Here is a 72,089-nt window from a genome sequence, read left to right on the forward strand (position 1 = left end):
CACCGCGCCGCCACGTGGTGTGCGCGCCTCGTGGCCCCCCTCCGTCTCGTCTTCTGGCTCCGCGGGTCTTCTGTAAAAATAGGCCCATTGCAATTATTTCCGGGGATTTTCCTGAAAGTTGATTTTCTGCACAAAAATAAGACACCAGGGCAATTCTGCAGAAAACAACGTTAGTCCATGTTAGTTGTATCCAATATACACAAATTAGAGGCAAATTAAACAATAGCAAAAGTGTTCGGGAAAGTAGATACGTTTTGGACGTATCAACTCCCCCCAAGCTTAGCTTATTGCTTGTCCTCAAGCAATTCAGTTAACAACTGAGTGCGATAAAAGAACTTTCACGAACACATTTGCTCATATGATGTAAATATTCTCATTATATGGACGAGTACTTAGGCAATTCATAATAAGATAAATGCAAATAAAGTCATCTAATAGTTATGTCAATCATGAAAAAGATACCAACAAACTAATAATAAGCATCATGAAACATATCTATCAGCAGGATTGCAATGCTCATAAAAATATATGATAAAGTGGTATCTCGCTTGCCCGTATTTGTACAGCAAAACATAAATGCCCAGGCACCTCTGAAGTTCATGGGAAGACTAGAAGTAAAGATTATCAAAGATAAAAGCATCAAAATTATACCACAGTTAACCATATTCTGGGACAAACATATTACACTAAGAATGACAATTATGCTCTCAAGAAGGTGCTCAAAGAAAGGATGGTGACTCAACATAAAAGTAAAAGATTGACCCTTCGCAGAGGGAAGCAGAGATTAACATGTGCTAGAGCTTTTCATTTTTTTAAACAGAAGTAAAATTGTTTTGAGAGGTGTTTGTTGTTGTCAACGAATGGTAGTGGGCACTCTAAATACCTTGTCAACCAGACTTTCAAGAGCGGCTCCCATGAAGGACGTTATCTCTACCAGCAAGGTAGATCATCCTTCTTCTCTTTTGTTTACACGTGTATTTTAGTTTCATTATGGATGACACTCCTCCCAACCTTTGCTTACACAAGCCATGGCTAACCGAATCCTCGGGTGCCTTCCAACATTCACATACCATGGAGGAGTGTCTATTTGCAAATTAAGTTGCTTACTGATAAATCAGGGCAAAACATGTGAAGAGAATTATTTATGAAAGTTGTAATTAATTGGGGCTGGGCACCCCGTTGCTAGCACTTTCTGCAAAATTATTGGATAAGTAGATGTATATGCCACTAGTCCATTGGTGAAAGTCTGACTAACAAGATTGAAAGATAAAACACCACATACTTCCTCATGAGCTATAAAACATTGACACAAATTGAGAAGTACTTTGAAGGTTTTAAAGGTAGCACATGAAAAATTACTTGGAATGGTTTGAAATGCCATGCATAGGTATTTATGGTGGACACTTTGGAATAACTTGGTTTTTAGGGATTTGGAAGCACGAGCAGCATTCCCGCTCAATACAAGTGAAGGCTAGCAATAGACTAAGAAGCGACAATCAAGAGAGTAATAACCGTCATAATCATGCTTGCGACAAAATAAAATTAACGGAGGCATAAAAGTGATACAAGAACTCTGAAGCAAAGTAAATCGTCGAGGCTTAATTGACTTTTTGTTTTTCAGTCATATGCATGTGTGAGCATGTGCCAAGTCAATTCAAATGAAATCTTCAGAGGAGGATACCACAATGTCATACCTATCTATGAATAAAACAATGCAAGCAAATATTTATGACATGCTACTCATTATTAATAAATTGGAGCTAAACATGAGAGATCATGAACTACTAGACTTTCATTAAATGACATATACCTCACATGAACCAACTAAGCATGCTCACATGGATGAGTATATGTAAAAAAATGAAAACAAATAGAGTTCATACCAGCCTATCACCACAGTCGAGTTGTCGTAGATCGTCATTATTGTCTTTCACTTGTGTGGCTTGAATAATATGAAATGAAAACCAAGCTCCAACCACCGGAGACCGCTCCCCCCAAGCTTAGGCTTTTGGCCTAAGTGGAGATCAACCCCACGGTGCCCATGAGGTGGCGCCTCCGTAATATGATGAAGGAGGATCCTGTCCTTGGTACAAGCTGGAGGACTGATGTCTACGGGTGCTTCTATTCTTGTAGACAGTGTTGGGCCTCCAAGAGCAGAGGTTTGTAGAACAGCAGCAAGTTTCCCTTAAGTGGATCACCCAAGGTTTATCGAACTCAGGGAGGAAGAGGTCAAAGATATCCCTCTCAAGCAACCCTGCAATCACGATACAAGAAGTCTCTTGTGTCCCCAACACACCTAATACACTTGTCAGATGTATAGGTGCACTAGTTCGGCGAAGAGATAGTGAAATACAAGTGGTATGAATGAATATGAGCAGTAGTAACGGCGCCAGAAAAGTGCTTGCTAGCGTGCAGTTGATGGTAGTAATATTGCAGGAAGTAAAGATGCAGTAAAACAGTAAACAAGCGATGATTGCAGTATTTGGAAACAAGGCCTAGGGATCATACTTTCACTAGTGGACACTCTCAACATTGATCACATAAATAAATAAGTTCTCTTCCTTTGTGCTACATATACTCTTGTTTGATAATGAACACCATTCGTTGCGTAGGGCTACTAGAGCACCTCAATGCCGGAGTTAACAAGCTCCACAACATTCGATATTCATGTTTAAGTAACCTTTGAGCATAATAGATCTTTGCAATCTAAACCGAGTACTAACATAGCATACACACTGTCACCTTTACACTATGAAGGGGGAATAAATCACATCAATACTATCATAGTAATAATTAACTCCATAACCTACAAGAGATTATGATCATAACCTACGCCAAGTACTACACGATGCACACACTGCCACCATTACACCGTGAAGGAGGAATAGACTACTTTAATAACATCACAAGAGTAGCACATAGACTATTAGTGATACAAAGCTCATCATATGGATCTCAATCATGCAAAGCAATTCATGAGATCATTGTATTGGGGTACAGAGAGAGATTAACCACATAGCTACCGGTACAGCCCTTAGCCTCGATGGAGAACTACTCCCTCCTCATGGGAGACAGCAGCGTTGATGAAGATGGCGGTGGTGTCGATGGAGAAGCCTTCCGGGGGCACTTCCCCGTCCCAGCGGCATGCCGGAACAGAGACTCCTATCCCCCAGATCTTGGCTTCACGATGGCGGCGGCTCTGGAAGGTTTCTCATACCGTGGCTTTTCCGTATCGAGGTTTTAGGTCAGGGACCTTTATATAGGCGAAGAGGCGGAGTCGGAGGGCTGACGAGGCGACGACACAGTAGGGGGGCGCGGCCCACCCCCTGGCCGCGCCAGCCTATCATCTGGGGCCCACAGGGCCCTCCTCTGGCGGCTCTCGGGTGTTCTGGAAGCTTCGTGTGATTCTAAGATGCTGGGCGCTGATCTCGTCCAATTCCGAGAATATTTCCTTACTAGGATTTCTGAAACCAAAAACAGCAGAAAACAGGAACTGGCACTTCGGCATCTCGTCAATAGGTTAGTTCCAGAAAACGCATAAATATGACATAAAGTGTGAACAAAACATGTAGGTATTGTCATAAAACTATCATGGAACATAAGAAATTATAGATACGTTTGAGACGTATCAAGCATCCCCAAGCTTAGTTCCTACTCGCCCTCGAGTAGGTAAACGATAACAATGATAATTTCTTAAGTGACATGCTACCAACATAATCTTGATCAACATTATTGTAAAGCATATGAGATGAATGCAGCGATTCAAAGCAATGATGAAGACAATGAGTAAACAACTGAATCATATAGCAAAGACTTTTCATGAATAGTACTTTCAAGACAAGCATCAATAAGTCTTGCATAAGAGTTAACTCATAAAGCAATAAATTCTTAGTAGAAAGCTTTGAAACAACACAAAGGAAGATATAAGTTTCAGCGGTTGCTTTCAACTTCAACATGTATATCTCATGGATAATTGTCAACACAAAGTAATATAACAAGTGCAATAGGTAAACATGTAAGAATCAATGCACACAGTTGACACAAGTGTTTGCTTCTAAGATAGAAAGAAGTAGGTAAACTGACTCAACATAAAGTAAAAGAAAGGCCCTTCGCAGAGGGAAGCATGGATTACTATTTTTGTGCTAGAGCTTTTATTTTGAAAACATAGAAGCAATTTTGTCAACGGTAGTAGTAAAGCATATGCGTTATGTATAAGATATCCTATAAGTTGCAAGCCTCATGCATAGATTACCAATAGTGCTCGCACCTTGTCCTAATTATCTTGGATTAACATGGATTATCATTGCATGACATATGTTTCAACCAAGTGTCACAAAGGGGTACCTCTATGCCGCCTGTACAGAGGTCTAAGGAGAAAGTTCGCATTGGATTTCTCGCTTTTGATTATTCTCAACTTAGACATCCATACCGGGACAACATAGACAACAGATAATGGACTCCTCTTTAATGCATAAGCATTTCAACAACAGATAATATTCTCATAAGAGACTGAGGATTAGTGTCCAAACTGAAACTTCCACCATGATTCATGGTTTTAGTTAGCGGCCCAATGTTCTTCTCTAACAATATGCATACTCAAACCATTTGATCATGAAAATCGCCCTTACTCCAGACAAGACGAACATGCATAGCAACTCACATGATATTCAACAAAGGTGTAAAAGTTGATGGCGTCCCCAGAAACATGGTTATCGCTCAACAAGCAACTTATAAGAAATAAGATACATAGCAACATATTCAATACCACAATAGTTTTTAAGCTATTTACCCATAAGCTATGTATTGCAAAGACAAAGAATAGAATTTTAAAGGTAGCACTCAAGTAATTTACTTTGGAATGGCAGAAAAATACCATGTAGTAGGTAGGTATGGTGGACACAAATGGCATAGTTTTTGGCTCAAGTATTTGGATGCACGAGAAGAATCCCTCTCAATACAAGGCTAGGCTAGCAAGGTTGTTTGAAGCAAACTCAAGTATAAAACGGTGCAGCAAGACTCACATATGAACATATTGTAAGCATTATAAGACTTTACATCGTCTTCCTTGTTGTTCAAACACCTTTACCAGAAAATATCTAGACTCTAGAGACCAATCATGCAAACCAAATTTTTACAAGCTCTATGTAGTTCTTCATTAATGGGTACAAAGTACATGATGCAAGAGCTTAAACATGATATATATGAGCACAACAATTGCCAAGTATCAAATTATTCAAGACATTATACCAATTACCACATGCAGCATTTTCTGTTTCCAACCAAATAACAATGAACGAAGCAGTTTCAACCTTCGCCATGAACATTAAAAGCTAAGAACACATGTGTTCATATGAACCAGCGGAGCGTGTCTCTCTCCCACACAAGGATGAACTTATTCAAACAAAACAAAAACAAACAGACGCTCCAAGTAAAGTGCATAAGATGTGACCGAATAAAAATATAGTTTCAAGAGAAGGAACCTGATAAATTGTTGATGAAGAAGGGGATGCCTTGGGCATCCCCAAGATTAGACGCTTGAGTCTTCTTGAAATATGCAGGGATGAACCACGGGGGCATCCCCAAGCTTAGACTCTTCACTCTTCTTGATCATAGTATATCATCCTCATCTCTTGACCCTTGAAAACTTCCTCCACACCAAACTCGAAACAACTCATTAGAGGGTTAGTGCATAATCAAAAACTCACATGTTCAGAGGTGACACAATCATTATTAACACTTCTGGACATTACCCAAAGCTACTGTAAGTCAATAGAACAAAGAAATCCATCCAACACAGCAAAAGAGGCAATGCAAAATAAAAGGCAGAATCTGTCAAAACAGAACAGTCCGTAAAGACGAATTTTACAGAGGCAGTTAACTTGCTCAGATGAAAATGCGCAAATTGAATGAAAGTTGCGTACATATCTGAGGATCACGCACGTAAATTTTCAGATTTTTCTGAGTTACCTACAGAGAACCCTGCCCAAATTCGTTACAGACAGAAATCTGTTTCTGCGCAGTAATCCAAATCTAGTATCAACCTTGCTATCAAAGACTTTACTTGGCACAACAATGCAATAAAATAAAGATAAGGAGAGGTTGCTACAGTAGTAAACAACTTCCAAGACTCAAATATAAAACAAAAGTACTGTAGTAAAATAAAACATGGGTTATCTCGCAAGAAGTTCTTTCTTTATAGCCATTAAGATGGGCTCAGTAATTTCAATGATGCACTCCCAAGAAATAAGGGTTGAAGCAAAAGAGAGCATCAAAGAGCGAATTCAAAACACATTTAAGTCTAACATGCTTCCTATGCATAGGAATCTTGTAAATAAGCAAGTTCATGAAGAGCAAAGTAACAAGCATAGGAAGATAAAACCAGTGTAACTTCAAAAATTTCAGCATATAGAGAGGTGTTTTAGTAACATGAAAATTTCTACAACCATATTTTCCTCTCTCATAATAACTTTCAGTAGCATCATGAACAAACTCAACAATATAAGTATCACATAAAGCATTCTTATTCACATGCATAAAAGTATCATTACTCTCCACATAAGCATAATCAATTTTATTAGTTGTAGTGGGAGCAAAGTCAACAAAGTAGCTATCATTATTATTCTCATCATCAAATATAGGAGGCATATTGTAATCATAATTAAACTTATCCTCCATAGTAGGCGGCACCAAAAGACCACTATCATTATAATCATCATATATGGGAGGCATATCATAATCAACATAAACTTTCTCCTCAATACCCGGAGGACTAAAGAGATCATTTTCATCAAAACCGACCTCCCCAAGCTTAAATTCTTCCATAGCATTAGCAACAATGGTGTTCAAAGCATTCATACTAATAACATTCCCATTAGCATGCATAAGTTCCATGGGTTTTTTAATTTTCTCTTCAAACACATCATGTCCTAATTCAAGATAAAGTTCATAAAGATCTCTCATTTTGTTGTTGTCTTCCATTAAGCCTTACTAGTGTAAAACAAGAGACAAAAAGATGCAATTGCAGGATCTAAAGGAAATAGCTTCGAGCACACACACAACGGCAACTGAAAAGTACTTAGTTACCTGGGACCGAAGTATGAGTGCCTTTTACCTTTCCTCCCCGGCAACGGCGCCAGAAAAGTGCTTGATGTCTACAGGTGCTTCTATTCTTGTAGACAGTGTTGGGCCTCCAAGAGCAGAGGTTTGTAGAACAGCAGCAAGTTTCCCTTAAGTGGATCACCCAAGGTTTATCGAACTCAGGGAGGAAGAGGTCAAAGATATCCCTCTCAAGCAACCCTGCAATCACGATACAAGAAGTCTCTTGTGTCCCCAACACACCTAATACACTTGTCAGATGTATAGGTGCACTAGTTCGGCGAAGAGATAGTGAAATACAAGTGGTATGAATGAATATGAGCAGTAGTAACGGCGCCAGAAAAGTGCTTGCTGGCATGCAGTTGATGGTAGTAATATTGCAGGAAGTAAAGATGCAGTAAAACAGTAAACAAGCGATGATTGCAGTATTTGGAAACAAGGCCTAGGGATCATACTTTCACTAGTGGACACTCTCAACATTGATCACATAAATAAATAAGTTCTCTTCCTTTGTGCTACATATACTCTTGTTTGATAATGAACACCATTCATTGCGTAGGGCTACTAGAGCACCTCAATGCCGGAGTTAACAAGCTCCACAACATTCGATATTCATGTTTAAGTAACCTTTGAGCATAATAGATCTTTGCAATCTAAACCGAGTACTAACATAGCATACACACTGTTACCTTTACACTATGAAGGGGGAATAAATCACATCAATACTATCATAGTAATAATTAACTCCATAACCTACAAGAGATTATGATCATAACCTACGCCAAGTACTACACGATGCACACACTGTCACCATTACACCGTGAAGGAGGAATAGACTACTTTAATAACATCACAAGAGTAGCACATAGACTAATAGTGATACAAAGCTCATCATATGGATCTCAATCATGCAAAGCAATTCATGAGATCATTGTATTGGGGTACAGAGAGAGATTAACCACATAGCTACCGGTACTGCCCTTAGCCTCGATGGAGAACTACTCCCTCCTCATGGGAGACAGCAACGTTGATGAAGATGGCGGTGGTGTCGATGGAGAAGCCTTCCGGGGGCACTTCCCCGTCCCGGCGGCGTGCCGGAACAGAGACTCCTGTCCCCCAGATCTTGGCTTCGCGATGGCGGCGGCTCTGGAAGGTTTCTCGTACCGTGGCTTTTCCGTATCGAGGTTTTAGGTCAGGGACCTTTATATAGGCGAAGAGGCGGAGTCGGAGGGCTGACGAGGCGACGACACAGTAGGGGGGCGCGGCCCACCCCCTGGCCGCGCCAGCCTATCATCTGGGGCCCACAGGGCCCTCCTCTGGCGGCTCTCGGGTGTTCTAGAAGCTTCGTGTGATTCTAAGATGCTGGGCGTTGATTTTCGTCCAATTCCGAGAATATTTCCTTACTAGGATTTCTGAAACCAAAAACAGCAGAAAACAAGAACTGGCACTTCGGCATCTCGTCAATAGGTTAGTTCCGGAAAACGCATAAATATGACATAAAGTGTGAACAAAACATGTAGGTATTGTCATAAAACTAGCATGGAACATAAGAAATTATAGATACGTTTGAGACGTATCAAGGACGCACCAGGATACGTGACGGTGTACCCGGCAGAGGGCTCGGTGTCCTCGGAGTCGTGCTGCTGGTGAAAGCCAAGTATCCTCAGCTGCTCATCCACCTCCTCCTTGGAGCGCGACCACGGCCTCCTGCGAACACTGAACAAATCGGCATGCGGCAAAGGGATTTCCCTCTCATCCCCGTCAATAAACAACATTCTATAGACAATATTTTCTAAATTAGAGTTAGTTTTGACAAATTGGTGACCCTTCATAGCAGCAATATCAAGCTTAATAGGAATTAATTTCTCATCACTAGGATCAACAGAAAGACCTAGATATGCAACAATACGTGAAGCAACAATTCCTCCATAAATAAGTCCCTTATTAGATAAGCGACGAGCAATGAGAGCACCAAGATGATAAGGTGTACTTCCAGTAAGTGCAGCAACCAGAAAAGCAAGATGATAACTAGAAATGTTGCTAGTGTTCTTCCTACCAAGAATGCTAGTAGCAAGATAGTAAGTGAAATATCTAATGGCAGGGAGCTGAATGTTCCTTATCTTGCCGCGCTGAATGGTACGGTCATCATCGTTGGTAACTTCTCGATAGAGTTCCATCAAAGCTTTGGGGCGGTTCTCGATCTTCTTCGATGTACCTCTAGGAGTAATGTCCAGTGCAGCACAAAAATCACCCAATTTCATAGTAATAGGCATATTATAAATCTTAAATTTAACTGATGGTGTGAAAGGTGTGTTGCTGAATTTAAAGCTTTCAACAAAGATTTTAGTTAGCATATAAAATTTATCACTCTCATCTTCCATATAGGTAGACACGCCCACCCTATTAATGAGAAACAAGAAGTCATCAAGTAGCCCTGCATTACGCAAAAAGTCAGTGCACGGAAAGGATGAAGCATTAGGAATCCCATTGTCCTCTTCATCTTCAAAGCTAGGTGCAATGACATCCTCATCATAGGATCGCCTAACTCGAGTTGCTGCCCTTGAAGGCCTTGCCACTCTTGGCGTATCCCTCTCAGACACTTCTCCAAAGGTGTGGTTATGCATTTTCCTTTTCTGAAATTTTTCAACAAACATTATAAAAGTTGATTTTGAGACATATAAATGAGGGAGACTACTATAGGAACTTGATAGAGTACTAAACATGCATCAAAACTAATTTTTACAACTTAGAACAAGCATGCAAACTCACTTAACATGTCACCTACAGCAGCAAAATACTCAAGATATACTCAACTAAACAAAATTATATTTGGATAATCGGAGGAGTCACATACCGGAGAACAAATGCTCCAAATCTCAGCAGCGAAGATGGGCTGAGCAAGGAGATCGAAAATCTCGAGCAAGAACAGCAAGAAACTTGGGTTTGAACAATGGTGTTGTGTTTTCCCGTGGAAGAGAGTGGAGTGGTAGGTGGATGAGTGAGTGGGGGGCCAGGTGGGGTCCACACCACAGGGCGGCGCGCCCCCCATGCTGGCCGCGCCAGCACATGGGGTGCAGCCCTGGGTGCCCCACTGGTCAGCCCCAGACACTCCCAGGTTGCAATTTAAAAAATAGGACCAGTGGTATAATTTTTGTAAATTTTTGAAAACTTCGAAAAATGCACATTTCTTGGTGTTAAAATAACTGTTTCAGGGCAGAAAAAGATTTTCAAAATTTTAAACAACTAAAGTATCTTGCAAAATAAGTAGTACTGCAGAAAGTAAAACAAGTGTGGAGAAAGAAAGAAATGTTGTTTAGCTCTTCCATGCATTTAAAATGTACTTGTTAACAAGGTTGATCAAGTCTTGCCACCAAATAAATTTTACATGACATAAGAAGAAATAAACCCCAAATCAATCATGCTACCTTATATTGTATTGATATGGATCCAATCATAATATTTTGATATCCTTCTTTAGGCTCATATATAGGACAATCAATAGCTCCCACTTTGATAGATCTCAAATTAGAAATTGTATTAACTCCATATACTTTATCAATCTTCTTGGGAAAATAAACAGTATGCTCCTTGTCATCAATATTGAAAGTAACTTTTCCTTTATTGCAATCAATAACAGCCCCTGCAGTGTTAAGAAAAGGTCTTCCAAGAATAATAGATATATTATCATCTTCAGGCATTTCCAACACAACAAAATCAGTTAATATTAAGCAATTATTAGCAACTTGAATAGGAACATCCTCACATATACCAACAGGAACAGCAGTAGATTTATCAGCCATTTGCAAAGATATATCAGTTGGTATCAACTTATCTAAATAAAGTCTCTTGTAAATAGAAAAAGGCATAAAACTAACTCTTGCTCCCAAATCACATAGATCAGTTCTAACATAATTATTCTTGATGGAACAAGGGATAGTCGGTATACCTGGGTCTTACAGCTTCTTTGGAACCTTGCCATTGAAAGAGTAATTAGCAAGCATAGTGGAAATCTCCTCATTAGGAATCTTCCTTTTGTTAGAGACAATATCTTTCATATACTTTGAATAAGGAGGCAATTTAATAGCACCAGTCAAAGGGATTTGCAAGAACAAAGGTTTCATCCAATCACAAAATTTATTATAGTGTTCTTCCTCCTTTGATTTTAGTTTCTTAACAGGAAAAGGCACTTGCTTTTGAACCCAAGGTTCTCTTTCATTACCATGTTTCTTAGCAATGAAATCTTCTTTAGTGTAATTTTTATTTTTAGCATGCTTTTCAGGTTCATCTTCAACCTCTTCTTTATCAGAAATATCATTCTTATCATTATCTTTATCATGTTCATTACCACTTTCAGTTTCAGCATCACAAATAGAAATACTATTAGGATCATTAACAGGTTCAGAAGATTCTACAACAGTTTTATGTTTCTTCTTCTTTTTCTTAGAACGAGCACTAGTTTCTTTAGTTCGTTGAGAATCTTGTTCAACTCTTTTGGGATGCCCCTCAGGATATAGAGGATCCTGAGTAGAAACACCACCTCTAGTTGTTACTTCATAAGCATGTTTTTCTTTAGAAGTATTTTTTAACAAGTCATTTTGCACTTTAGTGAGTTGATCAATTTGAGTTTGAACCATATGAAAATGTTTAACAAGCATCTTAACATCATTGGAGGTTCTCTCCACAATATCATGCAATTTACTAATAGCTTGAGAATTTTCCATTAAATGATTCTCTACTCTCATATTAAAGTTATCTTGCTTAACAACATAATTATCAAATTCATCTAAACTTTGATTAGGAGGTTTTGAGTAAGGAATGTCTCCTTTATCAAAGCGTTGAAGAGAATGTACCTCAATTGTGGATGAAGGGGGAGTTATCTTACATAAATCTTCTATGGGAGGTCAATTCTTCACATCTTCAGATTTAATACCTTTCTCTTTAAGAGATTTCTTGGCTTCCCTCATATCTTCATCATTTAACAATCATACCCCTCTTCTTCAATATTGGTGTTGGGGTTGGTTCAGGTGTAGTCCAATCATCATGATTTTGGCTTATTCTAGCCATTAATTCTTCAGCTTCGTCTGGAGCTCTTTTCCTGAAAACACAACCAGCACAACTATCTAGGTATGTGATGCGTGTGGTTGACACGTCCGTTGGGAACCCCAAGAGGAAGGTGTGATGCGCACAGCGGCAAGTTTCCCTCAGTAAGAAACCAAGGTTTAATCGAACCAGTAGGAGTCAAGAAGCACGTTGAAGGTTGATGGCGGCAGGATGTAGTGCGGCGCAACACCAGAGATTCCGGCGCCAACGTGGAACCTGCACAACACAACCAAAGTACTTTGCCCCAACAAAACAGTGAGGTTGTCAATCTCACCGGCTTGCTGTAACAAAGGATTAACCGTATTGTGTGGAAGATGATTGTTTGCAGAAAACAGTAGAACAAGTATTGCAGTAGATTGTATTTCAGTAAAGAGAATTGGACCGGGGTCCACAGTTCACTAGAGGTGTCTCTCCCATAAGACAAACAGCATGTTGGGTGAACAAATTACAGTTGGGCAATTGACAAATAAAGAGAGCATGACCATGCACATACATATCATGATGAGTATAGTGAGATTTAATTGGGCATTACGACAAAGTACATAGACCGCCATCCAACTGCATCTATGCCTAAAAAGTCCACCTTCAGGTTATCATCCGAACCCCCTCCAGTATTAAGTTGCAAAGCAACAGACAATTGCATTAAGTATGGTGCGTAATGTAATCAACAACTACATCCTTAGACATAGCATCAATGTTTTATCCCTAGTGGCAACAGCACAACACAACCTTAGAACTTTCTCACATCGTCCCGGTGTCAATGCAGGCATGAACCCACTATCGAGCATAAATACTCCCTCTTGGAGTTACAATCATCTACTTGGCCAGAGCATCTACTAGTAACGGAGAGCATGCAAGATCATAAACAACACATAGATATAACTTTGATAATCAACATAACAAGTATTCTCTATTCATCAGATCCCAACAAACGCAACATATAGAATTACAGATAGATGATCTTGATCATGTTAGGCAGCTCACAAGATCCGACAATGATAGCACAATGGGGAGAAGACAACCATCTAGCTACTGCTATGGACCCATAGTCCAGGGGTAGACTACTCACACATCACACCGGAGGCGACCATGGCGGCGTAGAGTCCTCCGGGAGATGATTCCCCTCTCCGGCAGGGTGCCGGAGGCGATCTCCTGGATCCCCCGAGATGGGATCGGCGTTGGCAGCGTCTCTGGAAGGTTTTCCGTATCGTGGCTCTCGGTGCGGGGGTTTCGTCACGGAGGCTTTAAGTAGGCGGAAGGGCAAGTCAGAGGGGGCACGGGGCCCAGGACCACGGGCCGGCGCGGCCGGGGGGTGGGCCGCGCCGCCCTAGGGTTTGGGCACCCTGTGGCCCCACTTCGTTTCGTCTTCGGACTTCTGGAAGCTTCGTGGAAAAATAGGCCCCTGGGCGTTGATTTCGTCCAATTCCGAGAATATTTCATTACTAGGATTTCTGAAACCAAAAACAGCAGAAAACAGCAACTGGCACTTCGGCATCTTGTTAATAGGTTAGTTCCAGAAAATGCACGAATATGACATAAAGTGTGCATAAAACATGTAGATAACATCAATAATGTGGCATGGAACATAAGAAATTATCGATACGTCGGAGACGTATCAACATCCCCAAGCTTAGTTCTGCTCGTCCCGAGCAGGTAAAACGATAACACAGATAATTTCTGGAGTGACATGCCATCATAATCTTGATCATACTATTTGTAAAGCATATGTAGTGAATGCAGCGATCATAACAATGTATATGACATGAGTAAACAAGTGAATCATATAGCAAAGACTTTTCATGAATAGCACTTCAAGACAAGCATCAATTAAGTCTTGCATAAGAGTTAACTCATAAAGCAATAATTCAAAGTAAAAGCATTGAAGCAACACAAAAGAAGATTAAGTTTCAGCGGTTGCTTTCAACTTGTAACATGTATATCTCATGGATATTGTCAACATAGAGTAATATAATAAGTGCAATAAGCAAATATGTAGGAATCAATGCACAGTTCACACAAGTGTTTGCTTCTTGAGGTGGAGAGAAATAGGTGAACTGACTCAACATTGAAAGTAGAAGAATGGTCCTCCATAGAGGAAAAGCATCGATTGCTATATTTGTGCTAGAGCTTTGATTTTGAAAACATGAAACAATTTTGTCAACGGTAGTAATAAAGCATATGTATCATGTAAATTATGTCTTACAAGTTGCAAGCCTCATGCATAGTGTACTAATAGTGCCCGCACCTTGTCCTAATTAGCTTGGACTACCGGATCATCACAATGCACTGTTTTAACCAAGTGTCACAAAGGGGTACCTCTATGCCGCCTGTACAAAGGTCTAAGGAGAAAGCTCGCATTGGATTTCTCGCTATTGATTATTCTTCAACTTAGACATCCATACCGGGACAACATAGACAACAGATAATGGACTCCTCTTTTATGCATAAGCATGTAACAACAATTAATAATTTTCTCATTTGAGATTGAGGATATATGTCCAAAACTGAAACTTCCACCATGGATCATGGCTTTAGTTAGCGGCCCAATGTTCTTCTCTAACAATATGCATGCTTAACCATAAGGTGGTAGATCTCTCTTACTTCAGACAAGACGGACATGCATAGCAACTCACATGAAATTCAACAATGAATAGTTGATGGCGTCCCCAGTGAACATGGTTATCGCACAACAAGCAACTTAATAAGAGATAAAGTGCATAATTACATATTCAATACCACAATAGTTTTTAAGCTATTTGTCCCATGAGCTATATATTGCAAAGATGAATGATGGAATTTTAAAGGTAGGACTCAAGCAATTTACTTTGGAATGGCGGAAAATACCATGTAGTAGGTAGGTATGGTGGACACAAATGGCATAGTGGTTGGCTCAAGTATTTTAGATGCATGAGAAGTATTCCCTCTCGATACAAGGTTTAGGCTAGCAAGGCTTATTTGAAACAAACACAAGGATGAACCGGTGCAGCAAAACTCACATAAAAGACATATTGAAAACATTATAAGACTCTACACCGTCTTCCTTGTTGTTCAAACTCAATACTAGAAATTATCTAGACCTTAGAGAAACCAAATATGCAAACCAAATTTTAGCATGCTCTATGTATTTCTTCATTAATGGGTGCAAAGCATATGATGCAAGAGCTTAATCATGAGCACAACAATTGCCAAGTATCACATTACCCAAGACATTAATAGCAATTACTACATGTATCATTTTCCAATTCCAACCATATAACAATTTAACGAAGGAGAAACTTCGCCATGAATACTATGAGTAGAAACCAAGGACATACTTGTCCATATGCTACAGCGGAGCGTGTCTCTCTCCCATAAAGTGAATGCTAGGATCCATTTTATTCAAACAAAACAAAAAAACAAAAACTAACCGACGCTCCAAGCAAAGCACATAAGATGTGATGGAATAAAAATATAGTTTCAGGGGAGGAACCTGATAATGTTGTCGATGAAGAAGGGGATGCCTTGGGCATCCCCAAGCTTAGACGCTTGAGTCTTCTTAATATATGCAGGGGTGAACCACCGGGGCATCCCCAAGCTTAGAGCTTTCACTCTCCTTGATCATGTTGCATCATACTCCTCTCTTGATCCTTGAAAACTTCCTCCACACCAAACTCGAAACAACTCATTAGAGGGTTAGTGCACAATAAAAATTAACATATTCAGAGGTGACACAATCATTCTTAACACTTCTGGACATTGCATAATGCTACTGGACATTAGTGGATCAAAGAAATTCATCCAACATAGCAAAAGAGGCAATGCGAAATAAAAGGCAGAATCTGTCAAAACAGAACAGTTCGTATTGACGAATTTTAAAATGGCACCAGACTTGCTCAAATGAAAATGCTCAAATTGAATGAAAGTTGCGTACATATCTGAGGATCATGCACGTAAATTGGCTTAATTTTCTGAGCTACCTATAGGGAGGTGGACCCAGATTCGTGACAGCAAAGAAATCTGGAACTGCGCAGTAATCCAAATCTAGTACTTACTTTTCTATCAGGCTCTGTTTGGATGTTTGTATTGGAAGGCTTGGCATTGCATTCACTGCAATATCAATATGCTGGGATATTTGCATTGACATCAATACCAATATTTCTGTTTGGATGTATAGATATTTTGTATCTAGAATTGATACCCTACTTGAATGCCAAATCATGTTTGGATGGTCATAGTGATGTATTGCATTGCATTTGTATGAGATTATAATCCCCATACATGTTTGTAAACAATTTCTTGTGTAAGTTTCGATTATGTTTGATTACATGACATAATAGTTAATAAAAGGAAAATAAAATATCATATAAAATTGTCACATTATCTTATAACTTGAAACAAATCGTGCTGCAGTCCAATTCTTCAAAATATGAGAGTAAAAACATAGTAATTAGTGTCTTGCATAATCCATCAAGTCTCATGGAGAGAGGGAGGGCGGACGTTCACAGGATCATCGTGCTGCCGAGGAGCAGAAGCCGCCTGGCCTCGTATTCGTCAAACTCCGCTATGCCGAGGCCCTGTTCCACCGCCCCGAGCACCGTGCTCCGGCCGTGCAGCCGCCACACCCAGTCCGACAGCAGAGGGCAGGCCGGATCGTCGAGCAGCGCGTGGCGGCCGGTGACGACCTCGAGCACCAGGGTGCCGAAGGCGAAGACGTCCGTCCGGCGCGTGGCCTCGCGGCCAGCGGAGTACTCGGGCGCGATGTACCCGCGCGTACCGGCTACGGCGCCGTCGGCGAGTTGGAGTGTACAACCGCCGGCGAACAGCGGCGGATCGGGAGGAGAGGCAAAGAATCGCCCCTTGATTTGGTTGGGTCGGCGTCTGGGGCTAGGTCAACGGTCGCGTGGGGGAAGAACCGCTCGCCTTGTCAATACCAAGCAGATGTCGAGGCCTGGGGGTGGAGATTCGGGAGGGGGTCTCGGTAGGCCAAAGAGCCCATGCCAATATTCAGCCCGAATACCTTGGGTCAATGCGTAGCACATCCAAACGGCCTGATTTGAGGTATTCGGGGCCCGAATGTCCCAATACCCAATACCAAGCCCCAATACAAACATCCAAACGGTGCCTCAAAGACTTTACTTGGCACAACAAAACACAAAACTAAGATAAGGAGAGGTTGCTACAGTAGTAAAAAACTTCCAAGACACAAAATAAAAACAAAGTACTGTAGGTAAAAACATGGGTTGTCTCCCATAAGCGCTTTTCTTTAACGCCTTTCAGCTAGGCGCAGAAAGTGTGTATCAAGTATTATCAAGAGATGGTGCATTGTCAGTGGGGTGTGGAGTTTTCTCAACCAGGCATAGTATATTAGATACATAAGTTTTAGCATCTCCCTTTTCATTAGTCTTAGGTGTGCTACTCTCATCAAACAAATTTTCAGGAACAAGCCAAGCATAGTTATTTTCTAGTGCATCATTCATAGCTAAGAGTTTACATGGTATTGGTGCTTTGATCTCCCCACCATCATCAATATTATTAGTGTATCTTATTCTATCCATGTCCATCTTTTCAAGGAGACTAACAAAATTAGTATGAGAACCAAGCATATTAAATTTAGCAAACACCTTTCTAGCTTCTCTTGCTAGACCGCCAAATTCTCTAAGAAGGGTTTCTAAAACAAAATCTTTCTTTTCCCCTTCTTCCATATCGCCAAGTGTGAGAAACATGTGTTGGATTATAGGATTGAGATTAACAAATTTGTTTCCAACAGGCGAACTAAATGCGCAGCAGCAATTTCATAAGTAGGCGCAAGGTCTACCAAATGTCTATCTTCAAAATTTTCAATGGTACTAACATGATTGAAAAATTCTTCTATATTATTTCTCCCAACTATAGACCCATGTCCTACCGGTATGTCTTTTGTGGTAAAATTAAAAGGAAACATAATGAAATAAATAAAGTAAATGCAAGTAACTAATTTTTTTGTGTTTTTGATTTAGCAAACAAGATAGCAAGTAAAGTAAAACTAGCAACTAATTTTTTTGTATTTTTGATATAGCAAACAAGATAGCAAGTAAAGTAAAACTAGCAACTAATTTTTTTTTTGTATTTTGATTTAGTGCAGCAAACAAAGTAGTAAATAAAACTAAGCAAGACAAAAACAAAGTAAAGAGATTGAGAAGTGGAGACTCCCCTTGCAGCGTGTCTTGATCTCCCCGGCAACGGCGCCAGAAATTTGCTTGATGCGTGTGGTTGACACGTCCGTTGGGAACCCCAAGAGGAAGGTGTGATGCGCACAGCGGCAAGTTTCCTCAAGAAGAAACCAAGGTTTAATCGAACCAGTAGGAGTCAAGAAGCACGTTGAAGGTTGATGGCGGCAGGATGTAGTGCGGCGCAACACCAGAGATTCCGGCGCCAACGTGGAACCTGCACAACACAACCAAAGTACTTTGCCCCAACAAAACAGTGAGGTTGTCAATCTCACCGGCTTGCTGTAACAAAGGATTAACCGTATTGTGTGGAAGATGATTGTTTGCAGAAAACAGTAGAACAAGTATTGCAGTAGATTGTATTTCAGTAAAGAGAATTGGACCGGGGTCCACAGTTCACTAGAGGTGTCTCTCCCATAAGACAAACAGCATGTTGGGTGAACAAATTACAGTTGGGCAATTGACAAATAAAGAGAGCATGACCATGCACATACATATCATGATGAGTATAGTGAGATTTAATTGGGCATTACGACAAAGTACATAGACCGCCATCCAACTGCATCTATGCCTAAAAAGTCCACCTTCAGGTTATCATCCGAACCCCCTCCAGTATTAAGTTGCAAAGCAACAGACAATTGCATTAAGTATGGTGCGTAATGTAATCAACAACTATATCCTTAGACATAGCATCAATGTTTTATCCCTAGTGGCAACAGCACAACACAACCTTAGAACTTTCTGTCACTGTCCCAGGTGTCAATGCAGGCATGAACCCACTATCGAGCATAAATACTCCCTCTTGGAGTTACAAGCATCTACTTGGCCAGAGCATCTACTAGTAACGGAGAGCATGCAAGATCATAAACAACACATAGATATAACTTTGATAATCAACATAACAAGTATTCTCTATTCATCGGATCCCAACAAACGCAACATATAGAATTACAGATAGATGATCTTGATCATGTTAGGCAGCTCACAAGATCCGACAATGATAGCACAATGGGGAGAAGACAACCATCTAGCTACTGCTATGGACCCATAGTCCAGGGGTAGACTACTCACACATCACACCGGAGGCGACCATGGCGGCGTAGAGTCCTCCGGGAGATGATTCCCCTCTCCGGCAGGGTGCCGGAGGTGATCTCCTGGATCCCCCGAGATGGGATCGGCGTTGGCGGCGTCTCTGGAAGGTTTTCCGTATCGTGGCTCTCGGTACTGGGGGTTTCGTCACGGAGGCTTTAAGTAGGCGGAAGGGCAAGTCAGGAGGGGGCACAGGGGCCCCAGACCACAGGCCGGCGCGGCCAGGGGGTGGGCCGCGCCGCCCTAGGGTTTGGGCACCCTGTGGCCCCACTTCGTTTCGTCTTCGGACTTCTGGAAGCTTCGTGGAAAAATAGGCCCCTGGGCGTTGATTTCGTCCAATTCCGAGAATATTTCCTTACTAGGATTTCTGAAACCAAAAACAGCAGAAAACAGCAACTGGCACTTCGGCATCTTGTTAATAGGTTAGTTCCAGAAAATGCACGAATTTCTTCTATAAATGTCCCTAGACTACCCGGCCATCCAAGGCACCTGAGAGGGGCAAACGCTTGTTAGCCGTCCGATCCGTGCGCACAGTAAATTGCTCCTCCCGTTTTTCACTACAGTCGTTCGATCGGTAATACTTTTCCTCACTCGGTCAGCTTCCCGTGGAGTCCATGACGCATGGGGCCAGCTACTTGCGAGGCCCGACGGTCAGAGACAGCCACAGGTGCTCGTTGGCGTCGCCTTCCATCTGGAGCCGCATGGAATGGTGAAAACCTAGATCGCGAGTCCCCGATTCACTCCCCAATCCCCGTCCGTCCTCTCCTCCCCAACCGTGGCGGCGCGCGTGGAGGAGCGGAAAGGGACGGCGGTGACCCGTGCGGCGCCAGCGGTGGCGGACTCGCCCTTCCCCGCGCGCGAGGAGAAGAGATCGGGGGGCCCTCGTCCTGCGCGAGTGACGGCATGCGGCGTGGCGGCGGCTCCTGTCCTCTCGGCTGCGGGACTCGAGGGTCTCTCACGCCTAGCGACGGCGCGGTGGAAGGCGGCGGCTGCACGGGGCAGTGGAAGGCGGGGCGCGCCAGCCCCGCCGGTGGTTTCCTTCATCTGCACGCGGTGGTTGGCAGCGCAGAGATGGGCGACGAGCCGCGGGAGCTTGCCGCGAGCGTGCAGCTCGTCCATCAGCTGTGGCGACGCTCACGTCGCGCATGCCCCTCCTCCTTGGCATGTTCTCATCTCCCTCCTCTTTCTGTCTCTTCCTCTCTATCTTCCTCTTTGTGCTCTCGCTCATTTTTCTCCTGGCTGCAGCAGGGAGTCGGCCGGTGGTGGCATGGATCAGGATCCCCTCCGTGTTTGGCGGCGCAGAGCAGCGTGGTGAGCCACAGCAGTTCGCTGCGCGTGCGCAGCTCGTTCTCCTGCGGGGGGCTACGCCTGTCCCCCACGCCCAAGCTGCTGCTCTCCAGCGTGAAGGATAGGTGAGCTGGTTATGCTGTTAAATCCCCTCCTCTTTATAGATCCCCATGATTTGTACTCCGCTATTTCGATTTGAGATTAAGATTTTTATCTGTGCTGCTGCTTCCGGGGTTGTGCGGGATTGGATACAACATGGTCGTTTTTGTGGTGGAGAGGGAGTCCTGGAGGTCATCGTCAACCAGAGATTGCTAATGGTATTGCTGTAATTTTTGCCTCTCCGTCCAGATCTTGTCCACTATATACCATCTTGATTGGATCCACTTTTTAAGAAACAATGGTGGAAATTCTTATGGCTATGGTAATGGAAACGATGTTGTGGAGATGTTGTGGCAAACAGATGCAGTCAGCGATGAAGCGTAGCGTTAGTCGACGACTGAACCGGATAGGTGGATCCCCTCCCCTGTCTCGGTATCTCTCTCGGAGACATTCACTGCAATGAGCTTTGGGATATTAATTGTGCCATTGCAATGCATATATAGTTTACCCTCTAGCCTTTTCCCCATGATATACACTTGCATTGATAAATTGCTTTTAGGTGAAAATAAATTGTTGCTTTGTTTTGGATGTAGCTGTTGTTGTAGTGGTCAATGAATATTTATGTTATCCATGATACTCCAAGCCATTTGCAAATGTTTACCCAAATTGTTCTTCTATAGGGTTCATGCTTCTAAATTATTCTCTTTATTGGTTCTAAATTATGCTGCACGATTTCGTATACCCAGGTTCAGGTGTCTGAGGCTATTTTGAGGGTCAGCCAGAAATAAAATGGCATATGTAAATGCATATTTTCTGGTTCTTTTTTGATACTTTTGGTAAAAAGAACCTTTGGTTTTGAAGAGAAAATCTTTTATTAAGATTGGGCAGGAAGACAAGGAGGATGTTGCACTCACATTTAAACTTCTTGCTATACTATAATGTGTACTAACACTAATATGTATCCTCTCTCTTTTGCGCCATCTCTTTTTCCGAGGCCAGTTTGGAGGCTAAATTGATTTTCCGCTCAAGCAGCTAGAGGTCTTCCTAGGAAACTGCATTGGCAGATGCAGAAGACTCCTGCAGGATGAAAAAATGGATTTACTAGAAGGCAAACACGTGAGTATTCTCTTTGAAATGTCCTTTCAGTCCTTTTAGTTAACACTATCTAAACACAAGCTTTGTTTGTTTTCTGAATATAAATGAACACCTGAAGGTGTATTGGTGTACAATTTTTTAAATTTGCAAGTCTGCTCCTTTTTATCATTTCTATAGTAGTTTTGTACTTACCTATTTGAAAAGCATAAGGGGTTTGCTTCAGTACTTTGAAAGGAAAGGTTGAATCTTTAGAACTGAAGTGAACCTAACCAAACATACCTTGTTACTGTTGGTGGTCGTAACTTCAGGGTTTCATGGATGAGGTGAGCACCTCACCTTGACGGCATCATAAGCAGATCACGAGTATGGTTTATACTTTGAAGAGAGTTAAAACCTTAAATCATTTGCCTTCTCTTTAGATTTGGACAATTTGTTTCTTCAGAAATACATTTGGTTCTTTGGATCGTGAATAGTGGATTTTAAACCATTTCTCCCAGATTTGTACAACTTGGAAAGTAATACATATTATGTAAGATCGGCGAGTGTCTGCGTGAATCATTATAGATTTCAGGTTAGCTTAGTCAATCTTTTCCGCTGTTCAGTGTTAAAAGAAAGCAAGGGGTTTGCTTGGTGGCAAGTATCGATTGCAGTTGTGTGAGCACAGTGCCCATGTAGGCTTGTTTGCTTCACGAGTACTACTTCATCAGAGCTAGCTAACAGAGAGATCCCTTAGTGCTAGCTTAATTATGTGCATGATTTATGTGTAAGGAATATAACCAATTTTCGTGCATAAACTCCCAAGCTTAACCAGAATATGTGTGCTATTTGTTGGTAGCTCAATATGTACAGTGCATAGCAGTGCCTCATTGTGTGGTTCTTCAGTTAACATCGATGCAGTGTGTGGTTTCTAACCCCGCTAAATTTGCATTGATAGCTACCTCTATGTAATCTTGGTAGCAGAAAATAATTCAAACTTGACTTAGCTTGTTTTAAATTGGCAATCTATGTATTTACATAATGAATCATATGCTGACTGCCGAGTATTATAAAGTTGACCAAAGGGGGACGGAACACTCCCTTGGCTGTCTGTTGTTACTTTCCAGCCGCGGATTCATACGAGTTGGATATCACCCTGTTTTAATTCGGTTGCCCTTGGGATTCGAACCCATGTGTGGCTGGCTGCCGCACATGTACCAGCAGTATGTCTACAAATTCGCCACATATAGAAGTAATTAAATGTCCAGTGCCATTGTCCTTGCTTGAAGCTGCTATCATGGATTGCCCATTATATTGTTCTTTTTTAAATGTGTTGCCTATATTATTTAGAATTAATCATTTTTGTTTTCCTAAGCTATTGGTACTAAAACAAGTACTGGATCCTATCCTAGAGATAGGCCACATAAGAATATTGATTTCTCTGATTTCTATCTTTGCGTCCGTGCTTTGCAATTATACACTTTGTAGTTCTCTTCCTTTCAAAAAATATTCTGTTTCTTCAAGACCTTAGAAAATAAGGTGTTGCTTATGCTACTAAATTCTACCGGATGGCCAATTATCTAAAACATTTTTTATTACCCAAGCATGGCATCGGTCAACCTATCAAAAAGAGCAAAAATATGAATACATTTAAGCTTTGTATGAGTACTCAATTGAGGATAAAACTTATATGGTTGAAACTCCAACCTGATTTTGCCACATGCTTCCTGAGACCGTTTGATAGTAATTTGTGATGTAAATAAGAGTTCTCATACAAATTTCACCACTTAGATTTGTATGAACATTTTGCAGATTTTAGCTAAGGTCCAATCTGTTTAAAAATTCTACAAGTTTGGTGATGAATTTTATCTCACTTGATAGTATTGGGTGCATCAATCACTGGCCTCTTCATTCCTCCTGTTTCCTTTGGATTATAATCGTCTTGTCCATGTAGGATTCTTGAGGGGAACAGTTCATCACGGGGAGCTATTTCCAGGGTTAAATTGCGGTGCTGGTGTTGCTTCACAGGTTTGGTGAGAAACTTCATGTCTTACTGTTATCATTGTTGTGCATTGCCCATGTTAAACTTTTGCTCGTTTACGCTGAGGGGTTGCTGTTGGAACCGCATCGGCTCTGTTTTCTGCTTATTGTGTGTGCTCTGTTGACCACATAGTGGCTGCTTCATTTCTTCTTCTGTTCCTTGACATGTGCGGTGATCGGGTTGCGTTGTGTGTTGTCCAATCTGTTCTACCTATCAAGTTTGATTACTGGTGATATGTAATACCCAATTGGTCTATAGCCAAATCACTTGGGTGGGCACATGATATGTGTGCCACCTAGCAACAAAATAGCCTGCATTGACACATCTTCACTGCTATTTTGGAATGTAATTTTTTTTTGCTTTGCCGGATTGATCTGTACCTCTTATTTCTCTGGACTTATATTATTTGAGATTTTTGGGATGCTAAATATTTCTTTTTTGCATTTCAAGATTGATTTATACCTCTTATGTTCCGAATCTATATTATTTAGGACTTACGATGTGGGTTTCTTATATTTGTTGTCTGTATTTTGGCACTTTCCTTAATCTGAAAGTGTATTCTGATATGTTGTGCATTTGTGCATAAAAGAGCCGACTTACAACAACATTTGGGGGACAACATGCCACTGTGGAACCGAAATCATGGTTAAATAGATGTATTGTGCAATTCTACAAGCCCGAAAAAAAGCTTCAAGCTTCGTTCAATATGATATTCTACTTTAAGTTTCTGTTCAGTAGTACACAAAGACCATTCATTCTTGCCCATTCCAGAGTGTATATACTATCTGCTCTACAGAAAATTTGTTTGTTATCATCTCCTATATCTTTGACAGTGACCCTGCATATACTTCTTTTGCGAATATGCAAAATCCTTGTGTATCATTGCATTAATAGAGAGAAACAGTTATAGAGTACATATAATATCTGAAGTATTGTAGTTTTTTTTGGCTGTATCAGCTTTATTATTAAAGCTGTTATGTCTGTCTATGGAGCCATTTGCAATTGATGCCAGTGATAATAAAAAATTAAAGAGTCTACCACTGTTTTCATGGTCACAGGATATACTACCTCTTTGTGTAAGCTCTATGCAGAATACATTTTGGAAGTTTAAACATGCATGGTTGGCTAATAACGTCTTTGGAAGCTTGATATACTTATTTGGACCTGTAGCTCTATGCAGAATACATTAGCATTGTGTAAAATTCTTTCTAAGCTCTCATTTCTTACATTAGAAAATATCGGGTGCCACTCCTGGGCCATGTTCGTGCACTGGACGCGCGCCCACGGTCCATCTGGCCGCAGCTCCTGCCCAGCTAACCTACAGGACGGCGATCAACCACCTCTTGCTCATTAACTTATGCGGTACTGGCAGCTCCATACAATAGCAAAGATAATGACTACAAAAAGGGTCACTGCTACTTGATTTAACACTGTAATTTAGCAAGAAACAGAGATAAGCAATAAAAAAACTTCTTAAGTTAGTAGCATCTCTAAACTAAATACAAACAGTACCATCCATCAAGAGCATATATGCTCATCAGTATCAAATAAGAAACTATCGTGCACTGACACTCTTGTTAGCATAACCTTTGCTATTATATGGAACTGCAATGCAGGTTTGCTACCAAATTCGAGAAAAAAATAACCCATGCATGTTTACACTTCCAAGATTCCAATCATGTTAGCGAGCCGGGTCAGTTTCCCTCCATCTTTCTTCCTCTTTGCACCCGGTCTCTCTCAAACAAATTTCTTGAAGCATATATTTGTGAGGTGGTGAGGTGTGAATAGGCAGTGAGGTGTAAATACGTTTTCTTTAGAAAATATCTATATTCTAAAACACAGCTCTATATTTTTTCCGGCTAGGAAGGTCATTCTAGGTCATAAGCCCTTAATTACTACCAGACATATTGAAACTTGTCTATTGACTACCACAAACCTCTTTCTTTTCTCTGTGTGTTGCCCATTTCAGTGCAGTTGTTTGATTGCTGCCACTGGCTTTTCCCGTTCTTCTTTCTTCCTATTTAATTATGGCATTTAGCGTCACTGGACAGAGAAACGAGTATATATGCTTTCATTCTGGAGGAGGTTCTCTTCGGATGACCAACAATTAGAGTTGATGATGATGTTGGAGCCTAAGGTGATCATGTTTGATAGTGACCACGATGATGTTAGGTCCTACATTGATATTCTTTTAGTGCTGCATTTATAATTAAGCCATTCGGTAGCAGCAATTGTTAATTCGAAATAGCGCGAGATATATTTTTCACAGAAGTTCATATGTCGAGCCAACATTCGTGCAATCTACATGTTAATATAGGTGCAGCTCCTAACGTAAGGCTTATAATTTTGATGTGTTTACCTTCATTCTTTGCGCCGGTGGTGGCGTGGGCACTCTGCAGCAATGCCCACGGAGGATGGCAGCATTGAGGGCCGCCCGTGGGGAGAAGACGAGGAAGAGGATAAGGCAGTGGAGCAGACGGAAGTGAGTTCGCTCGATGGATTTGATCCGATGGTCGCGCGCCCGGAGGACGCAATGCATGCGATCCCCCGGAGGATTAGCAGTGTTTTCCATATATTTATTGGCTATCTTGACAGGGTAGCTTTTGCTCATATGGTGACAACATAGCACTGCCTTGAATTGGATTTCTTTCATAGTCCCTGTCTGGTGCATTGTACATGTATTTTTTCTTCATTTTCGCACTAATTGAGTTGTTGCTTTGAAATTTCTTGAGATTCTTTGTTCCAAAAGAGGGCCCTTATGTTAAGGCCAGTTTGCAGATCGCCTTTTCTTTGCTCACATTGTGCCATGATTTGTCTCCTTACTCCTCTTGCTTGTTCCATTTTTTGCATTCTGCATTGCTCCAGCTTCCCTGATGATTCGGAGTCTCACACATGATTCGGGAGATGGAAGCAGCAACAATGCTCTAGCATGTCATTTACTGGTATGTTATGATATTTACTTACTTTTTTTATTTATATGGGCCACTATTGGTAATCGAAATTTAGTTATCATCGGTGAATATGGGCTAGGAAACATGTTAGCTCTACCTTTTTCGTTGAGCTGGGCATGTCTTTTGAAGTGCTCAAATATCAGATATGTTTTCAAAGGAACTGTATAGAAGTGTATATTGTCATGGTGTAGTGAAGGGATATTGCATTTTACTTTTTTTGTTTCATTAAGTTATGGGTTCATGGAATTAAAAACTGTAGAAGTTTCGTACATAATGGATTTTATTTTTCATTTAGTTATGATCTCATGTTAATTCATTTTGTTCAAACTACTGATAACAATTAGATTCAGCTTGATCTCTTGAATCCTGCCAGTACGCCATATAAAGGGTCATGCCATGGACAACAATTTCATTAGAGCACTTGCATTTATACATATGGCTTTATGCATCAACCTTTGTTTGACATATAGTTCTGATATTTCTCAATATGACGCCAATTTGTAACGAAACTCCAGAACTGATGATGTATCAACGACATCAAGATTCAGAGACTTTAATATTGACAGTTCAGAAAGCATATCCCTGAGTGAACTAAAGAGAAAAGAGCCTGAACTTGAGAGGGAAACACCACCATCTTGAAAGCTGCCGAAGACCAAGGTTTTGAAAACCACAAGTCAAACAAGCGGGGGAAGCTCCACTATAACCTTCTCAGACAAGGGAAATCGAAATGAGCTACAAGTTAGGCTAGACCTAGCTCCTATACTTCATATATTCTATGTATCTGATCCGATCTGTTTGTTGTTTCCTAGATTCTTTTTGTAGTAGCATGTATCCAGGTCAACTTAGTGAGAGGCCTATTTCTGTATTTCATATCTTGCTCAGGGAGTTTTTTCTTTTTGCACTTTTTTTGCCGTTGTCGTCACCATAGCTCTGAGCCTTCGATATTAAAATAAGTCAAAACTTATGGTTCAAATTTTGATTGAATTCTGCTATTTGCGCGATAGCGCAACGGGTCATCTAGTATGACATAAAGTGTGCATAAAACATGTAGATAACATCAATAATGTGGCATGGAACATAAGAAATTATCGATACGTCGGAGACGTATCAGTATGCCCTAGACTCAATGGTTAGTCCACTATAAAATATATCAAGTAAGTCATGCTTTTCCAGATCATGTCCAGGCCGAGCTCTAAGAAGAGAGCAAAACCTTGCCCAAGCTTCAGGCAATTTCTCTCCATCTTCCTGGTCAAAACTATAAATTTTCTGCAAAGCAATATGTTGAGCACTAGCAGGAAAATATTTTCGAAAGAAAACATCAAGCAAACCACTTGGACTATCAATAAAATCAGGAGGAAAACTATTATACCAAGTTTTAGCATCATCCTTTAATGAGAAAGGAAAAAAATTTAGCAACAAAATAAGTACGCTTCTTGATATCATCAGAAAACAAGCTACTCAAAGTAGAAAGCTCATTCATGTGCTCTACAACACTTTATTTTTCAGTACCACAAAAAGGTGTTTTCTCAACAATAGATATATGAGATTGATGACCCACAAGTATAGGGGATCGCAACAGTCTTCGAGGGAAGTAAAACACAAATTTATTGATTCGACACAAGGGGAGGTAAAGAATACTTATAAGCCTTAACAACTGAGTTGTCAATTCAGCTGCACCTGGAAAAGCACTAGTAACAGGGGTGATGTGAAAGCAGCAGTAATATGAGAGCAGTAGTAACAGTAACACAGCAGCAGTAGCAGTAATATGAGAGCAATGGCACTAGAAAATAGTTGATACTACTTCCAATGTCATGTAGAACGAGTATATGATGATGAAAGATGGGCCGGGGTTCCCAGCTATCTACACTAGTGGTAACTCTCCAATAACAAGTGTTGGGTGAACAAATTACAGTTGGGCAATTGATAGGATTGAAATAGCATTAAGACAGAACATCAAGATTATTAATCATGTAGGCATGTTTCCCATATATAGTCATACGTGCTCGCAATGAGAAACTTGTACAACATCTTTTGTCCTACCAGCCGGTGGCAGCCGGGCCTCTAGGGAATCTACTGGAAATTAAGGTACTCCTTTTAATAAAGCACTAGAGCAAAGCATTAACACTCAGTGAAAACATGTGATCCTCATATCTAAGCCTTCCCCTCCAGTTGTCCCAATTTCTGTCACTTTGGGGCCTTTGGTTCCGGACATAGACATGTGCAAACAACTTGTAGATACAATCTAAGCAATAAGTATAGAGCTTAAATCTAAGATCATGCCACTCGGGCCCTAGTGACAAGCATTAAACACAACAAGATTGCAGCAACAATAACTTCACAAACTTTATAGATAGACTAATCATAATGTAACAATCCATCGGATCCCAACAAACACAACACCGATTACATCAGATGAATCTCAATCATGTAAGGCAGCTCATGAGATCATTGTATTGAAGTACATGGGGGAGAGAATACCAACTAGCTACAGCTAGAACCCGTAGTCCATGGGGGAACTACTCACGGAGCATGATGGAGGCGGTGGCGTCGATGGAGATGGCTTCCGGGGGCACTTCCCCGTCCCGGCAGGGTGCCGAAACAGAGACTTCTGTCCCCCGAATTGGAGTTTCGCGATGGTGGCGGCGCCCCTGGAGTCTTTCTGGAGTTTCGTTAATTGGTATCGCATTTTTAGGTCGAAAGGGGTCTTATAGGCGAAGAGGCGGCGCAGGAGGGTGCCTGGGGGTCCCACACAGTAGGCCGGCGCGGCCAGGCCTGGGGCCGCGCCGCCTTATTGTGTGGTGGCCCTCTGGCCCGCCTCCGACTCTCCTTCGGTGTTCTGGGGTCTTCCGGGAAAAATAAGATACTGGGTCTTCGTTTCGTCGAATTCCGAGAATATTGCCCGAACAGCCTTTCTGGAACCAAAAACAACAGAAAACAGGAACTGGCACTGTGGCATCTTGTTAATAGGTTAGTTCCGGAAAATGCATAAAAACATTATAAAGTGTGAGCAAAACATGTATGTATTGTCATAAAACAAGCATGGAACATCAGAAATTATAGGTACGTTGGAGACGTATCAGCATCCCCAAGCTTAGTTCCTGCTCGCCCTCGAGTAGGTAAACGATAAAAAGAGTAATTTCTGTAGTGACATGCTACTTACATAATCTTGATCATCCTATTATAAAGCATATGAGATGAATGCAGTGACTCAAGGCAATGATCTATAGTTGCTAACAAATAGATAACATATAGCAAAACTTTTCATGAATAGTACTTTCAAGACAAGCGTCAAAAGTCTTGCATAAGAGTTAACTCATAAAGCAATAAATTCAAATAAAGGCATTGAAGCAACACAGAGGAAGATTTAAGTTTCAGCAGTTGCTTTCAACTTTCAACATGCATATCTCATGGATAATTGTCAACACAAAGTAATATGATGAATGCAAATATGCAAGTATGTAAGAATCAATGCACAGTTGACACAAGTGTTTGCTTCTAAGATGGAAGGAAGTAGGTAAACTGACTCAACATAAAAGTAAAAGAATGGCCCTTCGCAGAGGGAAGCAGGGATTAAATCATGTGCTAGAGCTTTTTAAGTTTTGAAATCATATAGAGAGCATAAAAGTAAAGTTTTGAGAGGTGTTTGTTGTTGTCAACGAATGGTAATGGGCACTCTAACTACCTCGTCAACCAGACTTTCAAGAGCGGCTCTCATGAAGGACGTTATCTCTACCAGCAAGGTAGATCATCCCTCTTCTCTTTTGTTTACACATGTACTTTAGTTTAGTTTTTATTTTATTTATGGATGACACTCCTCCCAACCTTTAGCTTTCACAAGCCATGGCTAACCGAATCCTCGGGTGCCTTCCAACATTCACATACCATGAAGGAGTGTCTATTTGCAAAATTAATTTGCTTACTGATGAATCAGAGCAAAACATGTGAAGAGAATTATTAATGAAAGTTGATTAATTGGGGGCTGGGAACCCCGCGCCAGCTCTTTTTGCAAAATTATTGGATAAGCGGATGTGCCACTAGTCCATTATGAAAGTCTGTCAGGAGTAAATGACAAGATTGAAAGATAAACACCACATACTTCCTCATGAGCTATAAAACATCAACACAAATTGAGAGATAATAACTTTTGAATTGTTTAAAGGTAGCACATGAAGTATTTGCTTGGAATGGCAGGAAATACCACATAGTAGGTAGATATGGTGGACACACATGGCATAGGTTTTGGCTCAAGGTTTTGGATGCACGAGAAGCATTCCCTCTCAGTACAATGCTTTGGCTAGCAAGGTTGTTTGAAGCAAACACAAGTATGAACCGGTACAACAAAACTTACATAAGAACATATTGCAAGCATTATAAAACTCTACACTGTCTTCCTTGTTGCTCAAACACTTTTACCAGAAAATATCTAGACCTTAGAGAGACCAATCACGCAAACCAATTTCAGCAAGCTCTACGGTAGTTCTCCACTAATAGGTTTAAACTACATGATGCAAGAGCTTAAACATGATTTATGAGAGCTCAAAACAATTGCCAAGTATCAAATTATTCAAGACATTATGAAGCACTTTCTGTTTCCAACCAAATATCGATGAGTGCAATAGCTTCCAACTTTTATCATTGAACATTAAAAGTAAGAGCGAAGAACACGAGTGTTCATATGAAAAAGCGGAGCGTGTCTCTCTCCCAAACAAGGATTGCTAGGATCCGAATTTATTCAAACATAAACAAAAATAAAAACACACAGACGCTCCAAGTAAAGAACATAAGATGTGACCGAATAAAAATATAGTTTCAATAGAAGAACCTGATAAGTTGATGAAGAAGGGGATGCCTTGGGCATCCCCAAGCTTAGACGCTTGAGTCTTCTTGAAATATGCAGGGATGAACCACGGGGGCATCCCCAAGCTTAGACTTTTCACTCTTCTTGATCATATATCATCCTCCTCTCTTGACCCTTGAAAACTTCCTTCACACCAAACTTCTCATAAACTTCATTAGAGGGGTTAGTACTCAAAAAAAAAAAACTTTAATCCACTTTGGTCCTGTAGTGACACATTGCAAGAACTCAATAAAACATTAGCTACAGCTCTCCACATCTAGAAAGCCTCACTTAAAGTCCACAAGAGACAATGCAAAAAAACAGAGACAGAATCTGTCAAAACAGAACAGCCAGTAAACACGAATTTTTAAGAGGTACTTCCGTTGCTCAAATCAGAAAACTCAAAACTAATGAAAGTTGCGTACATATCTGAGGATCACTCACGTAAATTGGCAGATTTTTCTGAGTTACCTACAGAGAATCATACCCCGATTTGTGACAGCAAGAAATCTGTTTCTGCGCAAAAGAGACTTCACTTGGCACAACATTGCAATAAAATAAAGATAAGGAGAGGTTGCTACAGTAGTAACAACTTCCAAGTCACAACAAAACAGTAGCGAAATAAAGACATGGGTTATCTCCCAAGAAGTTCTTTCTTTATAGCCATTAAGATGGGCTCAGTAGTTTCAATGATGCACTCGCAAGAAATAAGAGTTGAAGCAAAAGAGAGCATCAAGAAGCAAATTCAAAACACATTTAAGTCTAACCCACTTCCTATGCATAGGAATCTTGTACACAAATAAATTCATGAAGAACAAAGTGACAAGCATAGCAAGATAAAACAAGAGCAACTTCAAAATTTTCAGCATATAGAGAGGTGTTTTAGTACCATGCAAATTTCTACAACCATATTTTCCTCTCTCATAATAATTTTCAGTAGCTTCATGGATAAACTCAACAATATAACTATCACATGCAGCATACTTTTCATGATCCATAAACACATAATTTTTATCAAGCTCAAAAATAGTGGGATTAAAACTTTCGAATCCACTTTTATCAATAATATAACAAGGTGATTGATCATTCTCAAGAGATATGGGACTCCTAAATAAAGTCAAGACCTTTCCAATCCCATTTTCATTAGTGGTATAATTAATATTATCAAGTAACATAGGACCATCATCTAGAGATTTATCATAAACATTTGCTAAGCAAAACTCTTTTGTACCATGCATTTCGACATCAGGCACAAACAAAGCATTATCATAAGATTTATCAAAATAGCATGGATTATCATAGATAACAATAGCATAATTATTCTCACAAGTTTTACTCATAGGGAATATTTCAAGAGAATCCACAGGAACATAACATTCATCCTCCTTTGGTAAGCATGGAGGACAATCAAATAGTGTACGAGATAAAGAGTTACTCTCATTAGAAGGTCGGCATGGGTAGCTAATCCATTCTTCCTCCTTTTGTTCATCACTCTCCTCTTCTTTTTCATCCAATGAGCTTTCAGGTTCATCAATTTCCTCCTCTTCCACAGGTTCCTGCAAATTGTGAGTGCATTCTTGTGCATTAATGAGTCTCTCGTTATAATCAATGATATAAGGATTATCACTGTAGCTTTCTATGCAAAAATTAAGGATAGAAGAGACATAATCTTTAAGGTCCTTACAAACAACACAAGTTTCATAATTTTTAGATATGAAGGATTCGATCTCAGAAGATCCCATAAATATGACAAATTGTTCTACCTCTTCGAACCCAAGATGAATATAGCTATTCCAATTATAGTTCTTAATTAAAACTTCCTCACTAAAGCCACATTGAAATTTAAGATGTTTAGTATCCTGTTTAGAGCAACAGTTTATATCATGGCGTTTAAGCAAGATTTTAGCAATTGTATTCAGTTTTTCTATCACAGCACTCATAACTTTTCCTGTTCTTGATTCTCTATAACTGTTATATAATTCTATAAGCTCCAGATAGGTTGTAGGTTCTCCCATAATAGCAGTTTTTAATTTTTCGATTTTTCAAATTTTTATGGATTTCCGGGTATATAGGGAAAATAAAACAAAACAAAAACAAACTAGGCAAAAGTAAACTAAGCAAAATAATACTAGACAGAAATAAACTAAGCACAAATAAACTAGACAAAAGTAAACTAAGCAAAACAAAATAAAGTAAAACAGAGAGAGAGGTAGTGTGTACTCCCCAGGTGAACTTATGAGTAGAGCTATGCCTCCCCGGCAACGGCGCCAGAAAATAGTCTTGATAACCCACAAGTATAGGGGATCGCAACAGTCTTCGAGGGAAGTAAAACCCAAATTTATTGATTCGACACAAGGGGGGTAAAGAATACTTATAAGCCTTAACAACTGAGTTGTCAATTCAGCTGCACCTGGAAAAGCACTAGTAACAGGGGTGATGTGAAAGTAGTAGTGATATGAGAGCAATAGTAATAGTAACACAGCAGCAGTAATAGTAACACAGAGGCAATGGTACCAGAAAATAGTTGATACTACTTCCAATGTCATGTAGAACGAGTATATGATGATGAAAGATGGACCGGGGTTCCCAGCTATCTACACTAGTGGTAACTCTCCAATAACAAGTGTTGGGTGAACAAATTACAGTTGGGCAATTGATAGGACTGAAATAGCATTAAGACAGAACATCAAGATTATTAATCATGTAGGCATGTTTCCCATATATAGTCATACGTGCTCGCAATGAGAAACTTGTACAACATCTTTTGTCCTACCAGCCGGTGGCAGCCGGGCCTCTAGGGAATCTACTGGAAATTAAGGTACTCCTTTTAATAGAGCACCGGAGCAAAGCATTAACACTCAGTGAAAACATGTGATCCTCATATCTAAGCCTTCCCCTCCCGTTGTCCCAATTTCTGTCACTTTGGGCCTTTGGTTCCGGACATAGACATGTGCAAACAACTTGTAGATACAATCTAAGCAATAAGTATAGAGCTTAAATCTAAGATCATGCCACTCGGGCCCTAGTGACAAGCATTAAACACAACAAGATTGCAGCAACAATAACTTCACAAACTTTATAGATAGACTAATCATAATGTAACAATCCATCGGATCCCAACAAACACAACACCGATTACATCAGATGAATCTCAATCATGTAAGGCAGCTCATGAGATCATTGTATTGAAGTACATGGGGGAGAGAATACCAACTAGCTACAGCTAGAACCCGTAGTCCATGGGGGAACTACTCACGGAGCATGATGGAGGCGGTGGCGTCGATGGAGATGGCTTCCGGGGGCACTTCCCCGTCCCGGCAGGGTGCCGGAACAGAGACTTCTGTCCCCCGAATTGGAGTTTCGCGATGGTGGCGGCGCCCCTGGAGTCTTTCTGGAGTTTCGTTAATTGGTATCGCGTTTTTAGGTCGAAAGGGGTCTTATAGGCGAAGAGGCGGCGCAGGAGGGTGCCTGGGGGTCCCACACAGTAGGCCGGCGCGGCCAGGCCTGGGGCCGTGCCGCCTTATTGTGTGGTGGCCCTCTGGCCCGCCTTCGACTCTCCTTCGGTGTTCTGGGGTCTTCCGGGAAAAATAAGATACTGGGTCTTCGTTTCGTCGAATTCCGAGAATATTGCCCGAACTGCCTTTCTGGAACCAAAAACAACAGAAAACAGGAACTGGCACTGTGGCATCTTGTTAATAGGTTAGTTCCGGAAAATGCATAAAAACATTATAAAGTGTGAGCAAAACATGTAGGTATTGTCATAAAACAAGCATGGAACATCAGAAATTATAGGTACGTTGGAGACGTATCAGAGATAAATCAAGAGAAAAATCATAATCATTATCCTTAATGTTTATAGGAGATGTGGCAAATTTAGGATCAGGAGACAGTTTATATCTAACAGCATGTTGTGCAAGAAGCTTTTTAATGTTACTTGCACCAGTAGTAGCATTACATTTATCAATAAAATCATCATCAAGTTCCACATAATCTTCATCAGGATCATCACTAGAGTGTTCAACAGACTCAGGTGAATTAACAGGTGTAACAGTATTTTCATTAGGAATTTCAGTATTTTCAATTTGTCTAGACCTAGCAATTGTAGCATCTAGAAAAGGACCTAATGAACCATTATCATCAAGCATAGTAGAAGCATCATCAAAATTATCAGAGGAATTTTCAGATTCAGCGAAAGTACCAACACGTGAAGCTTGTGGTGGTGAAACAAGTTGACTTATCACAGATGGTGAATCAAGAGCATCAGAGGTACTCAGAGTTTTACCTTTTCTTGTAGTGGATGGTAATATGGCGACTTTAGCATCGCGAGGTTTACCCATGATGGAGGATTTGCAACGAACAATATCAATTCAGGTGAACTTGCAAATAAAGGTATGCTCCCCGGCAACGGCGCCAGAAAATAGTCTTGATGACCCACAAGTATAGGGGATCGCAATAGTCTTCGAGGGAAGTAAAACCCAATTTATTGATTCGACACAAGGGGAGCCAAAGAATATTTGTAAGCGTTAACAGCGGAGTTGTCAATTCAGCTGCACCTGGAAACAGACTTGCTTGCAATAGTTTATCAGTAGCAACAGTTTTATAGCAGTAGCAGTAGTGAAATATAAGCAGCAGTGTAATAAAGATAGCAGTAGTGATTACAGTAAACAACAGGATTAAAATACTGTAGGCATAGGGATGGATGAACGGGCGCTGCATGGATAAGATAACTCATGTAATAATCAAGATTAGGCATTTGTAGATAATAATAAAACAATATCCAAGTACTAAATAACCATAGGCATGTATTCCGTATATAGTCGTACGTGCTCGCAATGAGAAACTTGCACAACATCTTTTGTCCTACCAGCCGGTGGCAGCCGGGCCTCTAGGGAAACTACTGGTAATTAAGGTACTCCTTTTAATAGAGTACCGGAGCAAAGCATTAACACTCCATGAACACATGTGATCCTCATATCACATCCTTCCCCTCCGGTTGTCCCAATTTCTGTCACTTTGGGGCCTCGGGTTCCGGATAGCAATATGTGTATACAACTTGCAGGTAAGATCATAAAACAATGAATATCATCATGAATCAATAACATGTTCAGATCTGAAATCATGGCACTCGGGCCCTAAGTGACAAGCATTAAGCATAACAAGTCGCAACAATATCATAAAAGTACCAACAACGGATACTAGGCACCATGCCCTAACAATCTTATGGCTATTACATGAACAATCTCATCCAATCCCTACCATCCCCTTCAGCCTACAGCGGGGATTTACTCACACATGGATGGGGGAATCATGGATGGTCGATGGAGAGGCGTTGGTGGCGATGATGGCGATGATCTCCTCCAATTCCCGTCCCGGCAGGGTGTGAGAACGGAGTTTCTGGTCCCGAAATAGGGTTTTCGATGGCGGCGGAGTTCTGGATGTCTTCTGGAAAATTGGTCGACCCCCCCGTGCGTTTTTAGGTCAAGGTCTTTAAGTAGTCCAGAGGGGAGCGCCGGGGGCTGGCCGAGGCGGCGTCCCCATGTGGCGGCGCGGCCATGGGCCCACCGCGCCGCCACGTGGTGTGCGCGCCTCGTGGCCCCCCTCCGTCTCGTCTTCTGGCTCCGCGGGTCTTCTGTAAAAATAGGCCCATTGCAATTATTTCCGGGGATTTTCCTGAAAGTTGATTTTCTGCACAAAAATAAGACACCAGGGCAATTCTGCTGAAAAAAGCGTTAGTCAGTGTTAGTTGTATCCAATATACACAAATTAGAGGCAAAACAATAGCAAAAGTGTTCGGGAAAGTAGATACGTTTTGGACGTATCACTGACATCGACACACAAGTACCCTTTGATAACTGAAAACATCTCATGCACTTAGAGCGGCATCCTCCTGATGAAAGCTATTGATCAACCTGAACTTTCACTTCCCGAAGCACCCAATCAATGTCCTTGCTTTTGTTTCTACTTTCCAAAACAAAAAAGACCAAAAAATATTTCTATTGTTTCTCTTCATTTGCTTCTTAGTTTGTTTTCTTATTATGGTTTGCTATTTGAAAATCCAAAAAGATTTTGCTTTGTGTGTTGATTAAAAATCGAAAACCCAAAAATATTTTGTTCTTCTTCTTTGGTTTTGTAAAGTTGCTGCAGGGTTCAACGGTCTTTCGTGACTTCATTGAACATTGGTTATCATTTCATATTATTCAAGCCACACAAGTAAAGAGCAATTATGACGATCACGACAATTCGAGATGTGGTGAGAGGCTGGTATGAACTCTATTTGTTTTCATTTTTGTACATATACTCATTTATGTGGACATACTTAGTTTATTTATGTAAGGTGTATGCTACTTAATGATGCTCAATAGTTTATGCTCTCTCATGATTAGTTCCAATTTACTAATAGTAGGTAACATGTCATATAGATGTTTGCTTGCATTTCTCTATTCCTATAACGGTATGACATTGTGGTATCCTCCTCTGAATGCTTCATTTGAATCGATTTGGCACATGCTCACGCATGCATAACACTAAATAAAATTCATTTAAGCTTTGATGATTTATCTTGCCTCGGAATTCTTGTATTACTTTTATTCTTCCGTTAATTTCTTTTGTCGCAAGCATGATTATGACAGTTACTGCTTTCTTGATTGTCGCTTCCCAGTCTATTGCTAGCCTTCACTTGTACCGAGTATGAGCTCTACTCGTGCATCCAACCACCAAAATCCAAAGTACCAATTCTGTCCACCATACATATCTATATATATGTGGTATTTCACCGCCACTTCAAAGTGAATTGCTTGTGTGGCACCATTAAACCTTCAAAATTACCACATGTTTTGTGTTTTGTTTTAGCTCATGAAGAAGTATTGAGTGCCTTATTGTTCTTTCACGACTTCATACCGTGACTAGCATGCATAATGTGCTGGTCCATAATATTGCAAAAAGAGCAAGGCAACCGGGTGCCCATCCCAAATAAAATATAAAATGAACAAATAAACAAACACTGTTTCACACATTATATACTGGAGAGATCCTAAATAATGGCGTGCATTGGAGAACTACATGGGAGCCGCTCTTGAGGTCACTATATGAAAGGATGATAAATCACTTAATGGTAGTCGTCGACATAGACATGCATACCTCTCAAAATATATATTTTCAATACTCGTATTGCATTTGAAATAAAAAGCTCTAGCACATGAGTAATCTTGCTTCCCTCTACGCAGGGCTAATCTTTTATTTTTATGTTGAGTCACCATCCTTTCTTCGAGCACCTTCTCGAAAGCATAGCTGTCATTCTTAGTGTAATATGCTTGTCCCGGAATAATATTAATTATGGTATAACTGTGATGCTTAAATCTTTCGATATTTTTACTTCTAGTCTTCTCTTGAACTTCAGAGGTGCCCTGACATTTATGTTTTGCTCCACAAATAAGGGCAAGCAAGATACCACTTTATCATATCATGTTATGAACATTGCAATCCTGCAGATACTTATGTTTCATGTTGCTTATTATTGTGTTGGTATCTTTTCATAGCTTGCATAACTATTGAGTAGCCTTTGTTGCATGCTTATTATTATGAATTGCCTAAGTATTTGATCATGTGATGAGAATATATACATCATATGAAGCAAATAGGTTCGTGAAAGTTTCTTTTATCGCACTCAGTTGTCACTGAATTGCTTGAGGACAAGCAATAAGCTAATCTTGGGGGGAGTTGATACGTCCAAAACGTATCTACTTTCCCGAACACTTTTGCTGTTGTTTGCCCTCTATCTTGTGTTTTTTGAATGCAACTAACACAGACTGACGCTGTTTTCAGTAGAATTCCTTTGGTGTCTCATTTTTGTGCAGAAATTCAACTTTTCAGAAAAATTCCCGAGAAATATCGCAAAACCTATATTTCACCCGAAGATCTTGGAGCCAGAAGACGAGACGGAGGGGGGCCATGAGGGGCCCACACCTTGGCAGCGCCTAGAGGTGGTCTGGCCGCCTCGGTCACCCCCTCGACCTCTCCTTCGCACTATATAAAGCCCCTGACCTGAAAATACCGGTGGGTCGACGTTTTTCCAAAAAGAGTTTCGCTGCTCCGCTGCCACCAGAAACTTCAATCCGGAACCAGAAACTCTGTTCTGGTACCCTGCCGGGACGGGGAATTGGAGGAGATCATCGCCATTGCCATCACCGACGCCTCTCCATCAACCATCCATGATTCCCCCATTCATGTGTGAGTAATTCCCCGTTGTAGGCTGTTGGGGATGGTAGGGATTAGATGAGCTTGGTCATGTAATAGCTAAAATATTGTTATGGGCATAGTGTCTAGTATCCGTTGTTAGTATTTTTGACATTATTGCAACTTGCTATGCTTAATGCTTGTCACTTTGGTTCCGAGTGCCATGATCTCACATCTGAACATGTTATTGATTCATGATGATAATTATTGTTTTTGATCATATCTGCAAGTTGTATACACATATTGTTGTCCGGAACCCGAGGCTTTAGAGTGACAGAAATTGGGATAAACGGAGGGGATGGCTATGATGTGAGGATCACGTGTGTTCACTGAGTGTTAATTCTTTGCTCCGGTACTATATTAAAAGGAGTACCTTAATTATCAGTAGTTTACCTTGAGGCCCCGCTGCAACGGGCTGGTAGGACAAAAGATATCGTGCAAGTTTCTCATTGCGAGCACGCACGACTAAATAGAAACACACGCCTATGGTTATATTATACTAGGATGCTTATATCATTATTACTTGCAATGCCTACGTCCTGCTATTATACGAACTATCTCATTCATGTAGCACCCATTCATCAATTCCTGTGCCTACAGTAATTTAATCCTGCTGTCTACTGCAATCATCGCTACTGCTGTTACTTCACTACCTGTTACTACCGATAAACTGTTGCGAGCAAGTCTATTTTCAGGTGTTGGTAAATTGACAACTCATCTGTTAAAGCTTATAAATATTCTTTGACTTTTTCTTGTGTCGAATCAATAAATTTGGGTTTTACTTTCCTCGAAGACTGTTGCGATCCACTATACTTGTGGGTCATCAGCGTGTTCACCTCGGTTACTTCTATCCTTTACCGCAGTTTACTTCTTGTATCTTGCTCCGTGTATTGTTTGTTTGCATCTTGTCATATAGGTAAATTCACATAGTTGCATATCTAGAGAATTTACCTTTGTATCAAGCCTAAATTGAAAAAGAATTTAAAATTTGATTAGCATATATTTACCCTCCCTCTAGGTGTCCATACGATCCTTTCAAGCGGCTCTTCGAGGACCAGCTGAACTCCGAGCTCTTTTCGCGGGGCTCCAGAGGATGCGACGTCTCCGAGAGCGGAAGAGAGAGGGAGGTGACGACGAGATGAGACCGTTGAGCGCCCCGTAGTACGGCGAGTAGGATAGGGTAGATGAACCGGTAGTTAAAATGTAATTAAATTTGAATCAAATTGTTATTTTTGTCCTACTTAATTATTTTGGGCATCGTTTGGTGGCCGCGGCTGAAAACGGATATCCCAGAAAGGACACCACGCAACGGAGTCTTCCAAACGGTTGATCCGGTGTATTTGACGAACGCGCTTTGAGGGAGGCAAGTAGAGATGCTCTAAGACTATCAAGTAATTCGATAAAAAATAACACTAAAAAGTTTGGCTTGAATTAGATGATTGAAGCTTTGATTGGAACAAATCAAGGAGGCAAACAAACACCACGATATTTTCGTCCGCCAGCGAACAAACAACGGAAAAGCCTTCCGCATCGGTCGTGCCGCCGTCACATATTCCACCAATTCACTCTCTCTTCCACCATTTTCCCTCCCTTTGCTCACCTCTCCCACCTCGCCGTCCCACTCCCACCCCATCCGCACGCGAACCCTAGGGCTAGGGCGAGGTGATGAGATGGGACGCGGCCGACGCGGAGGCGGTTCTGGAGCGGATCTGGGACCTCCACGACCGCCTCAGCGACGCCATCCTCGCCGTCTCCACCACCCACTTCCTCACCGCGCCGCCCCAGCGACCCTCCGCCTCTTCCCGTCGGAAGAACGGGTACGTCTTCTTCAAGGACCGCCCGGAGGGAGGAGGAGCCGAGGACGGCGGCGGTTCGGCCCTTGCCGCGGCGGCGGAGGCCATGGCCGAGGCCAGGAGCCTGCACGCCATCCGGTCGGCGCTCGAGGACCTCGAGGACCACCTCGAGTTCGTGCATGTGAGACCGCCCCCTTCCCCTACCCTCGTTCCCCTCGTGTGCTCTAGGGTTTCTCTCTGTTGATTAGTACTACTTCGTAGTCCACGCTCGCCCGAGTTGCTGCAATGAATACATAGATAGCGGATCCGTGAGGGGTGAGGGTGCGCTGTTCGCGTGATTGGGGAATCCCGATTCCCGGTGCCTCTTTTGTATCCTCTACTACGATTGGCCTCTTTGTGATCCACGCAGCGTTTCGGGTGATTGGCTAATTAATGCATCATGTTGTTCACATGGTAGGCTGCGGTGCTGCTCAATGTTCATATGTTACACAATATTAGTAGCAGGGTTATAGATTTCTGTGATGGATTCTGGGTTATTTTTTCCTCTGATTGCTGTTTTCTGTCTAGATGATCTTGACTTGGATTGGTTTGGCCGTCTTCAAATTGGCTACAAGCCGCTGTTCTAGATTGGGAGTGAAACATAGGCTGTGTGGATCTGAAAATTTCGCAATCCACATGGATTTCGTTGCCCTGTTTGCTGTCCTGTCCTCAATGCTCGTCTCATGTCAACAAGGCGGGATGGAAACCGTGCCTGTTCAATAGTTGGTTCTCATTTCTAGAAGGGCGATTGAATTAAGCAGTGATTCATTTCGTTAGACAGAGCTTGTCTTCTTCGGGCTTAATTTTATTGTTAACCCCTTCTGCCTTTTCCAATTGATAGAGAAATTTGAAAATCTGCACTGGCATAGTTGACAATGTGCTCAGTTAGTTCAGCTGTTTCTCCAGTACAGTAATTATGAGATCTGTTATTTACTTGCATCAATATTTTCTCCACAGACTGTTCAATCGCAGCAGCAGGCTGAGCGGGATGCTGCCATTGCAAGACTGGAGCAAAGCCGCATAGTCCTTGCTACGCGGCTAGCTGAACATCAGGGGAAGAAGTATAGAGTCATTGATGAAACCTTAGCATTTGTAGGCGAGGTTAGCGACAAGAGTCGATTTATCTCGCCAGAAGATCTCCGTGCAACGGGCCAGTCAGGGGAGGAGGCAGTAGAAAATGGGGGCAATGGTTCCAGTATCATGGCAAACTTGTTATCCGGTAGTCTATCTTTAGCCAAGAATTCGTTTCGAGTGGACAAGATTGGTGGTGCTCTGGGTAATGCGGCAGTGTTTGCAGTAAGTATGCTCGCTTTCTTGCAGTTGCATCAAGTCACATTCAGAAGTAGAACTCAACCAATGGAATATAGGAAGAGGATTGATTACAGTTACCAATCTGGGAGCTCACAACAGGGTGGCAAAGGAAAGCATCTTGAGGTGTACCTAGCCAGAGGCTGAGAAATAATCAGATCACATGCAGTTTGCCTGTACAGAAAAGTTTTGACCCAGTGATAGGTTTTGTCGGTTTTGTTAGGCCACTAACCATTCTTTACAATGGACTGGACAGTGTTCCATACTACTAAGGTACTAGACGTGACATTCTTTCGGATGGATTTGTCTACCTTCCTCGATACTTCAGTTGTACCCCCCAACTTGTAAATGGATTTGTCCTTACTGATGGATTGTTTTGCTGAAAGCATGTTTGAAAGCGGCCGTCTTGAGTCACATTCTGCTCCTAGTTTCTGCTTGAGTTGAAGACTACCCGGTTCTTGTTAGTTGTTACATCCTCATGAGGACTTTTCAAGGTTCTCTGTTTTACTGACTCTGTCATGGCTGTTGTAAAAGCACATGTGACACTTGTATTTCTTTTTTCCTCTTTAATGGAGATGGAGTACACTTGAGGGCATGTGCTTTGCTCTTTCTTGTGCTTGATGATGCTCTCAGACTTTTCTTTGTTGTGGTCATATTTGGTGCTGAAGCTTCTTCGCCTATCCGCCTGGCCACTGTTTTACAGATGCTGCTGGTTGGTTGCGATGTGTTCTCTTTTCTTTTCTTTTTTGTGCTGCAATCTGTCAAAAGGTGAAACTAAACAAGTATCCTATGCATGATGCTATTGGTTGCACCATATGCATAACAGGGAGGTTGAGAGTGTAAATACTGTTAGGAGTACTGGTTGATTCTCTTGTTACGTATTGAGAAATGTAAGCTCCATTTTCTGTGTCATTGCTATCTTCTTTCTGGTGGTCACTTTGTACTAATCATAATCATAGTGTCAATCATGTCTTTTTTCATGATATTTGATTGTCATGTTAAAAAAGTGCTGAGGTTTACTTGATTGTACTTACTTCATAAGCAGACAGGGCCTCTTTACTCGAAATCTGGAACCGGTAAAGTAAAGGAGATCTTGTTAAGCGGATGAAGATTTGTCTCTCGCTAAATGATTTCTTTTGGGCAGAAAGATAGTCTGTTGGTATAAGAAGCGATCTGATTTGTCAAAGGCCATCCTCATTTTGGCAAGCTCGATTTCAGCTAAACAAACTGGCAGAGTATAAACACTCACAGTTGTGTTCTTTGCTGAAAAACCTTGACAAAATTGGAATTGCCATCAAGGAAAATAGTGGACAGATCGATCACCTCCCTTTGAGGGAAAAGAGAGAGTTGGCTTACTTGGAATTGGAAATCAAATTTTGGTTTGGTGGAAATAAAGATATAGGTCACCTCTATCTTTTCCCTCAAGAAATGCAAGATTGACTGTGGAGGTTTTGAGATAATTGAATATTTTCAAAGGCCAACAATGGTGGACAAGTTGGATCTGAAAATTTAGATTTTATTGTGGATGAAGAACCCTTTAAGGCCCTGTTCGGTTTGAGTGGGTTTGACATGGATTGGGAGGTATTAGCCAGGAATTAAACGTGGTTCCCTGCCATTCCAACTTCCAAGCCAATCCCTCCGCGGTAGGGTGTAACCGAACGAGGCCTAAGTAGGCAGTGGATGCATCCAACTGGAGCGTCCCCCTTTACATTCCACAAGTCATACTGCTACTATTATTGGTATATATGTATATCGACATATCGTGTGTAGCTTTCGAATTGCTTGCTTATTATTGTATGCGCAAATCTTGCTTATTCATAGTTGTTGGTGTACATCATTGAGCCTAGCATATTTTAGATTTGTGCTTGAAAAGTATCTGCATAGTTTAATTCTCCATTAGAATAAAGCTAATTTTGTCGGAGCCCTTACCTTGCCAATTGACCCGACAATTTCCTTTCAGCAATTTCTGAGCTAACTTTTAGATAATCTCAGAGTCTCGAGTTGATGGGCAATTATGTCCCATAAGCTCGTGGCAGTGAAGGCAAATTTTCGGGGCAACTATTAGGCAACAACTTTTTAAGTCCCGCCTCGGAGGTTCCGGGTTAACTTTACTCGATAATGTTAACTACTTGCAGGAAACATAAACAATGTAAACTTTTATTTTGCTTCTAGTCTCTCATTCTCATTAGGTTGGAGGCACCATGACAAATTTATCCGGTAGTGTTGGGAGCGTACGAGGAGATAAATATTTCAGATTTTGCAATGGTTCATTTTCCTCAAGAAATGGCACACCTCTTCTAAATTTCTGGCTCCTCTAATTGAACTATCATTGAGGATTTGTGTGAGTCTCAAGTGAGTCATGCATATACCATGCATGCAGTTCGTATCGATAAGGCCTTAATCCCCTCCTAGTCAGGTTCGGTTAGATCGAGGCATCAATCCTCTGGGGAGGGGTGTTGTTGCCTGGCGGCAAGTCAGAACCACGCAGAAGGTCAATCATGAAGTCATATGATTAGGTCGGCAGCGCTGGCGTGCGGATGGTGGCCAGTCCGTCAAGAAGCCACTCGAGTGGAGGGACGCTGAAGGAGGCTAGAGTGGCTTAAAATATCCCATTACTTCCTCTAGCTCTTTCAAAAGGGATTAGAACGTAGACCGACTTAATCGGTCTAACATGTGCACCAACGTCCTGCTGAGTGATGGTTGAGCGTGTATCATGACGTCGATGGCCACCACAACGACGGTGCTCCAAGAGAAAGAAACACCGACTACCAATGTATGAATCAAAACAGCAACCAAGGTCCATGGTCGCGCGACGGTTGTCCTCTATCGATGATTCTTACCTTTACTCTTCTTGCTATTTTTCTTAAATTGTTGCTCTTGGGAGAGTCGCATGTGTGATAACATGTGAGATATTAAAATGGAATGATCCAGAGTATATATACAACAAAGGGCATGAAGGAAGCGGGTGATATTACATCAAAGGGTATATTTAAAAACGACAAAAGAGACACAACCACTGACGTAGCTACATGCAAGTCGGGGGATGGGGCGCCCCCTCCCCCTAGGTTTGGACCAAACTTTAAAATAATTTTTTTGGGGATGGGCTTAGATCAGTTTGTTTTAGTCTTTTGCCCCCAAAACGTCATAATTTCTCCTTTTGCCCCCACTGATTTGTTTCAAGCTCCACCACTGGACACAGCGATAACAGGTGGCGCTTGCTAACTAAACACTACAGTTCTTCAATTCTCTGGCCTACATTTACACGAACGATAGAGCAAATGTTGTTGCATGCAAGCTGCAACACATAAGGTGAACCATGCTGTTCTTGCCCGATAGTTTAACTATCTATGTTATGATAAGTCTAAACTTCTCAGGACAGAAGCAAGATTAAAAATTCCTACTCTACGACAAGCTCACAGTTATCAAACATCTCCAAACCGAAACTTCCATACTTAAGTTCAGATCCAGATCAAACATCACGCGATCGGTACTTCACCCATGCCCCCAGGCCCCAGGGCTGTCTTCTCATCCTTCTTATTGTGCAATTGGGGAAGGTGTAGGAGCACATATGAGTATACGATGAAGCCTGCGAACTTCAGGAACTTGGTTCTTATCCTACTGGTTTGCATCTGAGTCCTACCCCAATTATGTCAAGAGTAAGATATAGAATGTTCTAAAAGAGGATAGAAAAATCACGCATGTGTGGTCATGTTTGAGAATTACCAGACGGGGTCTTCAGGCTTTGGATCAACAAGCGATGACAGCTCTGAGACAACTTTCCGATTAAAACGGACATATGGTCCTCTACCGATAAGGTGGCGCTCGATCGATGAACTAATGCCATAAAGCTCCTCAACTTTACCCTTCACTAAAATAATACGCTCAGCAATTGCCTCCTTATCGTTAGGGTCAGTTAAATCCTGCAGAAGATTTTGCACGCACAAAATGAAGATTTTAGTCACGCACGGGAGAATACGAAATGCTGATATTTCTTTGCCGAAAATGTAGCTAAATAAAGCATAAAGTAAAATAGTAGATTCGTGAAAATTGGCTGCCGAAAATCTGGTTGGATACAAGACTTGAAACTGCTAGGACATCCGATTTACATGGACAAATCATGACTGGCTAGGAAAGATTTAGAATGTGCATGGCTACGACAATCAGCATGCCTACTGAATAGAAAGTAAGTGCAAGAAGCAAATGATTCTATGTAACGTATCCTGAGAACTGCAGCAATAATTTAAAAATATAAAGCAACCTGCTGTGTTTTTGGAAAGAAAGAGACGAATGCTAAAAAATCATACATTTTATGGCCTCAATTAGGATACCAAAATAATCTAGAATGCCAAATATTTTGCTTAATCATGCAGCCTTTGTTTCAGGGACATGTAATGCAAATAAATTGGTGTAAAGTCCTACCGGATCGAGCTACCGATTTTCAGAGGTGCTAGCATAACAGGTCATTAAGCACTGAAGAATATGAACTGCTGGGGTTTCCTCTACAAAACTGAAGGCACAAAAGGAACAAATTCCTGCATAGTTGACTGCTGAAGTGCCCGGTTAGATAGCACATTTGAAATACTAGAAACTCGCCTTATATGTACAGACGGATCATGACTAGCTAAGAAAAATTCAGAATATGCGCTTGGCTGAGCTAGTCAATAATCAATATGCCTAGCGAGTTATAGAGTACTATACATAGTAAGAGGTAAGTGCATCAAACGATGCAGAAAATAACTATCTAGGGTACCATCCGATCTGCGAAAACAAACGGAACATAAAAGATGCGTAATTTCTAATTTGTACCTTGAGGGTGGCCGTCTCTTGTGCGACGGAGGCTGAAGAGGCAGGTCGACCGGCGTGGATGAGCCTAGGCACGAGCCGGCACTCAACAGCCGATGCTTGAGTTCGCTGGAGAAAGAGCTTCCTCGCCGCCTGTCGTAGCGCCGCCATCGCCGACCTGGGCTTCTTCGAATCCTGACCTCGCCTATACGTGTGGATATTTAAGGATTTTTTTTTTTTGCGAGAAAGATCCGAATCTATTCCACAAGTTCAAAAGAAGTACAAAACACCCCAAACATAAAAGAAATTATATCGAAGTCTTTGGATCACCTAACAACCACTAGTACGGCTAGAGCAAGCCGCCGATGCACCGTTGTCGCCGCTCCCTTACCGGAGCCAGCCTGACGATGTTGATGACAGCCGGGAAGTCTTCGTACACGTGCCTCAAAGGACTAGCACCCCAGAGCCGAAGTCGTCGCTATTGAACCCTTGATGAGGATTCGAAGCTTCTAGCATCAAACCACTAACATGCGTAGACTGGACGAGATCCACCACACCATGGAAGCGGCGACCAGACGAATCTTCACCCTCTCAACGCCACCGGCGATATCGCCGCCGACGTGGTGGACAAGGAGGCGAGAATACCTTATTCTTGTCTCGCACAACACCTTCATAGCCACCATAGCGACAATGCTGGTTGACCAAACTTTAACTTTAGGGACCTTTTGTAGCGCCGAGCGCAGATCCGTGGTCCCCACCCCCTCCCACCATCGGAGTGGCTAGGCTAGCAGAGGAGGTGAACACCCGTCGATTCCCGGTCATAGACGACGAGGACGAGGCAGATGGGTGGCGGCGGCTGCTAGGGTTTCCACCCTAGCCGCCACCTCTCCTTTCTTTCACGGGAGCGACTAATATTTTAGTATATTATTAGGAACGCAACCGTCTTCGATTCGGGCTCCCACCACTTGCCATCACCGCTTCCACCATTACGGGGAAACAATCGTACGGAAAACGAAAGAAGGAGAAGTATTTTTTTAGAGAAAGGAGAAGTATTTTGGTGAGCCTATCTTGCAGATTGGTCGGGTGTTTTTCTGATGGAAACAATCCCTCTTCCTCGCTTCCTTTCCACCGCCGCTACTAGAACGCCCTCCGTTTCAGCTTGTTGGCTATGGGAACGTAAAGTTAACTCGAACGGCCATCCACATTTCAAGGTTAGACATCCGTGTGGTCCATCGTGCCCGAAAGTGAGGTCCAACGGCTAACAACATAGGAACACACATAGGGACGCGTTTGTTCTTAGACGAACCATGTTTGAATTTAGACCAAGTTTGCAGCCACGCGGATAGCGCGTGGACTCGAGAGCGACCGTCCCTAGCCACAATTCAGTGAGTGCATCGTTTTTTTTTTCCATCATAAAGCACAGTTTTAGAATCTTCATTGCATTTTATCCATAGCTAAAACTAAACTAAGCTAAACTACATTGGTTCCACTCCACCATCTGCGCTAGCTGGCTTGGCCCTCGCTGCCTTTCTGTTCACCGACTTCCGTGCCCCCCCCCCCCCCCGCCTCACCACCGAAGCTGCCTTGGCCCTTGTCACCACCGCGCATCCTCTCGGTAGTCCGGCGTATCCTTTCGCGGATGGCGTGCCTCCTAGCGTGGCACGCGAAGGTCATAGCCTTCCGGTGCATACGCGCCGCCACCGTACACTACACCATGCACCATGTGAGCAGCCGTGATAGCCATCACCTCCATGTCGGTTGACGCATCAATCTCGGTGGCCCTGGCAGCCTGTCGGGCCGTCATCTCCGCGATGTCCTGACGGAGGAGCTCCACCACCGCCTACACTGCGACACAGGTTGGTTGCATGCGGGCGGCCTCTTCTGCCTCCAGCGCAACGGCGAGGGCAGCCTGCTGATGACCCACAAGTATAGGGGGTGTATCGTAGTATTTTCGATAAGTAAGAATGTCGATCCCAACGAGGAGCAGAAGGTGTTGACAAGCAGTTTCGATGAAGGATTCACTGTAAATGCTCACAGACAAGTATTCAGGGGGTTTTGATGTAGCAGATGAATAAAGTACGAGTAAGTAAAATGCGAGAGAAATAATTGCAGCGAGTGGCCCAATCCTTTTAGCACAAAGGACAAGCCGGTTTGTTTACTTATAATGACCAAACGTTCTTGAGGACACACGGGATTTTAGTCTAGTGCTTTCGCTACATATGGCTAATTAATCTTCATTGTTTTGATAAGTGTTGTGTGGGTGAACCTATGCTAATGCACCGCCCTTCCTAGGACTAATACATACTTGTGATTATACCCCTTGCAAGCATCCGCAACTACAAGAAAGTAATTAAGATAAATCTAACCACAGCCTTAAACTCTGAGATCCTGCTATCCCTCCTGCATCGATATACCAACGGGGGTTCAGGTTTCTGTCACTCCGGCAACCCCGCAATTGGCAAACGAGTACAAGATGCACTCCCCTAGGCCCATAAAGGTGAAGTGTCATGTAGTCGACGTTCACATGACACCACTAGAAGAATAACACCACAACTTAAATATCATAACATTGAATATTACTCAACCATAATTCACTACTAACATTTAGACTTCACCCATGTCCTCAAGAACTAAACGAACTACTCACCAGACATCATATGGAACATGATCAGAGGTGATATGATGATGAATAACAATCTGAACATAAACCTTGGTTCAATGGTTTCACTCAATAGCATCAATAACAAGTAGAAATCAACACCGGGAGAGTTTCCCCTATCAAACAATCAAAATCCAACCCGAATTGTTACAGCGCTGACGATGTGCAGCGGTGGAGACGGCGGTGATGATGATGTAGATGATGACGATGGTGATGGAGATGATGTCCAGCTCGATGACGGTGACGATGGCGTCGATTTCCCCCTCCGGGAGGGAATTTCCCCGGCGGATCTCAGCCTGCCGGAGAGCTCTTTTCTCTCTGGTGTTCTCCGCCCCGCAGAGGCGGCTGTGACTCTTCGCGACTATCCCCCGGAGCTTAGGTTTTCGGGACGAAGATGTACGCGAAGGAGAGGAGGCCAGAGGGGGCTGTGGGCCCCCTCCTCGGCCCTCCTCGGTTCCTCCTTCTGGCTCCCTTCGTCTTCTGGAAAAATATGATTTTTCATATAAATTTCGTCAATTGTTGATCTTCCAAAATATTGCATTCTGACGGCGATTTTTCCAGCAGAATCCTGACTCCGGTGCACGATCCTCCAATAATCATGAAACATGCAAAATAGATGAAATAACATAAGTATTACCTCTCAATATGAAATATATCAATGAATAACAGCAAATTATGATATAAAATAGTGATGCAAAATGGACGTATCAACTCCCCCCAAGCTTAGACTTCGCTTGTCCCCAAGCGAAACTGAACTCGGTAAACAGGACCACATGTTTATGGAGTGAAGAGTCGATAAATAAAATACGGACAAGAAGCATCATATTCATTCACACAAGACATTCTAGTGAACAACTTCCTCATATAATTAAACTTGAAACAAGTAGAAGGTAATCACAAATAAAGGTGCATAAGAAATCATAATTGGTAATGGCAAACTTCGTTCTTGGTCAGAGAACAATTAATAGATTATACTTATCTATCGAGCAGCGCTCTCATGCTAAAGTTTATATGGCACAACTTGCATACTCAATCATAATAATCTCCTCATAATCATTGATAACTTTCAAAGCTATATTCATTCAGACAAAACTTGTACTAAACAAGGAAGAGTAAAAGACATGATGAAGTAAATCACAATATAGATGGTTTGATCACAACAACTCAAATGCTTGCTCAAGATGGAGGGAAATAGGTTTACTGACTCAACACAAGGTAAAAGACAGGCCCTTCGCAGAGGGAAGCAGGGATTAAATCATGTGCTAGAGCTTTTCAGTTTTGAAATCATATAAAGAGAGTAAAAGTAACATTTTGAGTGGTGTTTGTTGTTGTCAACGACTAGTAGCGGGTACTCTAACCCCCTTGCCAGACAACCTTCAAAGAGCGGCTCCCATTAAAACATTTTCATTTTCGATGGCACTCCTTCCAACCTTACTTTCACAAACCATGGCTAACCGAATCCTCGGGTGCCTGCCAACAATCTCATACCATGAAGGAGTGCCTTTTTATTTTAGTTTTATTTAGATGACACTCCTCCCCTCCTTTTCTTTCTCAAGCCATGGCTAGCCGAATCCTCGGGTGCCGTCCAACAATCACATACCATGGAGGAGTGTCTATTTGTAAAATCATGAAGGTAATTAATCGGGGCTGGGAACCCCATTGCCAGCTCTTTTTGCAAAATTATTGGATAAGTGGATGAAGCCACTAGTCCATTGGTGAAAGTTGCCCAACAAGATTGAAAGATAAAACACCACATACTTCCTCATGAGCCATAAAACATTGACACAAATAAGAGATGATGAATTTTGAATTGTTTAAAGGTAGCACACGAAGTATTTACTTGGAATGGCAGAAAATACCATGTAATAGGTAGTTATGGTGGACACAAATGGCATAGGTTTGGGTTAAGGTTTGGATGCACGAGAAGCATTCCCTCTCGGTACAGGTTTTTGGCTAGCAAGGTTAATTAGCAAGCATAAGAGTTGCGGGAAACAAACAAATATACATGTGATAGAAACAATCATGCATCTTCCTTGTAAGCACAAACAATTTTAACTTCAGAATAACAAACTAAGGAGCTAACAAGAAAGAAAGACAATGAAACAACATATCTACATGTATTTCTCTTTTCTACTTAAACCTCAAAGTGTTGTTGCTATTGACCAATGCTAAGTTTGCCAAAACCAAATAGATTTATTCAATGCTCCCAAAGTGATACCAATACTAATAACAAGATCAATCATATAATAGAGATTGCAAACTAAAATAAGATGTGCAATATGTAAATGATAAGGCTTCTCATTAATATTCCATAACGATAACTCACACCAAGGGATACATAGACAACCAACTAAGGAGAGATACTTCCACACTGCAACCCATCTTATATGATAACTTCCCTACTCATGATATGACACTACTTGATAGTAAAAAGTAAAAGATAATGATGATGTGATACCGCGGCACTCCCCCAAGCTTGGAACAAACCAAGGGGATGCCAATACCGATGATAAATTACCCCTTCGGCGGTGGTGATGATGAATCCTTCCCGCGATTCTTACAGATCTCCTTCAGCTTCAGCTTCTCAGTTTGGCAATTCTGCACTAAGACTCTAAGAGATTCATTGTTATGTGAAAGTGGTGGTGGCAGCCTTGTGATGGGAATCGAGTAATATTCCAGCATTCTACGGAGTCGGTAATTCTCCTCCTGAAGTATCTCCACTTCTCTTCTTAGAGCACGGTATTCATCGCAAAACTCATCGGTAGCCCGTAGAGCTTCTTCCAACACAGGGAAAGAGTCGAGGCTAAGAGCAGGTGGTAAGGGTCCCTGCAAGTTATGAGAGAAAGAACGTCGAGTGTCAACAGATCCCACCAAGATTTGCTTACTTCCAACGGCTTGTTGCTCTTGTTTTGACGACACCCTCTTCACTTCTTCCTCCGAAAGCCCTTTGCCCTTGTTGTTGGAGGCCATGGTGCTCCTAGATCAAAGACAGACACTGGCAGAAACAGCTCGAAACAAAACACGTCGAGAAAATGATATACGGACCTCCAGGGGTCCGGGGGATTATATAGCAGGAATTTTTACGACAAAAGGAAAGTACCAGGTCGAACCAGAGTCGGAGAGGGGCCACGAGGTGGCCACCTCATAGGGCGGCGCGGCCAGGCTGGGGCCCGCGCCGGCCTATGGGGGCACGCCCTCGTGCGTCTCCTCCACTCCGTTTCGATCTCGTAATTTTTCATATTTTCCAAAAACAACAAAAACATTGTTCGGAAAGTAAAACGCGAACTTTTTATTACCAATACTGTTACCTATTCAAAGTCGAGTTCTGGCGGACTGTCAATTTGACCTTTGATGAAAGCCTCCGGTGTTTCCACTCGAATAACATCAACATCTTCATTATAAGAATCACCTGAGATATAATGCTTGAGTCTTTGTCCATTCACCACTTGTGTGGCATTGCCTTGGAGAGAGCTAATTTTAATTTCTCCTGAACGATACACCTCCTCAACAACATATGGTTCTTCCCATTTCGAGAGTAATTTCCCTGCAAAGAATCTGAGACGAGACCGATACAATAGGACTTTATCCCCAATATTAAATTCTCTTTTGATAATCCTTCTATCATGCCATTTCTTAACTTTCTCTTTAAAGAGTTTATCATTTTCATAAGCTTCACTTCTCCATTCATCTAGAGAACTCAATTGTAGCAACCTCTTCTTACCAGCAAGTTTAGGATCTTTATTTAGTTCTCTTACAGCCCAATAAGCTTTGTGCTCTAGTTCTAAAGGTAAATGACAAGCTTTTCCATAAACCATTTTATACGGTGACATACCCATGGGATTTTTATAAGCAGTTCTATAAGCCCATAGTGCTTCCTTCAATTTACTAGCCCAATTCTTTCTAGTTTTATTAACAGTCTTTTCTAAGACAGATTTAATCTCTCTATTTGATAGTTCTACTTGCCCACTAGTTTGAGGATGATAAGCGGAAGCAATTCTATGATTAATACCATATTTAGCAAGAGTTTTCCTAAAACCACCATGAATAAAATGAGAACCTCCATCAGTCATAATATATCTAGGAACTCCAAATCTAGGAAAAATAATATCTAAAAGCATTCTTAAAGAGGTCTCACCATCAACACTTTTTGTAGGTATGGCTTCCACCCATTTAGTAACATAATCAACAGCAACAAGTATATGAGTGTTACCTTCTGAAGAGGGAAAATGTCCCATGAAGTCAAATCCCCAACAATCGAACGGTTCAATAACAAGAGTATAATTCATAGGCATTTCATTGCGTCTAGAGATATTACCAACCCTTTGACATTCATCACAAGATAAGATAAACTTCCTTGCATCTTTGAAGAGAGTTGGCCAATAAAAACCTGATTGTAGAACCTTTTGCGCGGTTCTATCTCCGGCGTGATGTCCTCCATAAGCACTACCATGACATTTACTCAATATCTCTTATTGTTCATATTCGGGAACACATCTTCGGAGAATACCATCCACTCCTTTTTTATATAAGTGTGGGTCATCCCAAAAATAATGCCTCAAGTCATAAAAGAATTTCCTCCTTTGCTGAGCTGAAAAGGTTGGAGGCAAGTACTTGGAAACAATAAAGTTAGCATAATCAGCATACCAAGGGCTATCTCGCGAGCTCACCTTTATTACAGCCAATTGTTCATTTGGAAAACTATCATTAACAGGAACAGGATCATAAGCAATATTTTCCAATCTAGACAAGTTATCAGCAACAGGATTATCAGCACCTTTCCTATCTACAATATGCAAATCAAATTCTTGCAACAGAAGCACCCATCTAATAAGCCTTGGCTTAGCATCTTTCTTTTGCATAAGGTATCTAATTGCAGCATGATCAGTATGAATTGTAACTTTTGAATCAACAATATAAGATCTAAACTTGTCACAAGCAAAGACTACAGTTAACAATTCTTTTTCAGTCGTAGCATAATTTCTTTGAGCAGCATCAAGAGTTTTACTAGCATAATGAATAACATTCAATTTTTTATTTACTCGCTGTCCAAGAACAGCGCCTACAGCAAAATCACTAGCATCGCACATAATTTCAAAAGGTAAGTTCCAATCAGGAGGTTCAACTATAGGAGCAGTTGTTAAGGCTTTCTTTAGAGTTTCAAAAGCTTCCTTACAATCATCATCAAAAACAAAAGGTACATCTTTTTGGAGAAGATTAGTAAGAGGCTTTGAAATCTTGGAAAAATCTTTAATAAACCTCCTATAAAACCCAGCATGACCAAGAACACTACGAATACCTTTAACATCCCTAGGATAGGGCATCTTCTCAATTGCTTCAACTTTAGCTCTATCAACTTCAATACCTCTCTCGGAAATTTTATGTCCCAATACAATTCCTTCATTAACCATAAAGTGGCATTTTTCCAATTAAGAACACGGTTAGTTTTTTCACATCTTTGCAAAACTTTATCAAGGTTCCGCAAGCAATTATCAAAAGAATTCCCATAGACGGAAAAATCTGAAGGAGATATGCCCTAGAGGCAATAATAAAGTGGTTATTATTTATATCTTTATGTTTATGATAAATGTTTATATATCATGCTATAATTGTATTAACCGAAACATTAGTACATGTGTGATATGTAGACAAACAAGAAGTCCCTAGTATGCCTCTTAACTAGCTTGTTGATTAATGGATGATTAGTTTCATAATTATGAACATTGGATGTTATTAATAACAAGGTTATATCATTGTATGCATGATGTAATGGACACACCCAATTAAGCGTAGCATAAGATCTCGTCATTAAGTTATTTGCTATAAGCTTTCGATACATAGTTACCTAGTCCTTATGACCATGAGATCATGTAAATCACTTATACCGGAAAGGTACTTTGATTACACCAAATGCCACTGCGTAAATGGGTGGTTATAAAGGTGGGATTAAGTATCCAGAAAGTATGAGTTGAGGCATATGGATCAACAGTGGGATTTGTCCATCCCGATGACGGATAGATATACTCTGGGCCCTCTCGGTGGAATGTCGTCTAATGTCTTGCAAGCATATGAATAAGTTCATAAGAGACCACATACCACGGTACGAGTAAAGAGTACTTGTCAGGAGACGAGGTTGAACAAGGTATAGAGTGATACCGAAGATCAAACCTCGGACAAGTAAAATATCGCGTGACAAAGGGAATTGGTATTGTATGTGAATGGTTCATTCGATCACTAAAGTCATCGTTGAATATGTGGGGGCCATTATGGATCTCCAGATCCCGCTATTGGTTATTGGTCGGAGTGAGTACTCAACCATGTCCGCATAGTTCGCGAACCGTAGGGTGACACACTTAGAGTTGGATGTTGAAATGGTAGAACTTGAATATGGAATGGAGTTCGAATATTTGTTCGGAGTCCCGGATAAGATCCCGGACATCACGAGGAGTTCCGGAATGGTCCGGAGAATAAGATTCATATATAGGATGTCATTTTATGTGAATTAAAATGATGCGGAAGGTTCTATGGAAGGTTCTAGAAGGTTCTAGAAAAGTCCGGAAGAAACCACCAAGGAAGGTGGAGTCCCGGAGGGACTCCACCTCCATGGCCGGCCAACCCTAGTGGGGGAGGAGTCCCAAGTGGACTCCCCCTATGTGGGCCGGCCACCCCCCCCATATGGAAGGTGGAACTCCCACCTCTAGTGGGAGTCCTAGCTTGGGTAGGTTTCCCTATCATATGGAAGGTTTTGGGTTCGGGTCTTATTCGGAGACTTGTAGTCCAACCCTTGGGGCTTCCACCTATATAATGAGGGACAAGGGGAGGGGGCCGGCCACCTCAAGCCCACAAGTTGGCCGCACCCCTCAAGTGGCCGGCCACCCCCTCCCAAACCCTAGCCGCCCCCCTCTCCTCCATATCTCCCGCGTGCTTTAGCGAAGCTCCGCCGGAGTTCTCCACCACCACCGACACCACGCCGTCGTGCTGTCGGATTCAAGAGGAGCTACTACTTCCGCTGCCCGCTGGAACGGGAGGTGGACGTCGTCTTCATCAACAACTGAACGTGTGACCGAGTACGGAGGTGCTGCCCGTTCGTGGCGCCGGAGGGATCGTGATCAAGATCTTCTACGCACTTTTGCAAGCGGCAAGTGAACGTCTACCGCAGCAACAAGAGCCTCCTCTTGTAGGCTTTGGAATCTCTTTAAGGGTGAGACTCGATAAAACCCCTCGTTGCTACCGTCTTCTAGAGTGCATCTTGGCTTGGATTGCGTGTTCGCGGTAGGAAATTTTTTGTTTTCTATGCAACGTTATACTACAGTGGTATCAGAGCCGTGTCTATGCATAGATGGTTGCACGAGTAGAACACAATGTTTTTGTGGGCGTTGATGCTCTTGTTATCTTTAGTTTGAGTACTTTGCATCTTTGTGGCATAGTGGGATGAAGCGGCTCGGACTAACTTTACATGACCGCGTTCATGAGACTTGTTCCTCGTTCGACATGCAACTTGTATTGCATAAGAGGCTTTATGGTGTCTGTCTCTCCTACTATAGTGAAGATTCAATTTACTCTTCTATTGAAAACATTAGTATCAACATTGTGGTTCATGTTCGTAGGTAGATTAGATCTCTCTCGAAAACCCTAAACCACGTAAAATATGCAAACCAAATTAGAGACATCTAACTTGTTTTTGAAGGGTTTGGTGATGTGATATGGCCATAATGTGATGATGAATATGTATGAAATGATCATTATTGTATTGTGGCAACCGGCAGGAGCCTTATGGTTGTCTTTAAATTTCATGTTGAGTAGTATTTCAAAGTAGTTGTAATAGTTGCTACATGGAGGACAATCATGAAGACGGCGCCATTGACCTTGACGCTACGCCAACGATGATGGAGATCATGCCCGAAGATGATGGAGATCATGTCCGTGCTTTGGAGATGAAGATCAAAGGCGCAAAGACAAAAAGGGCCATATCATATCACATATGAACTGCATGTGATGTTAATCCTTTTATGCATCTTATTTTTCTTAGATCGTGACGGTAGCATTATAAGATGATCCCTCACTAAAATCTCAAGATAATAAAGTGTTCATCCTTAGTAGCACCGTTACCAAGTCTTGTCGGTTCGAAGCATCTCGTGATGATCGGGTGTGATAGAATCAACAAGTACATACAACGGGTGCAAGACAGTTTTGCACATGCGGATACTAAGGTGGCCTTGACGAGCCTAGCATGTACAGACATGGTCTCAGAACACGTGATACCGAAAGGTAGAGCATGAATCATATGGTTGATATGATGAACACTTTGAGTGTTCGCCATTGAAATCACACCTTGTCTCGTGATGATCGGGCTTAGGTGCGGTGGATTTGGTTCGTGTGATCACTAAGACAATGCGAGGGATATTGTTTTGAGTGGGAGTTCACCTAGTTTTTTAATTATGTTGAATTAAAATTTGAACTCAATTTGTCATAAACTTAGTCTAAACTTTTGCAAATATATGTTGTAGAGATGGCGTCCCCAATCAATTTTAACCAGTTCCTAGAGAAAGAGAAACTTAAGAGCAACGGTAGCAACTTCACCGACTGGTTCCGTCATGTGAGGATCTTCCTCTCTGGCGGAAATCTGCAATATGTGCTTGATGCACCGCTAGGTGACCCTCCTGCAGAAACTGAAACCGATGAAGTAAAAGCTGTTTACGAGACTCGGAAAATTCGGTACTCTCAAGTTCAGTGTGCCATCCTGTGCAGTCTGGAATCCGATCTTCAAAAACGTTTTGAGCACCACGATCCTCATGAGTTGATGAAAGAGCTGAAAGCTATTTTTGAGACTCATGCGGCCGTGGAATACTATGAAGCATCGAAACAATTCTTCAGCTGCATGATGGAAGAAGGCAGCTCCGTTAGTGAGCACATGCTCACCATGACCGGGCATGCGAAGAAACTCAGTGACTTGGGAATAGTGATTCCTAACAGACTGGGGATTAATCGTGTCCTTCAATCACTGCCACCAAGTTACAAGAACTTCGTGATGAACTACAATATGCAGAACATGAACAAGGAGTTACCTGAACTCTTTGGCATGCTAAAAGTTGCTGAGATTGAGATCAAGAAAGAGCACCAAGTGTTGATGGTCAACAAGACCACCAGTTTCAAGAAACAGGGCAAGTCTAAGGGAAAATTCAAGAAGGGTGGCAAGAAAGCTGCCACGCCTCCTGTGAAACCTAAGAACGGCCCTAAGCCTGATGCTGAGTGTTATTACTGCAAGGAGAAGGGACACTGGAAGCGTAATTGCTCCAAGTATCTGGCTGATCTGAAGAGCGGCCTTGTCAAGAAGAAGAAAGAAGGTATATTTGATATACATGTTACAGATGTTTATCTCACTGGTTCTCGTACTAGTACCTGGGTATTTGATACTGGTTCGGTTGCTCATATTTGTAACTCGAAACAGGAACTAAAGAATAAACGACAACTGCTGAAAGATGAAGTGACGATGCGCGTTTGAAACGGATCCAAGGTCAATGTGATCGCAGTCGGCACACTTCCTCTACATCTACCTTCGGGATTAGTTTTAAGCCTAAATAATTGTTATTATGTACCTGCGTTGAGCATGAACATTATATCTGGATCTTGTTTAATGCAAGACGGTTATTCATTCAAGTCTGAGAATAATGGTTGTTCTATTTTTATGAATAATATCTTTTATGGTCGAGCACCACAAAAGAATGGCTTATTTCTGTTAGATCTCAATAGTAGTGATACGCATATACATAACGTTGATGCTAAGCGAATTAAATTGAATGATAATTTTACTTATATGTGGCACTGTCATCTTGGTCATATTGGAGTGAAACGCATGAAGAAACTCCATACTGATGGATTACTTGAATCACTTGACTTTGAGTCACTTGATAGATGCGAAGCATGTCTAATGGGTAAAATGACTAAGACTCCATTTTCTGGTATGATGGAGCGAGCTACTGACTTATTGGAAATCATACATACCGATGTGTGCGGACCAATGAGCGTAGCATCGCGCGGTGGTTATCGTTATGTTCTAACCTTCACAGATGATCTGAGTAGATATGGGTATATCTATTTCATGAAACATAAATCCGAAACTTTCGAGAAGTTTAAGGAATTTCAAAGTGAAGTAGAAAATCAGCGTAACAAGAAGATTAAATTTCTACGATCTGATCGTGGAGGTGAATATCTGAGTTATGAGTTTGGCATGCATTTAAAGAAATGCGGAATACTTTCACAATTGACACCGCCGGGAACACCTCAACGAAACGGTGTGTCCGAACGTCGTAATCGAACTCTCTTAGATATGGTTCGTTCTATGATGTCTCTTACTGATTTGCCGTTATCATTTTGGAGTTATGCATTAGAGACAGCCGCATTCACTTTAAATAGAGCACCATCAAAATCCGTAGAAACGACACCGTATGAATTATGGTTTAATAAGAAACCTAAGCTGTCGTTCCTGAAAGTTTGGGGTTGCGAAGCCTATGTAAAGAAGTTACAACCGTACAAGCTAGAACCCAAAGCGGAGAAATGCGTCTTCATAGGATACCCTAAGGAAACTATAGGGTACACTTTCTATCACAGATCCGAAGGCAAAATCTTTGTTGCTAAGAACGGAACCTTTCTTGAGAGAGAATTTCTCACTAAAGAAGTGACTGGAAGAAAAGTAGAACTCGATGAGATTGATGAATCTATACTCGTTGATCAGAGTAGCGCAGTACCGGAAGTTGTACCTGTACCGCCTACACCGGCAACAGAGGAAGCTAATGATAAAGATCATGAAACTTCGAACGAGGAAACTACTGAACCTCGCAGATCAACAAGGGAACGTGCCACTCCTGATTGGTATGATCCTTGTCTAAATGTCATGATTGTGGATAACAATGATGAGGACCCTGCGACGTATGAAGAAGCGATGATGAGCCCAGATTCCAACAAATGGCAAGAAGCCATGAAATCCGAAATGGGATCCATGTATGATAACAAAGTATGGACGTTGGTAGACTTACCTGATAGCCGAAAGGCTGTCGAAAATAAATGGATCTTCAAGAGAAAAACAGATGCTGATGGTAATATTACTGTCTATGAAGCTCGACTTGTCGCAAAGGGTTTCCGACAAATTCAAGGAATTGACTACGATGAGACTTTCTCACCTGTAGCGAAGCTAAAATCTGTGAGGATTTTGTTAGCAATAGCTGCATTCTTCGATTATGAGATTTGGCAGATGGATGTCAAAACGGCGTTCCTTAATGGAGACATTGAGGAAGAGTTGTATATGGTACAACCCAAAGGTTTTGTCGATCCTAAAAATGCTGACAAAGTATGCAAACTTCAGCGTTCGATCTATGGACTGAAGCAAGCATCGAGAAGTTGGAACCGACGCTTTGATAAGGTGATCAAAGACTTCGGGTTTATATAGTGTCATGGAGAGGCCTGTATTTACAAGAAAGTGAGTGGGAGCTCTGTAGCATTCCTGATGTTATATGTAGATGACATATTATTGATCGGGAATGATATAGAACTATTAAGCAGTGTTAAAGGTTATTTGAATAATAGTTTTTCAATGAAAGACCTTGGTGAAGCATCGTATATATTAGGCATCAAGATTTATAGAGATAGATCAAGACGCCTAATAGGGCTATCACAGAGTACATATCTGGATAAGATTCTAAAGAAGTTTAGAATGGACGAAAGTAAGAAAGGGTTCTTACCTATGTTACCAGGCAAAGTCTTGAGTAAGACTCAAGGACCGGCTACGGCAGAAGAAAGAGAAAGGATGAGAAAAATCCCCTATGCCTCGGCAGTAGGATCTATCATGTATGCCATGCTATGTACTAGACCGGATATAGCACATGATGTTAGTTTGACTAGCAGTTATCAAAGTGATCCAGGAATGGAACACTGGACAGCGGTCAAGAATATCCTGAAGTACTTGAAAAGAACTAAGGATATGTTTCTTTGTTATGGAGGTGACCAAGAGCTCGTTGTAAGTGGTTACACCGATGCAAGTTGGAACACTGATCCTGATGACTCTAAGTCACAGTCTGGGTACGTGTTTATATTGAATGGTGCTGCAGTAAGCTGGGCAAGCTCGAAGCAGTGCACGGTGGCGAAGTGTTCAACAGAATCAGAGTACATAGCGGCTTCAGAGGCTTCATCAGAAGCGGTATGGATGAAGAGGTTCATTGTAGAGCTCGGTGTGGTTCCTAGTGCATTGGACCCATTAATCATTTATTGTGATAACATGGGTGCCATCGCCAATGCACAAGAGCCAAGGTCACACAAGAGGCTGAAGCATATCAAGCTGCGTTACCACTTGATTCGCGAGTACATCGAAGATGGAGAAGTAAAGATTTGCAAAGTACACACTGATCTGAATGTAGCAGATCCGTTGACTAAAGCTCTCCCTAGGGCAAAGCATGACCAACACCAGAATGCCATGGGTGTTAGGTATATTACAATGTAATCTAGATTATTGACTCTAGTGCAAGTGGGAGACTGAAGGAGATATGCCCTAGAGGCAATAATAAAGTGGTTATTATTTATATCTTTATGTTTATGATAAATGTTTATATATCATGCTATAATTGTATTAACCGAAACATTAGTACATGTGTGATATGTAGACAAACAAGAAGTCCCTAGTATGCCTCTTAACTAGCTTGTTGATTAATGGATGATTAGTTTCATAATCATGAACATTGGATGTTATTAATAACAAGGTTATATCATTGTATGAATGATGTAATGGACACACCCAATTAAGCGTAGCATAAGATCTCGTCATTAAGTTATTTGCTATAAGCTTTCGATACATAGTTACCTAGTCCTTATGACCATGAAATCATGTAAATCACTTATACCGGAAAGGTACTTTGATTACACCAAACGCCACTGCGTAAATGGGTGGTTATAAAGGTGGGATTAAGTATCCGGAAAGTATGAGTTGAGGCATATGGATCAACAGTGGGATTTGTCCATCCCGATGACGGATAGATATACTCTGGGCCCTCTCGGTGGAATGTCGTCTAATGTCTTGCAAGCATATGAATAAGTTCATAAGAGACCACATACCACGGTACGAGTAAAGAGTACTTGTCAGGAGACGAGGTTGAACAAGGTATAGAGTGATACCGAAGATCAAACCTCGGACAAGTAAAATATCGCGTGACAAAGGGAATTGGTATTGTATGTGAATGGTTCATTCGATCACTAAAGTCATCGTTGAATATGTGGGAGCCATTATGGATCTCCAGATCCCGCTATTGGTTATTGGTCGGAGTGAGTACTCAACCATGTCCGCATAGTTCGCGAACCGTAGGGTGACACACTTAAAGTTGGATGTTGAAATGGTAGAACTTGAATATGGAATGGAGTTCGAATATTTGTTCGGAGTCCCGGATAAGATCCCGGACATCACGAGGAGTTCCGGAATGGTCCGAAGAATAAGATTCATATATAGGATGTCATTTTATGTGAATTAAAATGATGCGGAAGGTTCTATGGAAGGTTCTAGAAGGTTCTAGAAAAGTCCGGAAGAAACCACCAAGGAAGGTGGAGTCCCGGAGGGACTCCACCTCCATGGCCGGCCAACCCTAGTGGGGGAGGAGTCCCAAGTGGACTCCCCCTATGGGGGCCGGCTGAAGGAGATATGCCCTAGAGGCAATAATAAAGTGGTTATTATTTATATCTTTATGTTTATGATAAATGTTTATATATCATGCTATAATTGTATTAACCGAAACATTAGTACATGTGTGATATGTAGACAACAAGAAGTGCCTAGTATGCCTCTTAAACTAGCTTGTTGATTAATGGATGATTAGTTTCATAATCATGAACATTGGATGTTATTAATAACAAGGTTATGTCATTATATGAATGATGTAATGGACACACCCAATTAAGCGTAGCATAAGATCTCGTCATTAAGTTATTTGCTATAAGCTTTCGATACATAGTTACCTAGTCCTTATGACCATGAGATCATGTAAATCACTTATACCGGAAAGGTACTTTGATTACACCAAACACCACTGCGTAAATGGGTGGCTATAAAGGTGGGATTAAGTATCCGGAAAGTATGAGTTGAGGCATATGGATCAACAGTGGGATTTGTCCATCCCGATGACGGATAGATATACTCTGGGCCCTCTCGGTGGAATGTCATCTAATGTCTTGCAAGCATATGAATGAGTTCATAAGAGACCACATACCACGGTACGAGTAAAGAGTACTTGTCAGGAGACGAGGTTGAACAAGGTATAGAATGATACCGAAGATCAAACCTCGGACAAGTAAAATATCGCGTGACAAAGGGAATTGGTATTGTATGTGAATGGTTCATTCGATCACTAAAGTCATCGTTGAATATGTGGGAGCCATTATGGATCTCCAGATCCCGCTATTGGTTATTGGTCGGAGTGAGTACTCAACCATGTCCGCATAGTTCACGAACCGTAGGGTGACACACTTAAAGTTGGATGTTGAAATGGTAGTACTTGAATATGGAATGTAGTTCGAATATTTGTTCGGAGTCCCGGATGAGATCCCGGACATCACGAGGAGTTCCGGAATGGTCCGGAGAATAAGATTCATATATAGTATGTCATTTTATGTGAATTAAAATGTCGCGGAAGATTCTATGGAAGGTTCTAGAAGGTTCTAGAAAAGTCCGGAAGAAACCACCAAGGAAGGTGGAGTCCACATGGGACTCCACCTCCATGGCCGGCCAACCCTAGTGGGGGAGGAGTCCCAAGTGGACTCCCCCTTAGGGGGCCGGCCACCCCCCCATATGGGAGGTGGAACTCCCACCTCTAGTGGGAGTCCTAGCTTGGCTAGGTTTCCCCTCCATATGGAAGGTTTTTGGTTCGGGTCTTATTCGAAGACTTGGAGACCAACTCTTGGGAATCCACCTATATAATGAGGGGCCAAGGGAGGGGGCCGAACACCCCAAGACCACAAGCTGGCCGCCCCCCTTGAAGTGGCCGGCCACCCCCTCCCAAACCCTAGCCGCCCCCCTCTCCTCCATATCTCCCGCGTAGCTTTAGCAAAGCTCCGCCGGAGTTCTCCACCGCCACCGACACCACGCCGTCGTGCTGTCGGATTCAAGAGGAGATACTACTTCCGCTGCCCGCTGGAACGGGAGGTGGACGTCGTCTTCATCAACAACCGAACGTGTGACCGAGTACGGAGGTGCTGCCCGTTCGTGGCGCCGGAACCGATCGTGATCAAGATCTTCTACGCACTTTTGCAAGCGGCAAGTGAACGTCTACCGCAGCAACAAGAGCCTCCTCTTGTAGGCTTTGGAATCTCTTCAAGGGTGAGACTCGATAAACCCCTCGTTGCTACCGTCTTCTAGATTGCATCTTGGCTTGGATTGCGTGTTCGCGGTAGGAAATTTTTTGTTTTCTATGCAACGTTATCCTGCAGTGGTATCAGAGCCGTGTCTATGCATAGATGGTTGCACGAGTAGAACACAATGGTTTTGTGGGCGTTGATGCTCTTGTTATCTTTAGTTTGAGTACTTTGCATCTTTGTGGCATAGTGGGATGAAGCGGCTCGGACTAACTTTACATGACCGCGTTCATGAGACTTGTTCCTCGTTCGACATGCAACTTGTATTGCATAAGAGGCTTTGCGGGTGTTTGTCTCTCCTACTATAGTGAAGATTCAATTTACTCTTCTATTGAAAACATTAGTATCAACGTTGTGGTTCATGTTCGTAGGTAGATTAGATCTCTCTCGAAAACCCTAAACCACGTAAAATATGCAAACCAAATTAGAGACGTCTAACTTGTTTTTGCAGGGTTTGGTGATGTGATATGGCCATAATGTGATGATGAATATGTATGAGATGATCATTATTGTATTGTGGCAACCGGCAGGAGCCTTATGGTTGTCTTTAAATTTCATGTTGAGTAGTATTTCAAAGTAGTTGTAATAGTTGCTACATGGAGGACAATCATGAAGACGGCGCCATTGACCTTGACGCTACGCCGACGATGATGGAGATCATGCCCGAAGATGATGGAGATCATGTCCGTGCTTTGGAGATGAAGATCAAAGGCGCAAAGACAAAAGGGCCATATCATATCACATATGAACTGCATGTGATGTTAATCCTCTTATGCATCTTATTTTGCTTAGATCGCGACGGTAGCATTATAAGATGATCCCTCACTAAAATCTCAAGATAATAAAGTGTTCATCCTTAGTAGCACCGTTGCCAAGACTTGTCGTTTCGAAGCATCTCGTGATGATCGGGTGTGATAGAATCAACAAGTGCATACAATGGGTGCAAGACAGTTTTGCACATGCGGATACTAAGGTGGCCTTGACGAGCCTAGCATGTACAGACATGGTCTCGGAACACGTGATACCGAAAGGTAGAGCATGAATCATATGGTTGATATGATGAACACTTTGAGTGTTCGCCATTGAAATCACACCTTGTCTCGTGATGATCGGACATAGGTGCGGTGGATTTGGTTCGTGTGATCACTAAGACAATGCGAGGGATATTGTTTTGAGTGGGAGTTCACCTAGATTTTTAATTATGTTGAATTAAAATTTGAACTCAATTTGTCATAAACTTAGTCTAAACTTTTGCAAATATATGTTGTAGAGATGGCGTCCCCAATCAATTTTAACCAGTTCCTAGAGAAAGAGAAACTTAAGAGCAACGGTAGCAACTTCACCGACTGGTTCCGTCATGTGAGGATCTTCCTCTCTGGCGGAAATCTGCAATATGTGCTTGATGCACCGCTAGGTGACCCTCCTGCAGAAACTGAAACCGAAGAAGTAATAGCTGTTTACCATACTCGGAAAATTCGGTACTCTCAAGTTCAGTGTGCCATCCTGTGCAGTCTGGAATCCGATCTTCAAAAACGTTTTGAGCACCACGATCCTCATGAGTTGATGAAAGAGCTGAAAGCTATTTTTGAGACTCATGCGGCCGTGGAATGCTATGAAGCATCGAAACAATTCTTTATCTGCATGATGGAAGAAGGCAGCTCCGTTAGTGAGCACATGCTCGCCATGACCGGGCATGCGAAGAAACTCAGTGACATAGGCATCCCAAATGGGCCTGCCGAAGATAGTACCCGGGGTTTACTGAAGGCCCACTACCCGAAGAATAAGAAGATTCGGGAGCCCAAGATATATTAAGGAAAGTTAGGAATTGTAATAGGAAGTGTTATTTGTAATCTGGCGGGATGAGTTAGAAACCGTCCCGGACTCTGTAACTTGTATAGCACGAATCCCTCGGCTCCACCTCCTATATAAAGGGGGAGTCGAGGGACGAAGAGATAATCAATTCATTGTCTACAAACCCTAGTTTTCACAATCGTCGAGTACTTTTCGGCTGAAACCTTCGAGATCTACTTGCCCTCTACTTCCAACTAAACCCTAGCCTACAAACCATAGGCATTGACAAGTTGATACCTTGTCAATTGGCGCCGTCTGTGGGAACTAGAGGCGTAAGGATCTGATCTCGATGGCACGTTCAAGATCTTCAGCATCGTCAACCGCAAGCAACGCAATGGATCGAGGTAAACAGATCGCTGCTGGTCCTGTCAATTTTGTTCCTCACCCACCCTCCCGTTTGGATGCATATGCGTATCTGGCGGAGCCCATGGAGATGACGTTCGGAAGGTTTCACTTTCGCGTCGAGAAGGAGGGATCGTATCGTGTCGAGATTCCGATTTCGTCGGGATCGACGGCGGTCGACTCCGATTTTTCAAGCTATACATCATCAACCGAGTCAGGAGAAGAAGAAACTTCGTCGACACGCTACATCAGCACCAGGGCAAGAGAGAAACTCGCCAAGATCTTCAACGACATGTCGTTTGAGTCATCTGCGGACTCATATATAAGCGATGGCTCAAGCGCTGTCGACAGTTACGACTTCATCGACAAATCTATCACAGTGGGCGAGGTCTCCATCAATCTCAACGATGGTATCGCCAAACCCAATGTAGATCTGAATACAAAATATCATCAGATTTATGCCATTGAAGATCAAGAGGAAACGTCAGAGGCTTTCGACGATCTGGGAAATCCATACGTCGATCCCTCCAATCTGCGACAAGGCCTGGGCAATAAATATGTCGGGCCGCAGCCGCGAGACAGAGTTTCGCTTTCGCAAGCGGCGTGGGACAGAGCCACGAGAGCTATGAACGGTTCAGAACCAATGGCCACCACAGCCACACCGGAGGAATTGCAAGCATATCAATACAGGCTCGCACGAGCTGCAAGAGAATTGGAAAAACAGACAGCTGAGTTAAACAGAAGAAAGGAGGCAGCTTCTGCATCTAGCAGGAGGAGGGCAGATCTAAGTCGACAATCTAGAACTTCGGGTGATAGCCACAGGGAGGCGCGGAATAGAGCAAGATCAAGGTTGCAACATATACCCGAAGCAGAAAGAGAGCACTTGGTCCAAAACCTCGACATGTCCTTCATGTCGATAGATACAAGAGGAAACATCATCCCCAAGACACCAGAGGCTGGGTATATGGCGACACATGCTTTTATCCTCGCATCTAAACCACCTCCAGGTGATCCAAGGGAAACACTATACAATATGGCGGTAGCAGGAGTTGGAGCTATGGGGACAGCGTTTGTATCAACGCCTCCCGAAGGAGCGGCAAGGCAAAATAGTCCACGACCTGCAGCAGCAACAGCGGTAGCACCTGAAGGACCAAGTGGAGCAAGAGACACAGCAGCACAAGCGAGGGTCGACAGAGCGCGGCAAAGCAGAAGGGATCATCGGCAATCTCCGGAGCTTAACGACGAAGATATGTGCGGCTTACCATGCTTCACGAGGAGAGTCCGAAAAACTCGAGTCCCCTCAGGATTCAAGTTACCCGATAATTTCAAAAAGTTCGACGGCCTTCAAGATCCAGAGGATTGGCTAGTTGACTATCTTGAGACAGTGAAGCTCACAGGAGGAACCAGGGCAACAGCTATGCAAAGCATCCAGGTGCATTTGAGTGGAGCCGCACGATCTTGGATAAAGAAACTCACTCCAGGATCCATCGACAGCTGGGAAAGTTTCGAGGATGTGTTCGTCAAGAACTTCAGATCCACGTGCAAAAAACCTGCATCGTTAGAGGAGTTGAGAGCATGTCGACAAAAGCCAGATGAGCCAATGAGAAAATATATCCAAAGGTGGAATATCATCAAAAACTCGGCAGAAAATATATCTGACGAGAGAGCAATAGATGCGTTTGTCGCAGGAGTTAGGCGTGGAGATTTTGTCGAGGACTTGGGAAGGACCAATCCAAAGACAGTATCTGCGTTAATGGAGATAGCAAACAAATGGGCAGATGGAGAAGACGCTGTCCACAATAAACGGCACAGGTCGCCAGAGGAAGACCGTGGTCGAAACTATCAATCGAGGCGACGATTTCCTCGGCAGTACCAGAACTATGACACCCCAGGGCAAATTTCGGCAGGTTTTCGGACAAACACAGGAGGGAACAACAGAGAGGATTATCAGAGAAGCAGTGAACAGCGAGGTGATTACAGGGATGATTCTCGCAACAACAGGCAAAATAGCGGACCCAGGTTCCCAAGGCCTTTCGTGTCCCCTGAAGAGATGATGAATGGACCGTGTCAAATGCACTTTTTCCTCGACAGCAACGGTAAAAGACAGTCAGGGCATCTGCAGAAAGATTGTCGAAATTTTCAGGCAATGCTGCGATATGCAGAGAACGCTAACGCGCGGGCAACACAGAGAAACCCTCGAGAACCCAGAAGAGAGATTCACTTGCCACCTCCTCCGGCGATTACAGACGACAATCGGCATCAGCTCAGAATAGCGGCAGCACCTCCACCACCACCTTATGTTGATCCTAACTCCAACGGAGCAGTGTCGATGATTCAGAAGGGAAGGCCGTCCAATAGAGCTCAGAAAGTAATCTCACGACAGGTGTTTATGGCAGAAAAAATGCCTCCACCAACAGTTGAGTACCTTAATTGGTCAGGACAAGATATTGGCTTCACCATAGCAGATCATCCGCAGCAAGTTCCTCGACCAGGGCAGTCAGCACTTATTCTGCCAGCAGTTATCGCAGGATTTGATGTCTCCCGAGTGTTCATAGACGGCGGCAGCAGCCTAAACCTTATGTATGCAGATACATTGAGGAAGATGAACATATCCTTAGCAAACTTGAAACCAACAGACACAAGGTTCCACGGCATCACACCGGAGAAACCAAGTTATCCACTGGGGAAGATCAATCTCGACGTTCAGTTTGGGACCCGAGAAAATTATAGAATCGAGAGGCTCGAATTTGAAGTCGTGGATTTTCCGTCGCAATACCACGCTCTGTTGGGACGACCAGCATATGCTAGATTTATGGCGGTGCCACACTATACATACCTGTTGTGGAGGTTGCCTGGACCAAAGGGACCAATCACAGTCAAAGGAAGCTTTGCCTTAGCCGATAAGTGCGACAAGGATTTTCACCGGCTGTCAGAAACTTTCGGGATGCAAGCTGAGTACTTGGCGTCAAAAAGCATGACTGATTACGACGTACTGCCAGACGTTGGAAGGCCAAACAAAGAATCAACTTTCAATACCGAGAAAAATTCAAAAGAGGTGCAGATTCACCCGACAGACCCGAAAAAGACGACATCTATTGCAAACGACATGGATATCGCATAGGAAAGCGCGCTCGTCGAGTTCCTCTGTGAGAACTGGAAAATCTTCGCATGGTGTCCAGCTGACATGCCAGGAGTACCCAGGGAACTTGCCGAGCACCACCTGAACTTGGATCCAGTAGCGAGACCAATCAAACAACCTTTGCGGCGTTTTTCGGAACCAAACCGCAAAGCCATGCTGTCAGAAATTAATCGACTACGAGAAGCTGGTTTTATCAAAGAGATATTCACAGAAGCCACATGGGTAGCAAACCCCGTGCTGGTGCCAAAGAAAAACACTAAGGTCCTTCGCATGTGCGTCGACTTTACGTGTCTCAATAAACATTGTCCAAAGGATCACTTTCCCCTCCCGAGGATCGATCAAATTATCGACTCCACGGCTGGATGTGAACGTCTTTCCTTCCTGGATGCATATTCTGGTTATAACCAGATCAGATTGAAAGAAGAAGATGAAGTAAAGACCGCATTTATTACACCTTACGGCGTGTTTTGCTACAGAACAATGCCCTTTGGTCTAAAAAATGCGGGAGCAACATATCAGAGAATGATGCAGAAGTGTTTGGCGACACAGATCGGGAAAAACGTGCAAGTATACATCGACGATGTCGTCATAACGTCAAAAAAGGGGACAACACTGATCGAGGATCTCAAGGAAACTTTTGACAACCTCAACAAATTCTGCCTGAAGCTGAACCCCACGAAGTGTTCTTTTGGCGTCCCAGCAGGGGAACTTCTGGGGTTTCTAGTCTCAGCAAGAGGGATTGAAGCAAATCCCGATAAAATACAAGCTATCGTAACAATGAGGAAGCCAACAAAGTTGAAGGAAATACAAC

At 42.2% G+C, this 72,089-nt stretch overlaps 1 protein-coding gene across 1 annotated transcript; it reads left to right on the forward strand.

Moving 5' to 3' along the window:
- Positions 1–41,522: 41,522 nt before the first annotated feature.
- On the forward strand, positions 41,523–43,766 carry LOC127344948 (plastid division protein PDV1). Its single transcript, XM_051371328.2, has 2 exons — positions 41,523–41,961; positions 42,777–43,766. Exons 1-2 carry the CDS (start codon positions 41,653–41,655, stop codon positions 43,272–43,274), a joined length of 807 nt encoding a protein of 268 aa, XP_051227288.1. The 5' UTR covers positions 41,523–41,652; the 3' UTR covers positions 43,275–43,766.
- The last annotated feature ends 28,323 nt before the right edge of the window (positions 43,767–72,089 follow it).

Source organism: Lolium perenne, chromosome 6, assembly GCF_019359855.2.
Source record: "Lolium perenne isolate Kyuss_39 chromosome 6, Kyuss_2.0, whole genome shotgun sequence".
In the NCBI taxonomy this organism is placed as follows: Eukaryota; Viridiplantae; Streptophyta; class Magnoliopsida; order Poales; family Poaceae; genus Lolium; species Lolium perenne.

Coding starts and splice junctions, on each gene's coding strand:
- LOC127344948 (XM_051371328.2), top strand. CDS start 41,653: ATGAGATGGGACGCGGCCGACGCGGAGGCGGTTCTGGAGCGGATCTGG. Junction 41,962..42,776: donor ACCACCTCGAGTTCGTGCAT/GTGAGACCGCCC, acceptor TTTTCTCCACAG/ACTGTTCAATCGCAGCAGCA.